This window comes from Nicotiana sylvestris, chromosome 5 (assembly GCF_000393655.2).
Source record: "Nicotiana sylvestris chromosome 5, ASM39365v2, whole genome shotgun sequence".
NCBI lineage: Eukaryota > Viridiplantae > Streptophyta > Magnoliopsida > Solanales > Solanaceae > Nicotiana > Nicotiana sylvestris.
Window position 1 is genome coordinate 26,381,232 of NC_091061.1, and position 71,852 is coordinate 26,453,083.

At 39.2% G+C, this 71,852-nt stretch overlaps 2 protein-coding genes and 2 non-coding genes across 4 annotated transcripts; 3 read left to right on the forward strand and 1 right to left on the reverse strand.

The window, feature by feature from the left end:
- Positions 1 to 22,642: 22,642 nt before the first annotated feature.
- On the forward strand, positions 22,643 to 32,557 carry LOC104227828 (sulfate transporter 4.1, chloroplastic-like). The gene is made up of 17 exons (XM_009780169.2): positions 22,643 to 23,132; positions 24,790 to 24,838; positions 25,298 to 25,499; positions 26,104 to 26,272; positions 26,895 to 26,960; positions 27,048 to 27,155; positions 27,993 to 28,100; positions 28,208 to 28,273; positions 28,498 to 28,558; positions 28,666 to 28,793; positions 29,253 to 29,294; positions 30,062 to 30,178; positions 30,636 to 30,687; positions 31,160 to 31,298; positions 31,464 to 31,552; positions 31,807 to 31,883; positions 31,997 to 32,557. The coding sequence occupies exons 1-17, from the start codon at positions 22,785 to 22,787 to the stop codon at positions 32,312 to 32,314; spliced, it is 2,139 nt and encodes a 712-aa protein (XP_009778471.1). The 5' UTR covers positions 22,643 to 22,784; the 3' UTR covers positions 32,315 to 32,557.
- Positions 32,558 to 33,435: 878 nt separating this feature from the next.
- Positions 33,436 to 33,599, forward strand: LOC138869909 (U12 minor spliceosomal RNA). Its single transcript, XR_011400149.1, has one exon. It is a non-coding gene; the product is annotated as a U12 minor spliceosomal RNA (small nuclear RNA).
- A 495-nt stretch (positions 33,600 to 34,094) lies between these two features.
- Positions 34,095 to 41,701, forward strand: LOC138868412 (uncharacterized). The gene is made up of 12 exons (XM_070145965.1): positions 34,095 to 34,173; positions 34,338 to 34,437; positions 36,526 to 36,796; positions 37,154 to 37,378; positions 37,937 to 38,863; positions 38,923 to 39,228; positions 39,314 to 39,524; positions 39,759 to 39,928; positions 40,085 to 40,182; positions 40,291 to 40,561; positions 40,727 to 40,847; positions 41,298 to 41,701. Exons 1-12 carry the CDS (start codon positions 34,095 to 34,097, stop codon positions 41,699 to 41,701), a joined length of 3,183 nt encoding a protein of 1,060 aa, XP_070002066.1.
- Positions 37,095 to 37,197, reverse strand: LOC138869832 (small nucleolar RNA R71). The gene has a single exon (XR_011400084.1). It is a non-coding gene; the product is annotated as a small nucleolar RNA R71 (small nucleolar RNA).
- Positions 41,702 to 71,852: the final 30,151 nt, after the last annotated feature.

Consider the following 71,852-nt stretch of genomic DNA (forward strand, 5'->3'; position numbering starts at 1 on the left):
TCAAACCTTGCAGGTTTCTTGAGGCGTGGAATATCACCCGTAAGTCTCCCTTTCCTTTTATTACATTACATATTTTTTGAACATGGTTGTTGGTCGTCTCTCTTTAGCGATTGTAGTGTTTTCTGTTTTCGCAGCCGAGAGGGTGCCTCCTCCGCAAGTTGCCAAAATTTGTGAATGGGTGAGAGCGATTCTACCCTACACTATGGGGATCCACGAATAGGCGCCTTTTCATGAGAGGTTTGGACGCAAACCTTCCACTGGTAAGTCGGCTTATTTCGGACTTAGTCACTTTATTCTTTGCTCCGTCCTTTTCTTTATCTTATCTTTGTTTGATCGAATTTCTTGTTGGCAGGTCGGAGAGGAGCGAGAAGGGCAAGGGCTCCTGCCCTTGATTTCTGTCAACCGACTTCCTCTGCCCAGCCCGTACCAAGAGCAACTGTGGACGAGGGCGACCAAAGTTTGGTTGCTCGGTGGACCGTATCCACAATCGAACCCGTTCATTTGGAGGTTGCTCCTTGGTCGGAGACTCCAGTCCCCATAGTCCATTCAACGGGCGAACCTTCTCGTGGTAGTGGCGAAGAGGCTCCATCAAAAAGGCGGAGGATAGTGTTAGAAGAGGCATCTTCGGCTGAAATTCCCTCGAGGGGTGACCTCGTTTTGGCAGTGCCTGAAATCGGTGGTGGTGCCAGTCTGTGTATGGAGGAGATGCCCATTACGGGCATGGAAAAGGTTGTTGTGGTAGGGGACAGAGTCCTAATCTGCCGCAACTATTCCTAGCGGCCCATCGATGTCTCGGTCGGCCTGTACCCCATCTTCGGCTAGTGAGAGGTTGAAGAGCGTAGTGGTAGAGGATTATGAATCCAATTCTGACATCGATCCTGAGGATATGAGGATGTTCAAGGAAGGATTTACTAGGGTCGATGTGAGGGCGGAAGGCCCTTCCTGTGTGCTCGAAATCCCGTTAGATTTTAACCTGTTGGAGGACACGGTGGATTTGGTGCCTCATTTTGACCTTTTGTGTTCTACCACCCAAAGCAGATCTTTTCGGGAGATCAGTATCCTAGTTTGTCACGCGGTGTGGCTGGGATGGCCTTGAGGTAGTTTCCTTTTGGTATTTTCTTTGTTTTGTGCCCTTTGCTTTCACTGATTCTTTTTTTTGTTAGACTTACATGCTGGAGATCGAGAGTGCTTATAGGGCCGAGACACGGGCCGAAGTCCTTCTAAAAATGGCCGAGAAGTATCATCAGTATTGCAACAGGTGCTGTGAGATGCACGAGCAGCTTAGGACGGGCACTAGTACTCAATTTGTTAGGGAGGAGTTGGAGAAAAGGGACGAGGATCTGATGCGGTCTATCCGCAGATATAGCGAGCTCGAGGAGCTTCTTAGTGCCAAAGATGATGAGCTCGAGGTGGGCAAAGGGTTTGTAGTGGAATGCGAGGACCTTTAGGAAAAGGTGTTGTCTTTGCGAGCCGAGCTTGAGCAGAATGCCGCTAGAGTCGCCAACCTAACTGCAGAGTGGATAGAGAAGGTGGCTGAGCTAGAAATGAAGGTGGCCGAGTTGGAGAGAGCCGAGGGAGCTCGAGTGGTGACTTTGGTGAGAGTGGTAGCACTGGAAGACACTCTCCGTGCTCTCAGGTCTGAGCGGGAAGTTGAGAGGGAAACGGTCACACTGAGGGAAGCACGGCTCGAGGAGTAGAGGGATGCTTCAAGCCTAGGAGATCGAGTTGCGTCTCTCGAGGCCGAGAAGGCGCAACTATTAGCTCAGGCCCGCCTCAAGAATCTGCCCATGTCGTTGTCCCCCTCCGTTTGTACGAGCTATGGGTCCATGCTGAGGCCCAACGAGATATATATATATATATATATATATATATATATAGGTTTGTAGACAACAGGGAGAGTTCCTGAGGCCATTTTTGAAGATGCTCGGGTCAAGGCACGCGAGGCTCGTCTTGCCTGCAGTTATGACCTTGCAATAACGGAGGCCGGTGGGGGTGCTGAGATTGATGATGGGCTTACTTCCGATGAGGCCGAGTGAAATTTTTATAGCTTTTTGTACTTAGTTTTTTTTGTTGTTGTCGGGTGGGGGCCCCCTTTTTTGGCCATTTGTAAGATATCTTTTCTTTGAATGAAATGGTCGGTTTGTCTTCGTTCGTATGTTTTTGGCTTTTCCTTCTCTTTTCCCTTTCAAATTTCTTGGATTTTCTCGCAATAAGTCCCTGACTTCTGGTAGTTGATCCGATCAGGATCGAATTCGACTCGCTAATTTTAACTTGACTTTGTTAACCCGAGCGGTATCTAATTTCGTCTAGAAAATTTTAAGTGAAGTCAATTTGGATTTGTTAATTTGATCGAGGTCAAATTTTGTCATACTAGTTTTAAGCGAAGTCACCTTTGACTTGTTAGTTCGAGAGAGGTAGAACTTCATCTCGCCAACTTGTGCGAGGTCACTTTCGCTTGGTGGTGGCCAGGGATCGCATGGGTGAGAATTCGAACGAGGTCGAATTATGACCAATGATGGGTTCGAGCGAGGTTGAACATCGATTTGTTAACTTGAGCAGGGTCTAGATTTACTCACTTGGTGATGGCCGAGGGCCGTAAGGGTGTAAATTCAAGCGAGGTCGAATTGTAACCTCTTACGAGTTCGATCGAGGTCGAACCTTCCTTTCGCTTGGCGATGCCCGATGGTCATAAGGGTGTAGATTCGAGTGAGGTCAAACTGTAACCCGTTGTGAGCTTGAGCGAGGTCAAACTTTCCTTTCGCTTGGCAATAGCCGTAAGGGCATAGTACGAGCAAAGTCGAATTATAACGCATTGTGAGTTCGAGCAAGGTCGAACTTTAACTTTCACTTAGCGATAGTTGATGGCCGTATAGGTGTAGATTCGAGCAAGGTCGAATTGTAACCCGTTGTGAGTTCGAGCAAGGTCGAACTTTAACTTTCACTTAGCGATGGTCGATGGCCGTAAGGGTGTAGATTCGAGCGAGGTCGAATTGTAACCCGTTGTGAGTTCGAGCGAGGTCGAACTTTAACTTTCATTTGGCGATGTGCGGGCTTGGTGCAATGGTGAGATTTGCTTGTTGCATTGCTTTTATTGGAGAATATTACTTGTTGCTGCATCATTTATGAGTGCGTCGAGGTGAGTCCCGGTTTATTTAATTTTGCTTTCATTGGAGAGTATTGTGTGTCGGGGTGAGTCCCAGTCTATCTAGTCCCTTCATTGACAAGACGGGCGATGAATTTAGTTGCATGTGCTTCTAGGCACCCTGGGACTTGATTAATTCGAACGAAGTTCGAGCGTGATTCGTAATATTTAGTAGGCTGAACCGGCATAGGATTTCCATGGCGAGCATACGTACAAGATTTTTGTGCTTATGTTCTGCCTGTGTTGGAGAGACTGTATGTTCCATGGGTTCACCTCCCAGTCCCAGGTTGTGGAGGTTGTTTCTTAATAATGTCGGCTTGTTCTGAGCCATTTGTCTGTTATTCGCAATATGGTACAGTGTGGAACGTTTTCCTAGCGTATTATTTTGGTAGCATTTGTTCCTTGTTCGCGCATCTGCGAGAGTGCTCATGTTCCTATCCCAATCCAGAAAGAAGGGAAAATAACAAGTTAAAACCAAACGAAGTCATCCATTATCTTGACCTGATTGGCTAGCAAGGTGAGTGGGGAACCGTAGAACGACTCATTTAGTCCCGTACTCAAATGACGATTTCAGATTTGGTAGCCTTGTGCTTAGCTCCGTCATTAGTCGAGTTTGGACTTCTTACGGACTGATAACTTACTTTGGGATCTCGAACTTGAGTCCCGATCCATTCCCATCCGTGCATAGAAATAAATGAAGCATAAATTATATTTCATACATACTGGTAGGACAAGCTTGTTACTTCAAAGAATCATACAATAGGCTATTGTCATTTCTTATGGGGGCAATGCGCATGAAGTATAGATCGGTATCTAATGTTATTGTAGCAAATAGGATTGTGGACGTGCTCAGTGCGTAGTGGCCATAATTCCACTTTGGCAGCTCATACTCATGACGTGCCAAACCCATCGCTTCAGCAAGATGTGGATTTTGTATATATATCGGACTTTGATTTCATGCAAAGATCTTACCCTGGCTGGTTCGGTTATTTTAAAAGCATGCCTACGAAGTTCTCAAGTTGGTGTTTGTAAATGAAAGGGCGAGGTTACGATAACCGGGGATTGCAACTCTAGCTGACTTTAGATCTAGGGGAAACTAAAATTTCTGCTAGAAAATCCCCACAGACGGCGCCAAATTGTTCAACCAAAAGATTTAGACTTTTTGTTGAACCAAATAAATAAGAATTTTTTAGGTAAATCCTAGCCAAAGAAAATTTACCCTCGATCTAAAATAGAAGATACGAGTAAGCAAACAAAGTAAGCACAAGATTTAACTATAACATTGATTAAATCCCGTTATATAAGAAGATGATGGTGAACCCTTGTAGTTCTATTATATATAAAAAAAGAATTAATGTAAATTGTTGAAGAAGAACCCTCATGTAACATAATTTGGTAAAGTAATTGTGATATAACAAGAATATTCGGTTAATTTTGAACCATATTTATTATGACAAAGTATAAAACCATGAATTTCTCAAGGAGAGATTTGTTCGTCCAAAAAGATTTAGATTTTTTTGTTGAACTAATTAAATAAGAAGCTTTTAGGTAAATCCTACATAGCCAAAGATAATTTACCCTCGATCTAAGATAGAAGATACGATTAAGTAAATAAAGCAAGAATAAGATTTAATTATAACATTGATTAAAATCCATTATATAAGAAAATGATGGTGATTTTCATGACATTAAACAACAATGAAGAATCCATAGAGGAAAAGGGTCACCGATCTTTAACAAGGTAGAACCACATACATTTGATATGATGAGACTAACGATATATATTGAGGATCTGAGCTTTCTTGCTTCTTTCTCCATCGTGGGGAGACAGAAAGATGAAGATCCCTCTTCCTCTCAGAGAACATGTCTGTGTGTGGATTTGTTTTCAGCCCCCTTTCTTCTTCTTCTCACTTAGTTTATATATTAGGTCTTCTCTTTTACCCAATGGCCATTAACCATAGTACTTAAATCGTTTGACTATATTATGGGTTGACCCTTTGAAATGCCATAACATCCAGTTCACCGCTCAAGCGTTTTGAATACATGACCTAGGCCGTGGCCGAGGCACGTGTCATTATAGCATTGTATGGAGATGACTTTGGCCCAAGTAAAGTTTTGCCATCCCTTTCCACGCAGATTCTTGTCTGGTCAGATTTTGTCCCATACAATTAGTCCCTCTGCCTGTTGGGGTCGCTTCTTGGTGAGCTCGATAGGCAGACTCTGCCAATTTAAAAATTATGAGAAATTTGAGCACTTTATACGAGAGGCGAGCACCTCGTGGCGAGGTAGCGACGTGACGTTTCGAGAGTTGCGTATGACCGTTACGTTAGTTCAGAATGTCATTAATACTTCTCATGCATCATTATGACGCACGTTTTCTATGCATAGCATCTTTTCCCATGCCCTTTCCATTTTTTAAATGGCGGCATTTGGTTTTCCCGCTCGGGCCATTTATATCCCTATAAATAGGGGAGAATCTTCCATTTGAATGTTACGCTTCTTAATCGCTCAAGAGAGGTTTTTGCAACTCTTCTTCTTATTCTTCTTCTTCATCAGTTTCTCATATTTCTATTTCTGTTAGAAATTCTTGTGACCGCTACTTTTTTCCTTTAACATTCTTGTTTTTCTCAATCAAAGAAAAAATGGCTAATGCATCTTCCAATCTTGATAGAGTCGTCGGTGTATCGGTACTAGAAAATAATGTACCCCTAATCGAAGAGGGAGTGGGTCCGATGGAGGACGAGATTTTCTGTCTATAGATGAGGTAGTTCTCTATCCAGGGAAGGCGAGGACTGATTAAATAGCCCTGCTGGGGATGAGCCGGAACTTGTCCTCTCGTCGATGGATGTAGCGACGCTTACGACATTCAAAGCCAAATGGGGGATTCTCGATCACATTGAACTAGTTCCGGCGGGTCAGGACATAGTGCATATACACCGCTCGGGCTACGCGCGTTCTACGCATATCTATTTGTCATTGGATACACACTTCCCCTTCCCTCGTTGGCGGTGTATTTCTGTCGCTTCTACGAGGTGTGTCCCGCTCTACGCTCTTCGTACATATACAAGCTCTTCCTTATGCTTAGCAAGTACGCGGAGCTAGCCGATCGGGAAGTTTCTCCACAACACATGCTTCATCTCTTCGCCCCTCATTTTCTTAGGGGAACGCTGATTCACCTACGCCACCGAGGAACCAAGGGTTTGGTGGCGAAGATGGATGACAAGACCAACCGCCACTTTTGGGAGAATTCCTTCTACGTCCGAACAAAGCACGTGGTGTCGAACCTTGCAGGTTTCTTGAGGCGTGGAATATCACCTGTAAGTCTCCCTTTCCTTTTATTACATTACATCTTTTTTGAACATGGTTGTTGGTCGTCTCTCTTTAGTGACTGTAGTGTTTTCTGTTTTCGCAGCCGAGAGGGTGCCTCCTCTGCAAGTTGCCAAAATTTGTGAATGGGTGAGCGCGATTCTACCCTACACTATGGGGATCCACGAATAGGCGCCTTTTCATGAGAGGTTTGAATGCAAACCTTTCACTAGTAAGTCGGCTTATTTCGGACTTAGTCGCTTTATTCTATGCTCCGTCCTTTTCTTTATCTTATCTTTATTTGATCGAATTTCTCGTTGGCAGGTCGGAGAGGAGCGAGAAGGGCAAGGGCTCCTACCCTTGCTTTCTGTCAACCGGCTTCCTCTGCCCGGCCCGTACCAAGAGCAACTGTGGACGAGGACGACCAAAGTTTGGTTGCTCGGCGGACCGCATCCACGATCGAACCCGTTCGTTTGGAGGTTGCTCCTAGGTCAGAGATTCTAGTCCCCACAGTCCGTTCAATGGGCGAACCTTCTCGTGGCAGTGGCGAAGAGGCTCCATCAAAGAGGTGGAGGATAGTGTTAGAAGGGGAATCTTCGGCTGAAACGCCCTCAAGGGGCGACCTAGTTTTGGCGGTGCCTGAAATCAGTGGTGGTGCCATCCTAGGTATGGAGACGATGCCCATTACAGGCATGGCAAAGGCTGATGCAGCAGGGGGACAGAGTTCTAAGGCTGCCACTACTATTCTTAGCGGCCCATCGATGTCTCGGCCGGCATGTACCCCATCTTCGGCTAGTGAGAGGTTGAAGGGCGTAGTGGTAGAGGATTATGAATCCAATTCTGACATCGATCCTGAGGATATGAGGATGTTCAAGGAAGGATTTACTAGGGTCGATGTGAGGGCGGAAGGCCCTTCCCGTGTGCTCAAAATCCCGTCAGATTTTAACCTGTTGGATGACACGGTGGATTTGGTGCCTCAGTTTGACCTTCTGTGTTCTGCCGCCCAAAGCAGATCTTTTCGGGAGATCAGTATCCTAGTTTGTCATGCGGTGTGGCTGGGATGGCCTTGAGGTAGTTTCCTTTTGGTATTTTCTTTGTTTTGTGCCCTTTGCTTTCGCTGATTCTTTTTTTTGTTAGACTTACATGCTAGAGATCGAGAGTGCTTATAAGGCCGAGACACGGGCCGAAGTCCTTCTAAAAATGGCCGAGAAGTATCATCGGTATCGCAACAGGTGTTTTGAGATGCACGAGCAGCTTAGGGCGGGCATTAGTACTCAATCTGTCAGGGAGGAGTTGGAGAAAAGGGACGAGGATCTGCTGCGGTCTATCCGTAGATATAGCGAGCTCGAGGAGCTGCTTAGTGCCAAAGACGATGAGCTCGAGGTGGGCAAAGGGTTTGCAGTGGAATGCGAGGACCTTTAGGAGAAGGTGTTGTCTTTGCGAGCCGAGCTTGAGCAGAATGTCGCTAAAGTCGCCAACCTAAGTGCAGAGTGGATAGAGAAGGTGTCTGAGCTAGAAATGAAGGTGGCCGAGTTGGAAAGAGCCGAGGGAGCTCGAGTAGCGGCTTTGGCGAGGGTGGTAGAGCTGGAAGACATTCTCCGTATTCTCAGGTCTGAGCAGGAAGTTGAGAGGGAAACGGCCACACTGAGGGAAGCACGACTCGAGGAGCAGAGGGATGCTTCAAGCCTAGGAGATCGAGTTACGGCTCTCGAGGCCGAGAAGGCACAGCTATTGGCTCAGGCCCGCCCTCAAGAATCTGCCCTTGTCGCTGTCCCCCGCCGTTTATATGAGCTATGGGTCCATGCTGAGGCCTAACGAGATAGAGATATATATATATAGGTTTGTGGACGACGGGGAGAGTTCCTGAGGCCGTTTTTGAAGATGCTCGGGTCAAGGCACGCGAGGCTCGTCTTGCCTGGAGTTATGACCCTACAATAACGGAGGCCGGTGGGGGTGATGAGATTGAAGATGGGCTTCCTTCCGATGAGGCCGAGTGAAATTTTTATAGCTTTTTGTACTTAGTTTTTCTTGTTGTTGTCGGGTGGGGACCCCTTTTTTTGGCCATTTGTTAGATATCTTTTCTTTGAATGAAATGGTCGGTTTGTCTTCATTCGTATGTTTTTGGCTTTTCCTTCTCTTTTCCCTTTCAAATTTCTTGGATTTTCTCGCAATAAGTCCCTGACTTCTGGTAGCTGATCCGATTAGGATCGAATTCGACTCGCTAATTTTAACTTGACATTGTTAACCCGAGAAGTATCTAATCTCGTCTAGAAAATTTTGAGCGAAGTCAATTTGGATTTGTTAATTTGATCGAGGTAAAATTTTGTCATACTAGTTTTAAGCGAAGTCACATTTGACTTGTTAGTTCGAGTGAGGTCGAACTTCATCTCGCCAACTTGTGCGAGGTCACTTTCGCTTGGTGGTGGCCAGGGATCGCATGGGTGAGAATTCGAACGAGGTCGAATTGTGACCAATGATGGGTTCAAGAGAGATTGAACATCGATTTGTTAACTTGAGCAGGGTCGAGATTTACTCACTTGGTGATGGTCGGGGGTCGTAAGGGTGTAAATTCAAGCGAGGTCCAATTGTAACCTCTTACGAGTTCGATCGAGGTCAAACCTTCCTTTCGCTTGGCGATGACCGATGGTCATAAGGGTGTAGATTCGAGCGAGGTCGAACTGTAACCCGTTGTGAGCTTGAGCGAGGTCAAACTTTCCTTTTGCTTGGCGATAGCTGTAAAGGCGTAGATTCGAGCGAGGTCAAATTATAACGCATTGTGAGTTCGAGCAAGGTCGAACTTTAACTTTAACTTAGTGATGGTCGATGGTCGTATAGGTGTAGATTCGAGCGAGGTCGAATTGTAACCCATTGTGAGTTCGAGCAAGGTTGAACTTTAACTTTCACTTAGCGATGGCCGATAGCCGTAAGGGTGTAGATTCGAGCGAGGTTGAATTGTAACCCGTTGTGAGTTCGAGCGAGGTCGAACTTTAACTTTCATTTGGCGATGTGCGGGCTTGGTAGAATGGTGAGATTTGCCTGTTGCATTGCTTTTATTGGAGAATATTACTTGTTGTTGCATCATTTATGCGTGCGTCGAGGTGAGTCTCAATTTATTTTAATTTTGCTTTCATTGGAGAGTATTGTGCGTCGGGGTGAGTCCCAGTCTATCTAGTCCCTTCATTGACAAGACGGGCAATGAATTTAGTTGCATGTGCTTCTGGGCACCCTGGGACTTGATTAATTCGAACGAAGTTCGGGTGTGATTCGTAATATTTAGTCGGCTGAACCGGCATAGGATTGTCATGGCGAGCATACGTGCAAGCTTTTTGTGCTTATGTTCTGCCTGTGTTGGAGAGAATGTATGTTCCATGGGTTCACTGCCAGTCCCAGGTTGTGGAGGCTGTTTCTTAATAATGCCAGCTTGTTCTGAGCCATTTGTCTGTTATTCGCAATATGGTACAGTGTGGAACATTTTCCTAGCGTATTATTTTGGTAGCGTTTGTTCCTTGTTCGCGCATCTAGGAGAGTGCTCATGTTCCTGTCTCAATCCAGAAAGAAGGAAAAATAACAAGTTAAAACCAAACGAAGTCATCTATTACCTTGACCTGATTGGCTGGCGAGGTGAGAGGGGAACCGTAGAACGACTCATTTAGTCCCGTACTCGAATGGCGATTTCAGATTTGGTAGCCCTGTGCTTAGCTCCATCGTTAGTCGAGTTTGGACTTCTTACGGACTGATAACTTACTTCATCCGTTAGGATCTCGAACTGGAGTACCGATCCGTTCCCGTCCGAGGTGCACAGAAACAAAGGAAGCATAAGTTATATTTCATACATACTGGTAGGACAAGCTTATTATTTCAAAGAATCATATAATAGGCTATTGTCATTTCCTATGGGGGGCAATGCGCATGAAGTATAGATCGGTATCTAATGTTATTGTAGCAAATAGGATTGCGGACGTGCTCAGTGCGTAATGGCCATAATTCCACTTTGGCAGCTCATACTCATGACGTGCCAAACCCATCGCTTCAGCAAGATGTGGATTTTGTATAGATATCAGACTTTGATTTCATGCAAAGATCTGGCTCTGGCTGGTTCGGTTATTTTAAAAGCTTGCCTACGAAGTTCTCAAGTTGGTGTTTGTAAATGAGATGGCGAGGTTACGATAACCGGGGAGTTCAACTCTAGCTGACTTTAGATCTAGAGAAAACTAAAATTTTGGCTAGAAAATCCCCACAGACTGCGCCAAATTGTTCAACCAAAAGATTTAGACTTTTTGTTGAAACAATTAAATAAGAAGTTTTTAGGTAAATCCTAGCCAAAGAAAATTTACCCTCGATCTAAGATAGAAGATACGAGTAAGCAAACAAAGTAAGCACAAGATTTAACTATAACATTGATTAAATCCCGTTATATAAGAAGATGATGGTGATTTTCATGATATTAAACAACAATGAAGAATACATAGAGGAAAAGGGTCACTGATCTTTAACAAGGTAGAACCCCATACATTTGATATGATGAGACTAATGATATATATTGAGGATCCGAGCTTCCTTACTTCTTTCTCCTTCGTGGGGAGAGAGAGATGAAGATCCCTCCTCCTCTCAGAGAACATGTCTGTGTGTGGATTTGTTTTCAGCCCCCTTTCTTCTTCTTCTTCTTCTCACTTAGTTTATATACTAGGTCTTTTTCTTTACCCAACGGTCATTAACCATAGTACTTAAGTCGTTTGACTATATTACGGGTTGACCCTTTGAAATGCCATAACATCCAGTTCGCTGCTCAAGCGTTCTGAATACATGACCTCGATCGTGGCCGAGGTGCGTATTGTTATAGCATTATATGGATACGACTTTGGCCCAAATAATTTTTGCTGTCCCTTTCCACGTGGATTCTTGTCGGGTCAAATTTTGATCCATACAAGATTCATTTACTGCAATGTATTCCTTGGAATCAAGCTCAGATAATTTTTTTAATGCTGACATAGAACTAAAATCTTGATAGATGTGTACTGTGGAATAGCATATTACAAGTTACTACAATCAAATTTCCTTCGTTTTATTCCCCCCTTCTCCCCCCCCCCCAAAAAAAAAACAACCCCCTTATCTTATTGTACGGTGATTGTGTGTGTTCCAAGAAATCTACAATATGGGTGAATTGAGAACCTCTTGATAAGAAGCGTTTCATGATAAGCCTACATAACGCAAACTGGAATCAATCATATTAGTAAATTCTCAATACAAAAAATGCAAAAGAGTGATTGTTTGTAATAAATTTTCGAACATACGAAAAATAACTGCAACCACAAAAAAATAAAGTATTTTTATTTATTAATTGTGAGTACAATTTCGTTTCGTTTGATTCTTCTCTCCTGATTATCGTGTTTCTCGAACGTAACATGATGCGGACTTCCTTGAATTTTTTTGATATCCATGAAGTATGTTGTGGATTTTCTTGAGGTATTTGATTATCAAGAATTATCCGGTCACATCTTGATCTCTTTGTGAATATCCTGTGAGCTTATGGGATATTCGATATGATTCCCATTTTTTAGATGCCTTTTTAAGAGAATATGTAATCCTTTTTATAGGAGTGACCTAGGGTTAAGGTAGAGTTGACCACCCTTCGTCAAAAAATTACGAAAATATTAGATTTAATGGTATATAATATATATTGAACACTCTTTATTAGAGGTTTTTTATTTATTTATTTTAAATTTGAACACCTTAAATGAAATTCCTGGCTTCGCCACTAGTAGAGTAGCCTCCAAGTTTTGGGCAGAGTACCCTCTAAGTAACCCCAATAAACTCCGAGGAATTAAAGAGCCACCTGTAGTGTCTTGAACTAGAATCCAACTTGATCCTTTAAAATTTCGGTGTCAAAAGATTTATTGAAAGAATTTTCGGAGATAAGAGGCTTATTGGTATGTTAATGTTCATTCCCAGTCGTTCACTTTGTTGGAAAAAGTTTGTCAAGTGAGGCATAAATCATGATGCCAATAGTGTTGGTCCCAATTGTGTGGTCCAAAATTTGATGGTATGTTAATGTTCCTATTTCAACTGTCCCCTTTGCCTCAATTGTGCTCCACAAGATGGGTGCTCAAACTAAAATCTCAACTTCAATTCCTTTTGTAGTGTCTATTTACCTTTAACTTTTATGTTGGTATTCTTCTTTGCTCGATTATAGTGTTAAAAAAGAGAGATTGCGATCCTCCGACCAGTATTGCAATTTGCAAGTATATGTGTTGTCCACAAACATATACTTCATCTGATTTATAACTTTATACTATTAACTCTCGTTTTGTATGCCTCTAAAAAAAGACATACATTATTATTTTCATAAGAGTGTTTATTTTTTTATATTACTTTTTTTACTTTTCTTTTAATGGCTTACTTAATTATCACTTCACTAATTAAACAATAAGAGTAGATTCGCAATAAATAATAACAAATAACTTCTCATTATTTTAAAACAAATTTTATTTGTCAAAAGACTAATTCTAGGACCGTGGGAGTATCAGAAAGGCACACAAGACATATTTAAACTTCGACGGGCAAAATAAATTAGATTTAGATAAGCTTTTTTGGAGAATTTTCCTTGCAAATAAAAAGGAACATTTCTAATTGGTTGTCGTTCTTAAAAAATCTTTTGAATGTTTCTAAATTCTTTTCTATTGAACAGTTTCTTTTGCTTTTTCGACTCTTGAACAATTTCTTTGAAGTATAAAAATGTAGCCAGGAAAACTTCCCAAACTTTCTGAAATTGTATTGGCTTTAATTAGAATGGAAAAGCCCCAAAATGGAAGAGGCAGAGAAGAAAAGTATACCATATCTCTGTATTTATCAAATATAGCAATATTGATATTCGTCTACTTAAATTAGCTGAAGTCAAATTCAATGTATGCTTTGCTAAATTTTTTGTTTCTAGTTATAAAGAACTTGAAACGTCGCTTTCTGATTACAGAAATGGTCAACTTTTAATGTGATTCAGCTAAACGTGCAACTGATAATTTCGTGCACGTCTCCACCCTCCCCCTCCCCCCCCCCCCCACCCCCAAAAAAAAAACAGGAACATGAATTTTGTCGCCTTTTAGAGTGTATTATAACTAAGAGTGAACACTCCCAAATAAACGTCTAGATACGTTTTGCTCAATCATGCACTACACGGACAAAGCTAATAGCAATCGGGGTTTATATCACATTAATTAATACTATCTCCGGTTCACTTTAATTATTTTTTTAATTTTTCTGTGGTGCACAATATTTAATTTTTTTCACATGTTAAAAAGGAATTAACTTTTTTTTTCTTCAAAGTGTTATTGGAGTAAAGAGTCTATGTGAGTATTTGTTATATTTTCAATGATCGAATTAAGGTTAATATGGTCAATTTATTATTAATTAATGCTAAAAAGTGAATTCCTTAATATGTGTAAAAACAACTAAAACGATCAATTAAAATGGACCGGAGGGAGTAAATACATAATATTTATATAAATATTTTTATCACTTAATTATGATTAGTTGTATGTATTTTACATCAATTATTAACTAAATTATGAAAAAGCTAATGATGTTGTGTAAAAACAATGTCAACAAAGTATTTTCTATTAACTTTTTTCTTATTCTATAATTTAACATGCAAAATATTGATAATGACCTCTATGGGGTTTTATTGCCTGGCTTTGGAATGAGTTAGTCCACCTTTCTCTCTCTCTCAAGATGGTAAAGTTCAACGTATTTAACTTTGTGTGAACTCAGATAGTGATCTAAAGTTTTTGAAATAAAAATTTAAGTATTAAACAATTACATAAATGTACTATCATTAAATAGTTTATAATTCAAAACTACTAGAGAAAATCTAAAAGATATAATCAAAGAAACAACTGCTTGACCTCCACATAATAATAGTGTCTTTTAAAATGGCATAAAAAGGAGTAAATTTGAACTTTCAATTACAAGTTAGACATAATTCATCTTCACCAAGTTTCAGGTTACCTTTTGTTGATTGTACATTTAAAAATTTATTTTTTGGACGTACAAATTGAAACTCTATTATTTTAAGTATTAGAAATAAATAATGTTTACCATTATTTTTTATTGGAAACAATCTCTTTACCTCCACAAGTGCAGAGGTAAGGTTTGCGTACACTTTATCCTTCTCAGACATCACTATATAAAATTATATTGGATATATTATTGTTGTGATTGTTGTTATTAATCGAGACTTAGAGAAAAAGATAATAATTAATAAAATATGGTTACCCTCTATATAGTTAGAACTCACTTTAACTTTTTGCAAACACATCCCAAGAGTGAGTTGAGTCCAATTAAATAAATCAAGAATGCTTTTGAACCTCTAATTGCATAAGAAAAAGATGCTGAATTCATAAACTTTTTTATCTTTAATTACAAAGTGTATCCTATGAGATTGTCTTTGAATGATGTAAGAGTTTAAAAAAATACACCTTAACCAAACATCTTGTCTCTATGTATTTGATTTTTCATTTAATAAAAAGTTTACATCATGAAACAGGTGTCAAAAAAGAAAATAAAGTAAGTTTTTTGTGTGGATCTTCACCAAGCATCGAATAATCAATTCAAAACTGGTAACACTATTTAATTAAAATAAAATACTGGAATGATCCATTCAAATATGGAAAAATAATTATATATATATATATATATATATATATTTCAGTTGCTCTAAATAATAGCCGAAAAACTTTTTTCTTTTGTTTTTTTTTTGTTTGTTTATTTAATACATACTTTTTGATAGCAAATATAATTAGTTTCAGCAAACCGAAATATATATGGAGTTTTCTCCAAATTAATATTACATGAAAGATGAAACATTTATCACTTCATCAAACTTAATAGTAGTATCGAGTTTGACGCTACTTTGTAAAATTTTACCATTTATTAATTTGATAATACTGGTTTAAATTGTACAAATATTATGACATTTAAAATAAAATAATTCGACCTTTTTTCTTGTTTCTCACAGTTGTCCGATATTCATATTGGACCCCTGATTAACATCGCATAAAACCTTTTTGTATTCTCTACCGAGTTTTTATTTATTTTTAAAACTCGAACCCAAAAACTGAATAAAGTATTATATCCATTTCATTATTACCCTAGATGGTTAATAAAGTTCAACCTTTTTTTTCGGTTAAGCGGATGTATATTATAATTAAAACAAACTACCCATTGGGGTTTACAAAAAGAGTGTTTGTGGGTGGGTATGTGATACCCCCTCTAGCATGCTACTGTTATCACTGTTATAGTCCATTGTTTTCCTTTCAAACGCAGTTCCTGCGATGTCTACCCAAAAGACATGATTGACAAACACCGGAGGAACTGTTGTTACAAAAACATCTTCAAAAATTTTTTTCCTTGCCCCTTCCTTCGCCAGCATGTCAGCAACTTTGTTGGTCTCCCTGTAATTGTGCTTCACCACCACGGTGCCTAGTCTTTGGACAATTGACCTGCATTCATGAATAAGTGAGTCAAAATAGAGGTTTCCATTAATTAGCATTCTAATTACCTCTGTTGAGTCAGTGTTTATTTCCAAAGGTGTGAATTGTCTTTTTTCTTCGATTTGCAGTCCTTTAAGGAGAGCTAGTAGTTTTGCTTGGGTGTTGGTGGTGTGTTGCATTGAGCCCATATATCCCAATATCCAGTTTCCACTTACATTTCTGAAGACTCCCCCCAGTCATCCCTTACCCAGATTCCCTGTTGCAGCTCCATCAGTGTTAAGCTTGTATGAGTTGTTGTTTGGTGGCTCCCATTTTACCCAGATATTCTTCATGTTTTTGGGTTCTTTATCTAGGATCATTGTAGCATATTCAATGGTCTTTGTTATTGCACATTTTGAGTATGCCCTATCTTTTTTGTTATTGAAGAGGTTATTATTCCTTGTTAGCAATATTTGCCAAAAACATAAAGGGAGGAGCTCTTCCCAAGTAATGATGTTGTTGTAGGCTTTTTTCTTTAGAGATGCCCAAGTGGTTGGCCAATCTATGGGCGTGAACGTAGGGATAAGAGTATTTGTTTCCCTATTACTTTGGGAGATGATGTCTTGCCAGAAAGTATGTGAAATGGTACATTCAAAGAAGATGTGTGTTGATGTTTCATTGGCCTGACTGCATTGGTGGTAACTGGGGTTTGATTGTACCCCAACATAATGAAGGTAGGCTCCAGTGGGGAGCCTTTCATGGAAAAGTAACCAGAAGAAGGATTGGATTTTTTTGGGTACTTTTAGTTTCCAAATCCATGTGAAATTATGGGTCATGGTTTCTTGTCCTTGGTCCAATATTGAATAAGCAGATTTTATGGAGTAGAGACCATTTGATGTGCCTCCCATATCTTTCTATCTTCGTTAACTGGGTTGGATGGAATGAAAGTGTTGTGGATGGAGTTTTGGATATTTTGGGGGATGGTGAGAGAGAGAGAGTAGAGAGGTCCCAAACTCCATTTTGATGGCCATTTGCAACTATTTTGGATATGTCTTCTCTTGTCAGAGGACCTTGAATTAAGGACCTTATAGCAGAGAGGTTATTTATCCAAGGGTCATTAAAAAACTAACTCTGTTTCCTGAATGAACTATCCATCTTTTTGCTTACATGCATGTTTCCCATCCTTTTAGGATGCATTGCCAAGTGTGGGACTTTGCTTTTTTGGGAGGGTTCCTCCAATTGCAGTGTTTTGCAATAAGAGTTTTTGCCCAAAGGGTTATGGGGTTTTGGTATAGCCTCCAAGCAAGGCCTGAGTGCTGAGCTTTATTTTTTAATTCGGCTTTCTGAATCCCCTGTCCCCTCTTATCCTTAGGCTTTGTAACTGTGTCCCAAGATATCAAATGCATTTTCTTCTTGGTAGCAGTGGTGCCCTAGATGAAGTTCCTCTAAACTTTATCAATTTCTTTGTTTGTTTTTGTTGGCAGCTTGATGTATTGCATGACATGATTTGGGATTGAGTTTAGTGATGCTTTTTCCAGAGTGGTCCTTTCAGTCATGTTAAGCATGCGGGTTTTCTAACCTGCCATTTTTGAGTGGAGATTGTCAATAATGAATTAAAAATCACTATGAGTGGGTCTTTTATGGAAAATAGGTAACCTCAGGTACTTCTCAAAGTTTGTTGATGCTTTTATGAAGAGAGTGTTTGAGATGAGCTCCATTTGATGAGGTTGGCAGTTAGCACTGAAGCATATTTGGATTTATTGAGATTGATCGTTTGCCTGGATGCTAGATTGAAGGAATTAAGGTTATTCATGATTGTGTTGCAACTTGAGAGGTTTGCAGTTGCAAAGAGAGTTAAGTCATCAGCAAAGAAGACATGGGATATTTTAGGGTCACTTCTACTAATGCTGATTGGGTGTCATTCCCCTTGGGTGACATTATTGTCAATGGCTCTTGAAAGCCTTTCCATACACATGATGAACATGTATGGGGAGAGGGGGTCACCCTGCCTAATGCCCCTGGTGGGCATGAAAGGGGTAGTTTGCTCTCTATTGACAATTACAAAGATGGTGGAGGAGCTTAAACATGATATGATGAGATTGATGATTGTGTTCGGGAGTTTGAAACCATGGAGGGTTTGCTTAATGAAAGACCATTCAAGTCTATCAAAAACCTTCTCCAGGTCAATTTTTAGGATCATGTTATTGGATTTTCCCTTCATTTTGACAAAGTGGAAGATGTACTCTTGGACTATGATGGCATTATCTGAAGCTTTCCTATTAGAGAGGAAGCTGGCCTGGCTAGGCCCAATGATGTGGGGGAGGTAAGGCTTGATCTTATTGACAATGATTTTTGTTACTGTCTTGTAGACAGTGTTGCATAAGCCTATGGGTCTGAAGTTTTTGCTCATTGTGGCTTGAGGGCATTTTGGAATGAGGCATAGAAGGGTTTCATTTATGACTGGGTCCATAGTTGATGTGGAGAAATAGTTTTTGCAGAAAAGAGTGACATCCTTACCCACTATGTCCTAATATTTTTGGTAGAAGAAGGGGTAAAAGCCATCTGGCCCAGGGGCTTTGAATGGCTTGAAGAAGAAGATGGTATTCTTAATTTCACTATCCCTTATAGGCATTCCAATTGTTGTTTGTTGAGTCTGAGAGAGGCAGTTGCCTTGGATTTCAGTGGAAGATAAACAATTCTAAGAGTATGGTAGGGAGGATGTATAGAGTTCTTGGAAGAACTTTGAGATTGCCTGCTTGATCTCCCCTTCCTCAACCATCCACTGACCAAAGTCATTTTGGAGAGAAAGAATTTTGTTCCTCCTTCTTCTATTTAGGGTGGATGTATAGAAGAATTTAGTGTTGGCATCTCCATCAAAGAGCCATTGAATTCTGGACTTCATCTTCCAAAAATCTTCTTCATTTTTTAAGATTGAGTTAAGCTCCTCAATGAGGTTGTTTTCCAGGATTTGTAAAGGGGTGCTGGTGGGATAGAGAAAGGATTTATAGATTCTTGTTATCCTTGCTAGTAACCTCTTTTTTTTGTGGAAGATGTTTCCAAAGATATGCCTATTCCAATTGAGAGCATTAACCTTGAACAAGGAGGTGGAAAGAATTAGAGTAGAGTCAGGCTTGAAAGAGTCCCTAACTAGGTTTTGAAACATGGGATGGTTGCACCACATTGATTCAAACCTGAAAGGTTTATTGGTGGGACTAGGATTGGTATTACTTAGATTGACAAGCATAGGGCAGTGATCAGACTGGGTCCTAGAAAGGTGAGTGATGTTTGCTTCAGGGTACTTTTTTAATTAGTGGTTATTAGCCAAACATCTGTCAATTCTTTCAAGTATTAGATAGGTTCTGTTTTTGTACCTCTTGTTGGACCAAGTATACTTGCTACCTTTAAACCCTAGGTTTATAAGATGACAGTTGTTAATGCAATTCCAGAAGGAGTTACTTCTGTGGGTGTTTATAGGGTTGCCCCCCAAATTGTTTTTTCTACTTTAAGGACTTCATTAAAGTCCCCACCCACAAACGAACTTCCTTTGTGTCTTTTTGAGATGTCAACAAGACTATCCCAGAGTCCTCTTCTATCCTCAAAGTGGTTACTGGCATAAATTGCAGAAAAAACCAGGGTGGGTTTGAGGGTAATACCTTGACCATGGCATGGATACCCTGAGAGTTGATAGCTACCTCATCAACTTGGAGGAAATTTTCCCTCCACATAATCACTATGCCTCCAGAGTGGCCAATACTAGGGAACTGAATATGCATGTCGAATTGAAGCTCCTTAGTAAGCTTTTTGTAGTCTGCCATTTTGGTCTCTAGGAGAGCCAACATCATAGGCTTGTGCATCTTGACCATTTCAGAGCAGTGCCGCTTAAACTCCGCACTGTTTGCCCCTCTAACATTCCATATTATGAAATTCATTAGAGGGTTCAGTGTTGGATGGCTGGTGCTCGTTGATGCTTTCTCCCTGCCCTAGGTTGCATCGCATCTCGTCCCCTGTGTTGAGATTGTTAGGATCTCATCACTGGGGTTAGGGTTAGGAGGGGTTTGAGAGTACCTTGGTTCAGGTGAGATGAGAAGTCCAATCCGCAACGAACTAGATTCTTTGGGCACAGTAGGATCAATGTCTCGCTGTGGTCCACGCTGAATTCCACCGCCCTTACTGCTTCCAGCCACAATGATTCAACTCTTACTAGATTGTCGATTTGTGTTTCTCCATGGTCCATTGGCGCCTTGTTGTTCCTCAGTATCTCCAGGGCTGTTGAAATTCCTTTGGAGATGTTCCCCAAAGGCGATTGAGGTGGTTGTTGCTGGGGTGGTTATGGTTGTTTCTCCTGCTTTAAAGGTGAAGTTTTCTGAGTTGATTCCGGTTAGAATATTTTGAACTGGGGTGTTGCATAGGTATCCGCTACTGTGAGATCTGGGAAGAATGGGATACTGTTGAAGATCTATTGAATCTTGTCTTGGATAGACAAGTCGCTATTCATGTTCATGTTGGCTGGGTGGGTCTCCATGACTGACTGCCACATTTGAGCTCCAAGCATCCTCAAGCCCCTGTTTAGGTCTTCTACTGTTACCCTTGCGAGATGGGCTGGGTTCTGAATAATTAGGAAGATTTGTTGCTCGCCCAGTTGAAAATCGTAGCTTAGGGCTTGTCCATGGAGTGCCATCTCTAGCCATGATGCTGGCAGGTGGTCCGGTGGTGGTGGGGTGGAGGTTAGGAAGATTGGGGGGTAGGGATTTGGTTCCATTTTTGGGTTTCTTGTTTCTATCCATTTTTGGGTTGGTAATAAAGGATGGAGTATTGGGGTAATCAAGCGTTTCTGACGGTTGTGAATTGGGATCAATAATCATGTTTATTGTTTTGGGGTTTGTGTCTGGCACGCTGGGAATGGGGGTTAATCTGATATTCGGTTGAGTTGATAGGTTCTGTCAAATCACTGAAGATTTCTTGATTATACTGTTTTGGCTCTTGATCTTTCATGGAGGGATTTTCTCCAGTTGGTAGGGGAGATGTGGTGTTGTAGTGGTTATCATTGTGGTCTACTATGGGGTCTATTTTCCCCGAGGTGTATGGTGGCCAAGTCTGCCATTTTTGGCTTTCCTCTTGGTTTTTGGGCTGTGTTGACTTTGGTTGTGGGGTAGTGTCCATTTGGTTTGGGTTAGTGGTCATGGGGTTCGTCTTTTCTTTTGTTTGAGTCATGAGATTGTAATTTATATGCATTTGGTCATTTCCTAGGTCCGCTTTCCGTTTAACACTTGTGTTGGGCCGTTCTCTTCTGGGCTGCCCAGTTGTATTTTGTTGTCCAACTTGTGGTCCCTTTGTGGAAGTGGGTTGGATCTGGTCCGTTTCCTGTAACGTATTAGATTTATTGGTGTAACAGAAAGTTTGTGTTTCAAGAAACTTACCTGATGTAGCATCAAACATTTTCACTTTGATGCTTTCTGGCTTTGTTGATGGTTTATCCTTTTTAGTCTTGTCCTTAGCTTCATTTTGCTTTGTGTTGAACTCTTTCTTACGCCTTCTGGGGAAGGAGACCACTTTCTATTCTTCTTCTTCCTCCTTGTTTGGTGTATGGCATGGAACATCATTTTTCTTAGTATTTGAGCACTCTGGGCTGTCTTTGTTTTGTGGTTGTTGTTGTCTTTGTCTGTGTAGGCATCCTTTCAAGATGTGACATATCCTTCCACAACCAGTGTATAGAACATTTTCTCCTTCATAGAGCACCAGCTGTTTGTGGTCCCCTATTGTGACTGAGGTAGCAACTGGTGTTTCCAAGGGTACATGTATGCATATCCTTGCATATCTTCCTCTGAGAGTGGATGAGGTGCATGTATCAATTTTTAGGAGTTTTCCTAGTTTCCTGCCCACTTTTTCTAGGACTTCCTTGTCATAGAACTCGGTGGGTAGTTGTGGTAGTCTTACCTAAATTGTAGTGAAGGATAGAGTTGCTTCCTGTGGGACAAATTTGGGTTTCCATCTTCTTACTGAGAAGAAATTCCCTGATATGAACCATGGTCCTTTTTGTATAGCTTTCACTAGATTCTCCTCTTTACCAAATTTGACTATGAAAAAAAATCTCATCCTAGGTCAATCAAGATTAACTGTTCGGATGGGTTCCATAAATCAACTAGTTTAGATCGGAGAAGATAGTGTGGCATTTTTTTCCAAACAGTTTTATGATAACTGAGTAACGCCATGGTTCATAGAGCCTATTTTTATTCTCTTGAGAGAGTATTATAGGACCTATTGTTTCCTTGCCTTTTCCTTATTTTAAGGTGGATTGAATTTCTGTAGTGAAGTAGTTCGCTTGTGTAGTGCTTTGCTTATCAAGTAGCATTTCCTTGTAAGAGTGGGATTGGGTTGCTTCTTCTTCTTCCATGACAGTGTCGTCCGGTGGTTCCGGTGGTATATTGGGTGATTTGAGTGGATTTTCCATTGGTTGTTTGTGGTGATATCGTTATCTAAATACATGTGTTATTAGTGGCTAACCGTAATAAAGTTCAACCAAGTGCAAGTAAATGTTTAGAGTAGCTAAAATAAATAGTTACTTAAAAGACAAGCAAAAAAGGGGAAAAACAAGAATAAAATAGGTGGAATGAGATTCCTGAATCAGGATTCAGATTTGTGTCATCTTTTAAGTCTTTATAAGGCAGTGGTGGCCCTCTCCTCATTTCTCATGTGGCATTTGCAGTTATAATATTTTCCGCCAATCACCATTTCTTCTTCCTCACACAGCCACAGGTCCTCTGACACTCCCCGCCGGTGGGGCCACCTTCCGCCTGACTCCACTAACATTTTCCTCTTTCCGCCGCCGTTCGCCGCTGAGATCGCATTCCAAATTTATGCGCCCCTAACCAACCGCCATGGACAGAACCTACGCCTCTCCTAGCTCCCAAAACCTCACGGCTATAGCTACTTCCGCAGATAATTTTGCTTCTTCTTCTTCTTCACCTACTTCTATGTCGGCCGGTAGCCACCGCTCGGTGAAAATCATCCCGCTGGAACATCCGTCAACTAATACGACGACGTCGTCTTCTTCTTCGCCGTCTGTTGTATCGAAATGGAAGGCGAGGATGAAAAGGATGACCTGGATTGAGTGGATTGACTTCTTCTTTCCTTGTTCCCGTTGGATGCGAACTTATAAAGTGAATGAGTACTTGCAACCTGATCTCATGGCTGGTATCACCGTCGGCATCATGCTCGTTCCTCAGGTACTATATAATTTTTTTCATTACCGGTCAAATTATGAATTGACTTTTACAGAAGAGTTTATGTTTAATGCACTGGCAGCGTATAAAATTTTTTTACACGATCAAGTTGCTTAAAATGTAATTGCTGTTAACTTTTTTAATAACATTGATTGGTAAGCTAGAATAATCTGTGGGTTAAAATACATGAAAAAAAAAGAAGAAAGGGCAGCCCGGTGCATAAAGCATCCCGCGTTCACGCAGGGTCCATGGAAGAGTCACGTCCAAGGGGTGTGATATGGCAACCTACCCTAATGCAAGCATTAGTAGCTCACTAGATGCTTCCACGGCTTGAACCCGTGACCTATAGGTCACACAGAGACAACTTTACCATTGCTCCAAGGCTTCCCTTAAGTTAAATTACATGATGGTGTAAAAAATTGATGAATTGAACTAAATTATGAATTGAAACTTACAGAAGAGCTTATAATGCACTGACGATTCAAAAAATATTTACACAATCAGGTTACTTAAAGGTAATTGATGGTAACTCTATTTAATAACATTGATGTAACCTAGAATAAATGGTAAGTAATATGCTATAACTGGTTAAATTACACTAATGGTGTAAAATTTTCATGTCACTGTATAAAAATCCTTTACAGAATTATCATCTCTGTTACTGTAACCATTGTTGAGCTAAGTTGATAATACTGTAAATTCATCCTAGTCATTGTTATAGAATTCATAGGTTGGTGGTGCCTAGTTAATCACTCTCTCCGTCCAATTTTATGTGTTAGAGTTCAGGGGACAAGGGTCTAGGTTTTCATGTTTTTCAAAATAAAGTTTACAGATTTGTAAACTAGGTAAAAAGTACTATTATGAGACAAATAGATAATAACTCAATATATTAAAAATATGTTTGAAAAATTGTAATTAAAAAAAGGCGGTTTACTTAGTAATTGTATCATATTAAATGGTACAGAGAGAGTACTACTTTTTTCCCTCCATTTTCTTGCTATACACAGAGGCTAATCGAGCTTATAAACTGTGGGTGCATGTACTGCATCGGGTTCAGAGTATGTGTGTGTATATATATAATTTAAGGACTCTCTAAATATACATATTAAGTAATGCATTCGCTGCATTTAAATTCTGGATCTGCCTCTAGTTATGAACTTACTGGCATATCTCTGCTTTTCATTTGCATAATTCGTGTCAGTTCATTCCATTCTGTCTCCACGTTTCTTAAAAGTATTTTACCAATTTCACAAAACCAATGTCACAAGTTAAGATTATATGCAGCTCCGGGTCCTCTTTTTACTCTTATGATCTGTAGTACAGGCTCAAAGTAGTTATAATTGATGCTTGCCCCCTAAAAAAAGTTATAATCGATGACGTTATAGACTGAAGGCCTTGTCGGGCTCACTTGTCTTCTTAAGTTATTTTTGATTGGGAATGAGTATGTAGACGCTGGAACCTTTAGACTAATTGCTAATGTCAAAACAATAATGGGGTAAACCAAATGTCCTCACCTTTAATATTAAGCATTATATGAGCTATCTTCTTATGCTAGACTGCTTGTCAAGTGTACCTTTTTGGAGGCACTTTTGGTCTTTCAATGAGAATGAATAAATTATAGTATGCATTTTCATTTTAACTGATTCTGTTGCGTGAACAGTCGATGTCGTATGCAAAGCTGGCTGGGCTTCAACCCATATATGGACTTTGTAAGTACATCGTTGGAACTTATTTACTTCTTTGTGTTTCTTTTGTTAATTCTGATAAAGTGAAGCAGATACCGTTCTCAATATGTTTCTCTAATTTAGCAAAACGACCTTCGAATACTGATGCTGATATCGAAATAAATCTCGATTCAAGTATGGAGCTGTGAATTAGGTTCTTAGGTTATTTTCCTTGTTTCGAAATACGAAGGCAAAATTTTCCTCCTCTTTGAAGCACCATTGTCTTTCTTTCTTAATTTAGCATCCATATCTGAAAGAAAATTCTACTTGGATAAACTAATTTCCATGACCTTTTCCGATTTTTTTCAAATGTCTAGTTGTTTATGAACCTATCTTTCCTAGCTATGTTCATTTGATTCTTAATAAGTAACAAAATCTTTATCTTCTGTTTGCTTGGTTATCTTCAAGATTGTATCTTCTCTCAATCTGAGCTTTGCTAAACAGATTCTGGTTTCATCCCTATATTTATCTACACCATATTTGGGTCATCTCGTCAGCTTGCAATTGGTCCAGTTGCATTGACGTCTCTTCTAGTGTCAAATGTCTTGAGCAGCATAGTTGATCCGTCAGACAAGTTATACACGGAGCTTGCTATATTGTTAGCACTTATGGTTGGCATCTTTGAATGCACAATGGCACTCTTAAGGTATTTCTGCTTTAAGCTTTGGTTTTTCTTACTTTGTTAAAATTTGAATTTTCCAGATTGTCATAATCTCTTGTAGTCACTGTGAGAAATAAGCAGATTCCATGTCTATCATCCCCTAACACGCACAAAGAAAATCAGAGCTTCTAGGATAATTTTTTCACCATGTTCCTGTTCAACTGACTGAAATCATTCATTACAAAGGGGATTGTAAAAATAGATCATGCTAAGCAATTTTAGACACAATAGGGGAATTTCACAATTTGTAGTTATATTTTTGTCGCACTGGCTTAGTGCAAGCATTTATAAAATTTTTTGATTACTTACCAAAAAAAAAAGAAAAAAGACCATGCTTAACATTGACCTAGACCTACTTCTTCCTAAGAGGAGTATAATGCAAATAACGCAGTCCGTGCAAGACTTGGAAACTTGAGCATCTAAAGAGTTGATAATGATTGCTAATAATGGGCCTTTTGATGTTTCCTTTGGGTATGAGTTTTGTATCCTTGATCGGTTCTCTTTCCAACTGATTGAAAATTCTGCATCTTCATTATCTTTCTGACTAAATTTGTTAAATGTCTCACTCCTTATTTCCACTCCTCCATAGGCTTGGATGGCTCATACGTTTCATCAGCCACTCTGTGATTTCTGGTTTTACAACCGCCTCTGCTTTTGTCATTGCCTTGTCTGAAGCAAAGTACTTCTTGGGCTATGAAATAGAACGGAGTAGCAAAATCATACCTCTAGTCAAAAGTATAATTGCTGGAGCAGATAAGGTACTTTCCAGAATTAAACATTTGCAGGTTACTCCATTTTATGCATTCTAAGAGAAACTTAAATGCTAGTAGTAATTTACATTGAATATGCAAATTGAAAATTTGATTTCTTTCTTTCGTGTGTCGGAAATGCTATTCACTGTTAGCCTGAACTTGCAGAGACTATAATTTTCTCTGCAATATCAGATGTACCTGTCTACTTAACTTTGACGTGATTGTTCTGCAAAACTGTACTGTTGGGGAGGATTTTTAGTTTTAGTCAAAGATTATTAGGTTGTATAAATGGGCAATTTTCTACAATATTAACTTGGAGAGCCATTTTTCTCAATCATGTAGAGACAAAGGACATTCATTAAAAGAATTAGTACATGAAGGTCGTATAAGTTGGTTAGGAATAAGTGCTGAATGTCGTCAAAGGATTGGAATCGTTTTGTTGGGGATTTTGAAACTGTTTCCAGGCAGTTTTAAGTCAACAAAATTTCCGTATTGCCTTTTCCGGAGTAGATTTGGAAAAGGCAAAATGATTTCCATTCATTTTCTTAAGTTAGAGAGATGATTCTTTGTCTAATTACTACAAGATATTTTTTCTTTCTTCAAAGGCTAACTCGATTTCCTTTTGTAGTTCTCGTGGCCTCCTTTTGTTATGGGCTCACTGATGCTAGCTATTCTTCTGACCATGAAGCACTTGGTAGGAGTTCACCGACATTTTCATGTGTATTATATACTAGTTTTATCAGTTATATGAAGGTTCATGTGCTTTAATTGTTCTCTTCAGGGAAAAACAAGGAAGCATTTGCGTTTTCTGCGTGCAGCTGGTCCCCTCACAGCTGTTGTTCTGGGTACAACTTTTGTGAAAATCTATCATCCACCTTCAATTTCGTTGGTGAGAACGACATGTATTAAGCTCAACCTGAACTTCAGGAATTGAGTCTAAGATTAGCAAAAAAAAATTACATGTGAGCTAATGCGAGAACACAATAATGTTGGATTAAACTTACATTTGCCACTTTTTTCCTCACATGGACCGAAAAGGATAGTTGCATAAAGTTAATATTAATATCTGACCTGCAGGGTCAGTAGGACCAAAATCTTGATGTTAACCACTTTGACTTATCCCATTAGAGCATTTCCTTAGATGCTACACATTCATTGATGCTTGTTTTTATATGTTTGTCAGTTTCACTTTAAAAACAATATTCTCGAGTCCACATGAACAATTGAGAATGCTCTAGTCAGCTACAAATGTTGTCCTAATTGGGTGTTACCATCACTAAAGCAATAGATATGACTGAAAAGTAGGATTGATGCTTATACTGATTATTTCATTAAACTTCAAGGGGTCGTCTATGGTTTTTCTCTAGGGAGCTATTGCTGCATTGACCTTTTTTTTTGGAGGGGGGGGGGCAGGAGAAGCTTGCACATTGGAACGTCCTTGATGTCAAAATATATAAAGAGGAAAGGATATCTTCACTTTTGATGTATCAGTGTTATTAAAAATCAGATCAGATAAAAAGTTGAGTATGATTAGAGGCATGGATTAATGGAAGGATGAGTGGCTCTGTGTTCATAGGATCTTGGTTGAAATATTGAACCTACGTCACTGAAAAGATTGTTGCACAATCTTGTTCTTTTTAAAAACATTTTCCTATTTGTTACTGTACATGATATGAATTGACAGAACTGTTATCACTCCAATAAAGATGTGTATGCTTTGGTTTAGGTGGGTGATATACCTCAGGGGCTGCCAAAGTTTTCTGTACCAAAGCATTTTGACCATGTAAAGTCTTTGATCCCTACTACAGTTCTTATTACTGGTGTAGCTATCCTGGTAAGTAAGAATTTAATCATTCATTATAATTGTGCATGCTTTTCAATTTCATCTTTTGGTTAGACAATCCTTTTGTGATAGGTGATACCAGTTTCCCAACTTTATAGGAATCAGTGGGGATTGCTAAGGCACTGGCAGCAAAAAATGGATATGAGTTGGATTCGAACCAAGAGGTGTGTGACTTTTGATGATCTCGCAAGAACTGCTATTCATTCATTTACCGGTTTAACTATGCTCTGTTGTGAGATTTGAACAAGTTATGATAAACATTAACTTGTTACTCATATTTCGTTCTTCTCCTCTTTTTATTTGTGATGGTATAATAACCACAAGAAATGTCATGCTCTAATCAGAAAATTTCGTTCTACAACTTCTTATGGTTCTGTTATTGTAACAGTTATTTGGTCTTGGCTTGGCCAACATTTGTGGCTCATTCTTCTCAATTTACCCTACAACAGGTGAGTTTGGAATATTGTGTGGCTTGATCAATTCCGCATTTGTATCTTTCCACAACTTTTCCCAGCTGTTTTCTGACAAAGTTTCTCTTTTCCTAATGCGCTGGCAGGCTCTTTTTCTAGATCAGCCGTAAATCATGAAAGTGGAGCAAAAACTGGCTTATCGGGACTTGTGATGGGAATTATAATGGCATGTGCTCTATTATTCTTGACTCCTGTATTTGAATACATACCTCAGGTAAAGGATATTGTTTGAAGGTGTAAAGTTTTCACCCTACTGTCGGTAACTAGATTACTTTCAACTGTCACATTGTTTGAGATGTGTTTCCAGTCTCTTATCCTCTAATTTGGCTTCAATTTGTTATGTGTTCTATGAGATGTATTTATCGCTATGAAAAGATGATTACATCTTTTTTTTTCTGGACATGATAAACTCCACCCTCAAACCCCCCTACCAGGGAGCCTATTGTTGGCCCTTTCTCGTTTTGCTCCACTGGGAATCGAACCCGCAACCTAATGGCTGGAGGCGGAGGGTCTTTACAACTAGGCTACTTTTCATTATTGCATGCTCCTACATATTCTTATTATTGCATGCTTGCAATTTAGTGGTCAACATTTGACCATTTCCTGTCTTAGTTATGATACTTTAAACTCTTCCACTACTCTTGATTTTTATTCATTTGTATTGCTGTTGCAGTGTTCCTTGGCTGCGATTGTGATATCTGCTGTAATTGGACTGGTATGTGTGCCATCTTCTACCAGGGAATCAGTTGTTTCATTTTATGTTGTTAAGGTTGCCATTCTATTGAATGTAACTTTTTTATATACAGATATAGTTTTAGTTGAAGTTAAACAACATCAACATAATTTAACTAAATACACCAGCAACTACTCTATCATGCGTCATTTGGGTTTGTCATGGCATAGCTTCCTGCTCTGTGTATTTTAACATTCTGTTCTTTGAAAGGTTTGTGTCGAATCACCGACCAGCAAGGGAAGAACATCCTGCATCTTTACCTTTTCTTTTTCACTGAGGCTTCTTTAAGTAATTGTTATAGGAGAATTTTCAGTTCATTATTTGATTTTCCTGACACTCTATTCATATCTTCCCTAGGAAGAATTGCTGTATGATCAGGAAATATGAGTCATATAGTAAAACATAGTAAGCTGGATAGAAGAAATATTCTTTCAGCTGTCAAGAATCATTTGATGGTTTGCATTTTAATTTCTTGAATCAGCTCTTAGTTATCACTTCTCTATTTGTTTTAGATGATTCCTGTAATATTCCTTGTTTATTTCTTAACTATTTTTGCTAAGCACAGATTTCTGTAAGATATTTATCAACTTGAAGCATCAGACGATGAAATCCTGGTTTCAGTGTTGACTGTTTTAGGAACGATTTACTCTGCATATTATTGGAAGTGGAGATGAATGAATTTTAACTGCAGCAAGTTTCATGCTTAGATTTCAAAGTCAGATTCATGTTTCTATTTTTCCTCCTTTCAGGTGGATTACGATGAGGCTAAATTTTTATGGCGTGTTGACAAGAAAGATTTTCTGTTATGGACTATTACTTGCATGACAACCTTGTTGCTTGGCATAGAGATTGGTGTCCTTGTTGGGGTTAGTTTTTCTCTCTAACCGGACCTGAATATATTGTACATTTTTATTCTGGATGTTGAATTGAAGTTTTTTCCTACACTAGAAATTTGAGAACTATCTGTCCTCTTCAGCTAACTGTTCTTTTGCTATGAGCTTGGCCTGCATGTTAGTTACATAATTTTATAGAGTTCTTTGGTACAACCATTTTGCAGGAAATGCTTCAAATTTAATTCTTTGATCATTGAAATATTTTGAAGTAAATGCTTGGAGTTCAATGCCTTGGTTATATCACATAATGGAACCAAAAAATATTCCTGCATTGCACATGCTATAATTCCTTACCCAGGAAAAGAACTTGATAATATGCAATAGAGGTCAATAACTACTGGCCGATAACCTTTGTGTTGGAAACATATAGTATTTGATAATCTTAAGGTTAAACTCAGCTTGCCAATTTTTTGGTCTCATTTATTTGCAGGTTGGTGTCTCACTTGCTTTTGTTATCCATGAATCAGCAAATCCACATATTGGTGAGTTACTGCAATCGTCTAATATCCATGTACTTACATCAAATCTGCGGATGCCATAGCAGATTATATTATGTAATTTGACATATTAATTTTATTTGGAGTTTTTAAATTTAACTAATATCTGCTTGTCGCCAGCACGATTCTTAAGCTTTTTCATATCACTACCCTGTAATTGCATCATTGACTTCTTCATATTGGCATTGCTATTTTTTGGTGCCTCCTGGTGTCCTCTAAATTTTCTGTTCTCAATATAATGTTTTATCTGGTAGTTTTTCTTTCCTTCATATATTTCATTTTGCTGCGACGCTCAGTTTTACAAGCATTTCTTTTTCCTCTTGTTCTTTACTGGCAAGTTAACAAGATAATCAAGTACTTGTGATGTTTAAACCACTGGTGCTAAGTTTCAATTTCTTTTGTTTCTGGTCAATGCTTTATAAATAATATAATTTTCGATGACATGAGTTTCTTTCAGCTGTCTTGGGGCGTCTTCCTGGAACTACTATTTACCGAAACACTCAACAATACCCCGAAGCATATACGTATAATGGGATTGTGATTGTTCGAATTGATGCACCTATTTACTTTGCCAACACCAGTTACATCAAAGACAGGTGACAACATGATGTTTTTCTTTTTCTTTCTTTTTCTGAAAGGAGAGCAAGTTTTTACCTTGAATTGAGTATTTCTGAAACATTTTCACTAAACTGTTAATGCTTTCAGCAAATCATATCCCACATGTCCCTGTGAAGTGTGATCTGTATTTTATTTTTTCACAGGTTACGGGATTACGAAATTGAAAAAGATGAATCTACAGGTCGAGGACCAGAAGTTTCAAGAATTCATTTTGTGATCCTTGAGATGGCCCGTAAGTCTCCATGAGTTGGCTCATTTTTCTAGCGTAGGCTGTGTCGTCAGGACAAAATTAGGATAAATTTACCATTGCTATTTCCTTCGCTATGCTTTAGTAGTGCTAAAGCTCCTATTTTTGGTCTTTATAATTGTCTAATATATTCTGGTATTTGATGTGAAAACTGAAGAACAGTAAAATGCTTTGAGGGTTGAGTAGACTATTTCTCATTTTTTTGTTCATACTAATCACAGTTCTCATATCTATTCCAGCTGTTACATATATAGACTCCAGTGCTGTTCAAGCTCTGAAAGAGCTCCACCAGGAATATAAATCACGAGACATTCAGGTTGAGAGTCTCTCTTTGGTTCAGATTACACAAACATGCTTCTCGAATTCTGTATCCTAGAATAATATCTTATTTCGCAACTTATCACAGTGATAATATGTGTAATATTGCAGTTAGCCATTTCCAATCCCAACCGCGAAGTGCTTCTGACCCTAGCTAGAGCTGGTGTGATTGATCTGATTGGCAAAGAGTGGTACTTTGTCCGAGTTCACGATGCTGTTCAAGTTTGTCTTCAACATGTTCAGAGGTTAAATGAATTTCCCAAGGCACAGGAATTTTTGACAGAAAACAAACCAAGCTTGTTCCAGAGGCTACTCAATCAAAGGAAAGATGAATTTTCTCAACCTGAACTCGAATCAGGTTTCCAGGAATCTTTTCTTACCAAAGGTGCTGACCCTCAGCTAGAGCCACTGTTGTCAAAAAAGCCATGATAAAAGGCTGCTTACAAAATGTATGAGTGTGTATGTCATGTAATGTGTTTGATTTTTTGGACTCTTTTTTGATTGATTCATTGTAACTAGCCTTCTATGTGAACAGACAGAGCTATTCATCATATGTAAGGTGTATTCTGTATCTTTTTTCCGGCGGAAATGCATTCTTCCCCAAGTTTGTAATAAGATGACAGTGCAAATTTTGTACCTCATAGTGGAAATACAAGAAAGCATTATTTACAACTGCTAGCTGAGTGAAGTTCCCTGCAAAAGTAATCAGTTAAACAAATGTTCCCTTAGTGCCATTTTCAGATGATATTTCTAGTATATTTATTTGTGGTACCGAATCAAATAGCTTATTCAAGGCCTACAACTTCTTTAAATATTTTATATTAATGAAAATTTTAGAGTATTTTTGTGTAGGTGTAATAACAATATCCAATTTCACACTGAAAATTAGATTCTTTGATCCTTGTACTCCAAACTCAGCGCAAAATTATGCGCAAGTTTAGTTTGATTGTTAGAGAAACTAATCTCCGATAAGTTACCGGATCAATTCATAACGGACTAATGAGTGATGAGTAGCTTTATCCCCCTAATTACTAAGGGTTTCCTAACTTTTTAAAGCAGTATTCCCAATTTATATATTTTATAGAACTCCTCATAATAATTATTTTAAATATCTAGTTCAACAATTTGTTGGTTTAAAATGTTGAGGAACTTGACTGCTATCCTAGCCCCTATGTGATGATGGTTAATTGGATGTAATGGTAAGATCTAGGTGATTAGTCGATGGAATTGGGAGTAGTCTATTTTTCTTCTTTTTTTCGTGCTGTTACTTTTGTATTTGTTGAGCTTCTGCAAAATTTGAAAAAGGAAAAAAATTACCTTCTTAACGTTTGATTGAAAAGCAGTTTTTACAAACTACTGAATTTTTTTTGAACCAAAGGCAAAAATGTTGGGCTCAATTTGTCTCTTAATTTCCTTTTTTAGGATCTATTAAAGAAAGAAAAAAATTAGAAAAAACACTACAAAGAATTTAAAGTCCCACATCGAGGAGCAGGACATCATCGCCAAATATGTCAGTAGTATAAGAACCCAGGAGGCAGCAACACAAAATCTTGCCTTAAACTAATGAGTAAGGAAAACAAAGCGGACGGTGAGAGCCGGCCGCAGCGCTCGTCAAACATTTTTGTGGCGCAAGAATTTATGGAGGGGTTATAGGCTGGCCAAGTGTTGACGCTGCCTACTTCGCAGAACTCGCTTGTGCGGGCCTCCCAAACCCACCCCCAATTCTTAGTTCAAAACTTTACTGTAATAATTTCCTTTGTAAATTTTGCAAATCCAACTCTGAATTGTAAAAGCAGATCGAAACATTACTGTAGTAATATCCTTGGAAAAGAATGTATGATTTGGAAATTCGACTCTGAATTATAAGCGCACGTTGACTATTCTAATATAAAGTGCGAAGGGACTGAAAAATAAGGGGGCACCAAATCTTAAAAGCCAGTACATTTGAGCCTCTGTACGAAGCTCCTTTTATATAAAACCCTAGGAGAGTAGGAAGCAGTATATATTCATGTGTTTTAGTAACTTTTTAGGGAAATTGTATAAAAAACTTTTATTACTTTTTGTATATTAACGTATATTATTTATATTGCGCCTTTCTCCCTGGTTCAATACCCGGAGTAGACGTGGCCGACCGCTCAAATATGTAATTTGCCACATTTGCCTTTTTATATGGTCCTAGTCCAGTAACGCTACAGTGAGTCGCATATAGATGTCTCGGGCGTTGAATTCATATACTAGCGTGGCTCTGTTTCTTCTGTGTCAGATCTCAGATGGAATATGTTCTGCTTGTGTGAAAGAAAATTAGAGCTACAAGAATAAAATAAAGATGTGGGCTTTTATTTTTAGATCAAATTGACATGAACTTGCCATTACGGTTTGGGCATTCAATTGATAAAATATTGAATTTGGAATTGATCGTACATTTATTTTTGATGATGATTGTTTTTTGCAGACTTCACATGTGAAAAAAGGGAATTCCCTCAACAAAGAAGACCGCTGCACGAAGCATCTCGCATTCACGCAGAGTCAGAGGAAAGGCCACATCTCAAGGGGTATGATGTAGGCAGCTTACCTTGATGCAAGTTATAGCTGATTTTATGGCTCGAACTCGTGGTTTATTAAGTCACACAAAAATAACTTTACCGTTGTTCAAAGGCTTCCTTCAAGAATAATAATCTTTTGTTAAATTTAAATTGTCTACTTCACGAACAATTTCCTTGGCTTCTCGCCTTGGACTTAGTTGAAAAGGTAGGTGTTTGATATGTCACTTGATTGTGTACTTGTCTAGTAGGATGGAGGTACCATTTTTCGCGTGTTGTCCTTAACAACGCGGGATCCTTCTAGCAGAGTTGTCCCACCGACAACTCAATTTGGAGATTTTTTTTATTGCATAAAAATAAGACCAACCCGATATACTAAGTTTCTGTTATGTATTAAATTCAAAGAAGGACTAATGAGTTTTATGTACGTAGTCTTACTTTGTATTTGTACAAGAATTTATTTATGTAGCTTGAATCCGTGAACTTTTGGTCATGTGACAACAACTTTTACCATTGCCTCAAACTCTCCTCTTATATCTTCATTGCGTATAATTTAGAATAGACTGTTAGTTTAGGATAATGTTCCCGTGAGGTCTTGTCATCTTTCTTCAGAAACAAAAAGCATAACCTTCTAGAATTCCACTAATTGTGGAGTCATTACTCATTAGCAATTCCCTATATCTTAGGGTGTAGTTCTTGGTAAATAACTATTGGAATATTTGGAACTACTTAAAAATTAGCTAGTTTCTCGTCTATATAGAACTCTAGTCTAGTGAATTTCCTAAGGTAGAAAAAAATCTGCCTATAAGGCTTTAGATAGGAAGAGATCACGTTCTTACTGTGGAGGTTTTTTGTAACTCTTTTTCTGTGATTTTTTTTTTTTGGGGGGGGGGGGAGGGGATTATATTCCTATGGAGATGTCATGATTTGGTGGGGCACATCTAATTAATAGTTACAAGATGCTCCGTTCGTTTTCCGGCTATGTGTATGTTGTCTGCAGCTCCTTGGACCGCGGCAGATCAAAAGGCGAGGCAGAATACTCAGCATTCACCGCGGTCCTGCCGCGACCGCGGTGCACTGTTCACTTGTCAGTAAATTTGGGGACCAAAGTGTAAATTCGAAAAAACTTGTTTCAAACCCTTATAAGCTTTAGAAACTCGTCCAAGAATTTTTTAAGCTTGTTTTAGACTACTTTGGAGGCAAGAACAAGTGTGAGAATATCAACCAAACATTAGAGTTTTTCTATCTCTTTTCTTAGTCTAGGGTTTTGATGGAACCTATTGAAGGATGAACTTCTTGTGATGTTAATATAGTTTGCTAGTGTAATCTCTATTTGTTCAACTACGTGTTTGTTGTAGTTAATTGACAGGATCTTCAATTAGCTGTGCCTATTTAGTGTGCATAACTCGGGAGAGAGTACATATTTAGGTAATTGTTGAACAACACCACTCTCAAAGTATATGAGAGATCAATAACTGCGGGTTTAAAGGCGGGATTAGGGATAACGAAGCCTTGGGTGCAATCTAAAGTGAGCTGTAATAAACAAAGCCAGCTAGCGTATCTCGGGAGAGTGCGTCTAGTAAATTATCGTGATTACTCGGGAGATATTTACGGTAATAGGAGTGCTCATGATTGATAGAGATGATTTGGTGAATCTATATGAAACATAACTGGAAGGGATTCCATCAATAGGGGAAATCATAACCTTAGAACCTTCTCTTAATTATTTACAACTTAATCATAGTTAGTTTTCAGTTGCTTATTTACTTTCATTCTTAGTTAGTAGAAATACCATCAATTGTTATTGACAACATTTGGGAAGTTGATTCCGAAGAATTTAGTAAATCCAATGAAAGTAATTGATAGGTTAATTTCTTGTGGGTTCGACTCTGGGCTAAATACTCAGATTATATTTGCAACGTCCGCGTGTCTTTTTTCTAAGGCATAGTTGGGCGTGATCAAATTTTGGCGTCGTTGCTGGGGAATTAACGGTGTTATCAATTACAATTGAAAGAAGTACAAAAATTCTTAGTGTAGTCAGTTTTCTCTTTATCCAATCTTTACATTGAAATTTTAACGTTTGTTAACTTGGTTGTATAGGTGTATGCCTAGAAACTCATCGAGAACTGGTGAAGTATTTAAAGCATTATCAGATCCCGAGAAAGTTTTCAAGGCATTGAATCGGGCCAACCGGAAAAGCAAACAACAACAAACAACTGAACAAGTCGAACCAGACATGGGGGACAACGTGGTAGACCCAGCAGCGCCAATAGCACATGTGGCACCTCTTGTGCCAGAGGCTGCTCTCTATGACTGGGCACATCCCACAACTGAAAATCTGGCCACAACGATTGTAGTCCCGCAGATACAGGTTGAATCATTCCAAATCACGAATAACATGATGCACTTGTTGCAAAACAAGAGACTATTTTCGGGGTCACAAGTCGAAGATCCTCAACAGCACTTGAAGAATTTCCTGTCAATCTGCAAAACTCAAAGGCAGCCCAACGTAACTTCGGAAGCAATCAAGCTGTTATTGTTTCCATTCTCAATGACAAGAGCTGCCCAGACCTAGCTAAACTCACTCCCCATAAATTCCATAACAACTTGGGAGGAGTTAGTCAAGCAATTCCATAACAAGTTCCACCCACCCAACAAGACTGCTCAACGAATTGATGAAATTTTGAGTTTTAAACAGAGACCAATGGAGACACTACATGAAACATAGGAACGTTTCAAAGGGATGATGGTTATATGTCCGCACCATGATATTCCAAATCTGATGTTGGGGCAGCGGTTTTACATGGGATTGTCAGATAGCGTGAAGAACATTGTTGATGCTTCAGCTGGTGGAGCATTTTTGAGCAAAACATGGAGAGAAGGCCAGAGTTTGCTTGATAAGATGGCGCATAATTTGGGATGGACAACCAGGAATGCACCTATCACTCCAGTGGTTCACTCAGTGCCCTTAGATCCATCCAACTCTATGGCTGAAAATATGGCCACCTTATTGACAGAGATGAGTATACTCACTAAAAAGGTGGAAGAGTCAGGGCAGAAGCAGCAGGTACACATCGTAGATACTACCAATGGGGGCTTGTGCACATCTTGCATTAGTTAGTCAATTGGTAACTAGCGGAATGCAGAACATGAGCATCATCACTACCCTGAAGACATGAACTATGTGTCTAATTATGGAGGCCAGAGACAGGGTGGTCAGAATTGAGGCCAGCAAAATCAGTCGTACAGGCCAGTCCAGCCACAGTTCAACAATGGGAACATGGGAGGTATGAGACCTTCTAAAAATATGGCACCTTACCCAAGGCCACAGGGATATAACAATCAAAATCAGCAGCAGGGGTATCACCCTCCTCAGCAGCAGTATGGTGGATGACAGAAAGATGGGTTTGCTAGACTTGAGGCAATGATACAGCAGGTTATTAGGTCTAATGCAAAAATTAGTGAGAGAGTAGATGCACACGATTTAGCTATCAAGAATATTGAAGTGTAGATGGGCCAAATTTCAATATCTCTAAACAATCGTCCTCATGGGACATTACCTGCAGACACTCAAATAAACCCCAATATTCAAGGCCCGATGCAGCTGATGGCAGTGAGTCTACGAAATGGAAGAGATTTAGACGTAGAGCAAGAAAGGGATCGAGAGAGCAGACAGGCTGAGACTCTCATACCAGTGCCCATTGAGCTAGATGAGTCAACGAAACTGATAGAGGTGACAGTCCAGCCTGCTCAGGAAGAGCACACCATTCAGATTGAGACTGAGAAAGAAGCTGAGATAGCCCAAGAACAAGTAGTTGAGGTGGCAGCTGATAAAGAGCAGTCCCAAATCATTGGGAAGAAGAAACCTCCTGCACCATTCCCTCAGAGGCTGGCTAAGCACCAAAAAGAGGAGCAGTACAAGAAATTCTTGGAGATGCTGAAACAAATCCAGGTAAATATTCCATTGATAGATGCTTTGAAAGAGATGCATGGGTATGCAAAAATGATGAAGGACTTACTGCAGAGAAAATTCGATTTCCAAGACCTGGCCACGGTGACTCTTACTCAGACTTGCAGTGCAGTGGTGACTAGACCAATTGCGGAGAAGCTATCTGATTCAGGAAGCTTTACAATTCCTTGCACTATTGGTAATTTTTCTTTTGCTAAGACACTTTGTGATCTAGAGGCAAGCATTAATATTATGCCCCTGGCGATTTATAAGAGGCTGGGGATTGGAAAAGCTAGACCCACCTCTATGTTGTTGCAGTTGGCTGACAGGACTGTAAAAAGACCCTCTGGTATCCTAGATGATGTGTTGATTCAGGTGGAGAAATTTGTGTTCCCTGCAGATTTTGTGATCTTGGACTGCAAGGTGGATGAAGAAATTCCCATAATTTGTGAAGGTCGTTCTTGGCCACTGGGAGAGCTCTCATTGATTGTAAGACTGGGGAGCTCAAGATGAGATTGAACGATGAAGAGATAACATTCAATGTGCAGAAATCTGTGAGGCGACCAAGTGAATTTGCCAATTGCTCTCTTATTGATGTCGTGGATGTAATTGTCAAAACTGATGATGAGATGCTGACTATTGAGGACCCTCTTGCTGCATGCCTGATGAATTTAGATGAGGTGAATGGAGAAGAACTGGCGGAATGGGTGTTGGCACTAGAGGGCAGAGGGTTCTGGGACAGAACTCTTGAATTTGAGCCCTTGCACTTAGAAAATAGAGAAACTCCTCCAGCCAAGCCATCCATCGAAGAACCCCCCAAAGCTGGAGTTGAAGCCACTGTCCGCCCATCTCAGGTATGAGTTCCTTGGACCTGACTCCACATTACCTGTTATTATCTCATCTAGTTTGTTAGATGTGAAGGTACAACAACTCTTACAGGTACTCAAAGAGTGTAAGACTGCCACTGGGTGGACCATGACAGACATAAAAGGGATCAACCCCGCCTACTGTATGCATAAAATTTTGCTGGAAGAGGGTCACAAACCTTCCAAGGAACACCAAAAAAGGCTGAACCCCAACATGAAGGAAGTGGTGAAGAAAGAAGTGATAAAGTGGTTAGATGCGAGAATCATTTTCCCAATATCTGACAGTAGCTGGGTTAGCCCGGTTCAATGTGTGCCTAAAAAGGGTGGCATGACAGTAGTCAAAAATGATAATAATGAACTGATCTCGACGAGAACCGTCATGGGCTGAAGAATTTACATGGACTACAGAAAGTTAAATTTGGCCACCCGGAAGGACCACTTCCCACTTCCCTTCATTGATCAGATGCTAGACAGACTGGCAGTGAGGTCACACTTCTGTTTTATGCATGGGTATTCAGGTTACAATCAGATCTCCATTGCACCTAAGGATAGAGAAAAGACCTCTTTCACTTGCCCATATGACATTTGTGCCTTCCGGAGGATGCCATTTGGCCTATGCAATGCACCCGCCACATTTCAAAGGTGCATGATGGCCATATTCACTAACATGGTAGAAGACATAATGGAGGTATTCATGGATGATTTCTCAGTGGTGGGAAATTCATTCGATGATTGCCTAATAAATCTGACGTGTGTGCTAAAAAGGTGTATTGAGACTAACCTGGTTCTTAATTGGGAGAAGTGTCATTTCATGGTATAAGAGGGCATAGTCTTGGGGCACCAGGTGTCAAGCAAAGGAATTGAGGTGGATCATGCTAAAGTGGATGTGATAGCAAAGCTTCCCCCTCCAACTTCAGTCAAAGCAATCAGGAGCTTCCTCGGGCATGCCGGTTTCTACCGGAGATTCATAAGAGACTTCTCAAAAATTGCCAACCCTCTCTGTAAGTTGTTAGAAAAAGATCACCCCTTCTTGTTTTCTGATGATTGCAGGGTAGCATTCGAGGAGCTGAAGAAGAGGCTAGTCACAACACCCATCATTGTTGCCCCCGACTGGGAGCAACCTTTCGAACTCATATGTGACGCTAGTGACTACGCAGTGGGGGCAGTGCCGGGACAGCCGAAAGACAAGCTAATGCATCCAATCTACTATTCTAGTAGAACGCTGAGTGGAGCCCAGCTGAACTACAGTGTGATTGAGAAGGAGATGTTGGCTGTGATGTTTGCTTTCGACAAGTTCAGATCATACCTGATTGGCTCTAAGGTAATTGTATACACTGATCATGCAGCTCTCAGGTACTTGATTGAGAAGAAGGAGTCTAAGTCGCGCCTGATTCGTTGGGTGTTACTACTACAAGAATTCGACCTCAAAATTCATGACCGTAAGGGCACAAAAAACCAAGTCACTGATCATCTATCACGACTTAAGGGAGCTGAAAACTCAATTGAGGTTGAGGATATTCTGGAAACCTTTCCAGACGAGCAGTTGCTCGCTACTAGTCTTGAGGAAGTGCCATGGTATGTAGACTTTGCAAATTACCTAGCCAGCGGTATAGTTCCCTATGACCTTTCCTCTGTACAAAAGAAAAAGTTTTATCGTGACTGTCGTATGTATTATTGGGATGAAACTTACCTGTTTCGAATAGGTGTTGACAATATGATCTGGAGGTGCATCCCCGAGATAAAACAATCTTCTATTTTGCAGGCATGTCATGTATCGGCGTATGAAGGGCATTTTGGAAGAGTTAGGACAGCTGCGAAAGTGCTAGAGGCCGACTTCTTTTGGCTAATAGTGTTTAAAGATGCGCACCAATGGGTGAAGGGCTGCAATGAATGTCAGCGGACCGGGAACATTTCCTGTCGCCATGAGATGCCCCTGAACCCGATTCAAGAGGTGGAAGTGTTTGATGTTTAGGGGATTGACTTCATGGAACCCTTCGTCAGCTCCTTTGGCAATAAGTACATACTTGTTGTTGTGGATTACGTGTCCAAATGGGTAGAAGCTGCAGCGTTACCCACTAATGATGCAAGAGTGGTGGTGGGATTTTTTAAGAAGAACATATTCGCCCACTTTGGGACACCAAGAGCGATTATCAGTGACGGGGGCACCCACTTCTGTAATAGAGCCTTCGAGAAGTTGCTAGCAAAGTATGATGTACACCACAAGGTGGCTACCCCATATCATTCCCAGACTAGTGGGCAGGTTGAAGTGTCCAACAGAGAGATAAAGAGTGTGCTAACCAAGACTGTGAATACCACAAGAACTGATTGGGCGAAAAAGCTAGATGATGCACTCTGGGCTTATAGAACTGCTTTTAAAACACCAATTGGGATGTCACCATATAAGTTTGTATTTGGGAAGGCCTGCCACTTGCTAGTGGAACTTGAACATAAAGCTTGGTAGGCACTGAAATAGCTGAACCTAGACATTGAAGCTGCGAGCACAACAAGAATTACTGAATTGCATGAGCTCGACGAGTTCAGACATCTTGCGTTTGAGAGCACAAGGTTGTACAAAGAGAGAATGAAGAGTTTGCACGACCAGAACATTGTTGAGCGACATTTCAAACCCGGGGACATGGTATTGCTCTATAACTCAAGATTACGGTTGTTCCCTGGTAAGCTTAAGTCACGATGGTCTGGTCCATTTTGAGTGGTCGAAGTCTTCCCTTCAGGAGCTGTGGAGATTGCTTTGGAGAAAGACTCTCACACATTTATAGTCAATGGGCAGAGATTGAAGCTATACATAAGCATGAAATAACCAAAGGAAGTGTCTAAGATCCACCTGACGGAACCTCAGAGGTCGAGCGAGCCTTAAATGCGCTTGTCTGCGTCGTGCCGCGACGTTAAATCAGGCGCTGCATGGGAGGCAACCCATGAATGTGTTGTTAGCGTTCTTGTGTAACGTCCTATATATTAAAAAAAAGAGCGTCAGCACCGTGACCGCAGCACGACTGCGGTAGGACCACGGTGAGAGGCGCAGATTCTGCCTCAGAACTGGGCGACCCACCGCGACCGCGGTGAACGCTTAGTTCACTACCTCAAACTTTCGTCATGTAAGTAAATTTTTTTATTTTTTAAGTTGTTTTCATTTTTTTATTTTTTACAACCACCCCCTCACAATATCAGAACCCCCCATTCTTATTTCACTAAAATACCCGATCCCCTCTCCTATTTCTCCATCTCTCTCTCTCTAAACCTTAACTCCCCAACAAAATCCCTCTCTTTTCTTCTTCTTCTTCACTCATACTACCTCTTCATCTCCATTCCTCTCAACTCTTCTTCCATTAAGATATGCTATTCACTTCCCCCCTCTCTTTTCTTTTTGTATTTTGTTGTAGTTTATGCTAGTTTAATGTTGTAATAGTGTAGTAATTGTTAGTAGATTTTTGTTAGTTTCTTCTTGTTTTTTCTTTTGACTTTCGTTTTTGAGATTGATTGGTGAAGGGGTTATGTGTTTAATGTGGTGGAAAGGTGTATGTTGGTGGGTGTTGAATGAAGTATTGTGGGGTGTGATGGTGTAGTAGTATCTTTGATTTGGGAGAAGTTTTGATGTACCCATGAGGGCTATATGTGTTAGGATAGTGCCTTGCCCACAATGTGTTTGGGAAATTGCCCCAATGGAGTTATAAGGGCTAATGTGACATAGTTGTGGTAAAGTCTGAGTAACCACCCATAGTCACATATCTCACACACTCACTAATAGGTATTTCTCTGTTTGATAGGCACAATGAGTTCATCTAGGAAGATACGCAACACCGGGTCCTCCGCTAGTGGACCGGGAAGCTCCTCGAGAGCTAGGAGTCAGGCCAGTGCACCATAGTTTGACAGCACTAGGTTTGTCTCCAAACCGGCAGAGGATAGATACAATGCAAAGGCAGCAAAGAAATTGCTACATGAGGTGCATATTGACAGATAGGCCTTAGAGGTGGAATGCCCGAACATCTTCAATGAATTGAGGAGGTGTCAACTGGACATCTTCTTCGAGGTACCGGAGGTGGCCAATGTTCAGATGGTCAGGGAATTCTATGCGAACTATCCGGAGCGTGAGAATGGGGTTGTTACTGTGCACAATACTCCGGTAAATGCATCCATCGAGGCCATCCGCATCGGCTGCCAGTGTTCAGGGGAGAAGCTGATGATTATCGTACTTTTAGCTAAACAAGTGCCTTGTGGGGAACTCTTCTTCAAACTATCTGTGTGCCAGACAGAGAATACATATGGATAAAGTCCAGGATCACACTTAACTCCTAGTCTCTCAATTGGGAGGCTAAGTGTTAGCTAACTATTATCAACAGTCGGTTGTTGCCTTCCAGCAACACCCACAGGTGTCAGCAATATACTGTTTCATGGCTCACAGGGATTTTGATGTGGCTCGGCTCCTCCATGATGAGATGCTCATTAGATCACCTGAGTTGCTCAAAGGCTTCTACTTCCCTTCTCTAGTCACTAGGTTGTGCCGCCTTGCTAGAGTCCCTGAAGACCTTAGAGTTGATGGGAAATTAGCACTAAAAGCCCCGTTCTTGGCAAGAAAAATCAGAATTGGGATGGAGCCGGTGGTGAATGTTGATGAATCAGATGATGATAATGATACTAAGGCAGCTGAGGTCCCACCACCTCCGAGAGTTGAAGAGGCAGGCCCATCACAGCCCTGCCGGAGTACCCGCATGACAGCTTTGGAGTAGGAGATGGCTGGGTTGCGTACCTCAATCACTGATTTGGGTGCCCGCGTAGACGCAGTGGCTGCCCGACAGGTGAAATCAGAGAAGAAATTCTTAGGATGGCTGAGGGCTCTGGGTCGTGCTTGTAACGTGAACCCTGACACTGTCTCCGATCAGGAGTGATATTTCAGGGAAGTTCTTTTACCTCACTATTCTTTAAATTTTTAAGCCATGGGGACATGTCTACATTTTAAAGTGTAGGGTGGGAGATACTTCAATGTATGTATGTATTTGTAACAATTGAATGTTTGATTTTTTTTGTTGTTTTGCTTTGCTTGTTTTTGGTGTTTTGAGTAATAGTTCATTAGGTAAGTTAAAGTTGGTAAGTGACTTGTCCCGACGACGGATCTCTTTCGGCGGGGTTCTTAAGGGACTAAGTCGATAAAAAAAAAGGAATATGGAGACTCTTCCTGATGACGGATCCTTTAGACAATTTTCTTGAGGGGAGTAAGTCTATAGAAAAGACCAAAAAGATTTTTTTTATTTTTAGGTAGTGTAGTAAATCCCTCTTGGTTTTTCTTTGGGCCACGGTTCTTTTTTAAGGATTTAGCTTGAATCGGGTGTAGGTAATTTTTGTTCATTTTTTTTTTTTAATTTTTTTAGATTAGGATTAATGGGATAAGAGCTAAAATCAAAGGAGAAACCCTTAGCATTGATACACCTGAACACAATAGACATTAGAGTGTAACGCTTAGTCTCAATGGTTGAATCTTTCTAAAGCGCCTTAAAATTGTATGTTTGTATCTAAATTGAACACTCAGAAGAGAATGTCTTGATAAATAAATCCGGAGTGAGTCATGTGCCATGTGTGTGTGAGTTTTAGTGTATTCCATGATTCACATTTGATGCTTAGAACTTGCCCTGTGTGTTTGCAAAGCGGAATAGTAGTTTCATTAAGTTTTAGAAGTGATATAGGCATTTCTTTATTGAGCCAGACATATAACGTAAACCCACATGAATGTAATACATCTTAGCTAACCCCGTTGAACCTATAAGCCTGTTTCTTTGGCGACCACATTGCGAACCTGACCCAATTATTTGAATAGCCTACTGTTTGAACCCGTTTACCTCCCATAAGCACTTGAATGGTATTGAAATTATGCAAAAATAAAAGTGTAGGGTGGTGGTTTAGTTTTTGAGTGAAACCATTGAAATAGAGAAAAAATGCAGAATTTTGAAGAATAAAAGAAGAAGCACCACGAAAAAAAAGAAAAAAAATGTTGTAAATAAATATAGTGGTTGATAAGTGACAGCTTGATGCAAATGCACCTAATGGATGGGGATGTTTTCAATAAAACGTGGCAGAGTGTTTGGTTGACATAAGTATGGTTTGAAGGTTAATGTAATTGTATTAAAAGTGCTTAGGGAGATTAGTTACCATTTTCAAATATATCCTACCTGTCCTTTAGCCTACATTACAACCAAGTAAAGTCCTATTGATCTTAGACTGAGTGGGCTCGATTAGTAGACTATTACACTACGGGCAAGCCTATGGTGCATCTTTGTGGCATGTGAATGTTCTTTTGGAGAGTGAGCGAATTCTGTCTATCTAATTTCCTAATTATTCTATATATCAATATATGTGGAACTACTCTCTTGTGTAATGTGAGGGCATATGATTCACAAAGGAAAGGTAAGTCTTGACTCTTGTATAGAATAGTTTGAGTAAGTGCGAATGGTGCATGGTACGAGAGATTCGATTTTTGAGGTAAAGGTTGTTCACTACTAGGTGCAACTTTGGTAAAATGTTCAAGGTGTGAGTCATTAAGGGAAAAGCTTAGGGAAGGAACTTTGATGGAGTGTGGTGGATTGCTAGAGGACTAGCAATGATTTAAGTGTGGGGTGTTGATATTAGGCTATATAGATGATATTTACACCTTAATATTACCATGCTTTATTGTTGTTTTATAGGAAAATTGCCAACAAAATGCTCTAAATGGTGTTCTTTTGTTTCACATGGAATATTCTAAATGAGGAAGCACCACAGAGTGTTTTGGAGGCAATAATGTGAAGAAAACGCCCATTCCAGAGGTACCGAGCACAAAGAAGCAAAAAGATGTACTGAGCAAAATTCCACCGCGACCGCGGTGGAACCGCGACAGATCAAGAGGCGAGGCAGAATACTCAGCATTTACCGCGGTCATGCCGCGGTCCTGCCGCGACCGCGGTGCACTGTTCACTCGTCAGCAAATTTGGGTACCAAAGTATAAATTCGGGAAAACTTGTTCCAAACCCTTATAAGCTTTAGAAACTCGCTCAAGAATTTTTTTAAGCTTGTTTTTAGACTATTTTGGAGGCAAGAACAAGTGTGAGAAGATCAACAAAACATTAGAGTTTTTCTATCTCTTTTCTTTTCTTGCAATTACCCATTATGAATAATTTAGTAGTTTTATCTTGTTTTGTCATGAGTAGTTAATTCCTTAGTCTAGGGTTTTGATGGAACCTATTGAAGGATGAACTTATTGTGATGTTAATATAGTTTGATAGTTTAATCTCTATTTGTTCAACTACGTGTTTGTTGTAGTTAATTGACAGGATCCTCAATTAGCTGTGCCTATTTAGTGTGCATAACTCGGGAGAGAGTGCATATTTATGTAATTGTTAAACAACACCACTCCCAAAATATATGAGGGATCAATAACTGAAGGTTTAAAGGCGGGATTAGGGATAACGAAGCCTTGGGTGCAATCTAAAGTGAGTTGTAATAAACAAAGCCAGCTAGCGTATCTCGGGAGAGTGCGTCTAGTAAATTATCGTGATTACTCGGAAGGGATTTACGGTAATAGGAGTACTCATGATTGATAGAAATGATTTGGTGAATCTATCCGAACATAACCGGAAAAGATTCCATCAATAGGGGAAATCATAACCTTAGAGCCTTCTCTTAATTGTTTACAACTTAATCATAGTTAGTTTTCAGTTGCTTATTTGATTTAATTCTTAGTTAGTAGAAATACCATCAATTGTTATTGACAACATTTGGGAAGTTGATTTCGGAGAATTTAGTAAATCCAACGAAAGTAATTGATAGGTTAATTCCTTGTGGGTTCGACTCTGGGATAAATACTCAGATTATATTTGCAACGTCCGCGTGTTCTTTTTATAAGGCATAGTTGGGCATGATAAAAAAGTCAAGAAAAATCCGTACTCTAAGAAAAATACACAACCGCGGTGCATGGGGAGGCGCGCCGCGACTGTGTAAAATGTCGCTACCCTAAATTTGCATGCTCTCTAAAGTTCCCCACAGATGTCTTGCCTAGCGCGTCGCTCCATGCGGCGTGCCTGTGCAATTTTTACAGAGTCTCAATCTTATTTCGCGTAGGAAAATGTGTTTTCGTCTAGGCCTGACCCTACTTGGTATAAATATGTATAAAAATATTATTATTAGGATTTTTGACATACCTTAGACCTAAGAAGACTATTGCGGAAGGAGAGAAGATGTTAGGAACAATCTTTGGAGGAGAAAATCATCGAATTCTTCATTCCTTTATCTTTTCTTTGTAATTTGTTTATGCAAAATACTTGAAAAATTGTTACTACGAACATGGGTGGCTAAGCACTCTAGTTTCTAGGGTTATGGTTGACATGATTATTAACATTTATTAATTACATCTTTGTTAATTCGGATTATCATCTTATGGTTGTTTCTTTAATTCTAGTTTTAACTTGTGCATTGTTGTAGCCACCAATTCACCTACTATCTATGCTATGCTTGGGAAAGCCGTGTTTAGATTAGAGTAGAATTAAAGAGGGCTTGTTTCTGAACCTGTGGCTCGGGAAAAAATTTCGCGGTTAGGATAGGAATATACCTAACATCCTTGCTTAGTTGAATACTGGGTTATATTCGTTCATGATAGACTCAATATCATAGGAATATAGGATTGATATATTGTGGACATGTGAGTAGTATTGTGGGAACATGTTATTCATATCAACGATTTAGTTAATTAACAACCATAGATAATTTGGATTCGTAAGTGTGATTATTGAACTTAATATGATTGATAAACCAACCACAACCCTGGAATCTTCATCTCATCTGAATTGAAATCTCAGCATACACATTTGCATTCTAGATAAATTAGTTGTTACTTGTTTAATTTTTGCAATAGTAGATTAACAAGAAAAACATCAATCTTGATTACGTGGACAATTAACTGATTTTAGTTTGCTTAATTAATGATTGATCTAAGTTTGTGTGGGTTCGACATCTGACTTTCAAGTCACTTTATTACTTGACGGCTACGTACACTTGCGTGTGCTTGGGGAACCAACAAGTTTTTGGTGTCTTTGTCGAGGACTTAGTTATTGATCGTTATTTGTTCAAGTTTTAATTTTTAGTTTGCTTTATTTGTGATAACGCAGGCTCTTCTTGTAACGACCGGGCCGGTCGTTTTGAGAGTTGAAACCCTGTTCTCTATTTTTTCTACTTCATTTGTGTTCTTCAGTTGTATTATGTCTTACTGGGTTAGTTGGTTTGGTCCGGAGTGATTTTGGAGTAAATTGAGACACTTAGTCTCTTAGGAGAAAGTTTAAGTTCGAAAAGTTGAACGGATGTTGATTTATGTGTAAGCGATCTCGGATTTGAATTTTGATGGTTCTGTTAGCTCCGTAAGGTGATTTTGGACTTGGGAGCGCGTTCAGAATGTGTTTTGGAGGTCCGTAGTAGAATTAGGCTTGAATTGGCGAAAGTTGAAAATTTGGCGATTTCGATCGGCAGTGAAAAATTTGATATCGAGGTCGGAAGAGATTTCCAAAAGTTTGAATAGGTTCGTGGTATCATTTGTGACGTCTGTGTAAAATTTGAGGTCATTCGGATGTGGTTTCGTAGGTTTCGGTGTTGTTTGCGGATTTGGAAGTTTAGAAGTTCTTAGGCTTGAATCCGAGGGTAATTTGTTGTTTTGATGTTGTTTTGAGTGATTCAAAGGCTCGATTAAGTTTGTATATTGGTATATAACTTGTTATTATGTTTGGTTGAGGACCCGAGGGTTTCGAATATGTTTTGGGTGGTTGACGGAATAAGTTTGGAAATTGGAGGAATTGCTGAAGTTGAACTCAGCTGTCATAACCGCACCTATGGAGTGGGAGCCGCAGAAGTGGGAATGTGGCCGTAGAAGGAAAAGGAAGAGGGGCTGGCAGAGTCCGCATGTGCGAGGGGTTTGCCGCACCTGCGATGGTCGTAGAAGCGGAAGAGAGGGTGCAGGTGCAGTCATACCTCCTTTTTACCACCCGAAAGGGTATAAGGAAGTTTTTCCAATTAAAGTGACACTAATCGAAACGCGATTATTTATTCAGATTCAGAGTCGCCACTTGGGATAGTTTATAATGTCCCAAGTCACCGGTTTAAAATCTCGAATCGAGGAAGTTGACTCTTATTACAGTCCGCGAACACAAAAATCCGGGTAAGAAATTCTGTTAACCTGAGAGAAGGTGTTAGGCATTCCCGGGTTCCGTTGTTTTAGCATGGTCGCTCAACTGTTATTATTGGCATATTTATCTGATTTTTAAAACATATTTGAATCCTATGTGCATTTTTATTCTTTTTAAAACCGTTTTAAATAATTTATGAAATTATTCTGGAACAAGTTACGATTTTCGTACACTTGTTTGTTTGGTACACATTGCGAATCGTGTCACGGGAGCCGTACCCACGATCCCCAACATGTTTAATTTATTAACAAGATCAAATTGGGGTCGGGTCACAAAATTGTACCCCCGGATTTTTAGAAATTAAATGCCTCGACCACGTCACGGGAACCGTACCCGTAGCTATGACAATTATTTAATTAATGCACCTAAAGCAAACTTCGAAAGTTCAAGGAATTTTTTACACTAGTTAAGATAATTAATATGAGGGCTATAGATTACGAATTTTATTTGTGTATGGCGCACCTCAAATTATTTTTAAAGGAAAAAAGTTGCATTTTTTAGAGGCTAGCTGAATATGCTCGCACTTTAATCTAATTCGGAATTAGGTATCACAACCACATCACAGGAATCATACTCGTAGTTGTAATAATTTTATTATAAAACGCCTAAAGCAACTAGCGCATCTAATTATTTTCCTATCTTTGAGGTTGTTGTGATGCCAAATTTACGAACAAGATATTATTAGGGAGAAAATATGCTAGCTAACAAGATCTAACACTTGGCCAGATTCCTTATGGTCCAAGACCCACATTATAGCCCATTCTTATTCCTTGCCAAGAAAGAAACAACTCCAATTTTTCCATCTACCCAATTAAAAGCATTTATTCAAGAACCCAAGACTACATGCATCACAATTGAAATAAAAACTAATTAAAACAATTTAAATGAAAAACTAAAACATGCTACTCAAACAACGTAGAATCACAAATCAACCAACAAGCACACCGAGCTATCATAACACAATGAAATGAGAATAAAAATTAATAAATGGACCTTTTATTGATGAACAAAGCTGAAAACTGCGAATCAATCGGGCTAAACAAAGCAACAATCCTTGGACTGAAACACGAAATTATAAACCGGAACCTCGAATCGACACCAAAAAGCTTGAAACCCAAATCGACCCCAATCAAAAGACAAATTAAAACCTTCGGTCAGATCAGATCCTTGAAAATGATAAAACTCAGAAGTATTCAAACGTTGCTCCCATGGTTAAGAAAACGGATTTGACACTTCCTCTGACAACCTCGTTCAAAGAAGACACATTAGAAAGGTCAATATGCTTGAAGAGAGACCAATCAGAGGAACAGTTATGGTCGGTGCTATCGTGATCATGGATGCAAGCCATCCCTTGAGCGCTATGTATTTCTTTGTGCTTTGTGTGTCAAATTATTTTCTGAGTTTATTTGCTCAGAATCTTTTTTGTCCTTTTGGCTTTGAGCTTTCAAGAACCATTTAGTTTCGTTCTCATTATTCTAAGATGAAAGATTATTTGTTGAGTGTTTTTGTAGAGAACTGAAGACAGTGATCTTTCTTTGTTTTGTATGTGTAGCCGGAAGTTCTAAGTATGTATGTGTTTTCCGGCTGGGGAATGCTGCTGGGTAGGGATTCTCTAGGTTGTAGGTCTTTTTTTTCAGGTAGGTATTTTAGGAAGAAGAAGAAGCTTAGCTTAAAAAAAAAATAAAAAACGGCCGATCCCTTTTCTTGAGTGTCTAGGTTAGTTTTTGTAGGGTTTTTTAGGTTAAGGGGTATGGGCCAGCTTAGGAATTATGGGCTAGGTCCAAAAATTAGGCTTAAAAATGGGTTGTTTGAGCCTAAATTTTATTCTTTCTCCGTGAGCAAGACAAAATACGACCTCATTTACCAATTAATCCTACTTAAGTAAAATAACTATTAAGATAAGACTAATCGTTAAAACAAACCCTTTTTCGGTATTTTTAAATATCATATTAAAATAAAAAGAAGGTACTATTTTTTTGTATTTTTTTTAGTTTTACGAAAAGTAATAAACTAAAAGCAACTAAAAAGAAGAGATATTTTTTGTAATTTTTATTTTTTTTGAGAAAATAAAGTAAAAGAGTCAAAACTAATTGAAATATCGATATTAAGCCTAAACTAAATATTTTACGCTAAATTGGAGGAAATATCGGGGAGGGTCAAAAATCACATGTCTACAGTTGCCCCTCCTTGACTGGGAACGCGAAGAGTTTTCAGACAAAGAACGACTAGACAGGTTTTTCGACCTGACCCTTTTTTAGGGAAACCAAAAACTTTGACCGAGCCCTGGTATCTGAGCTGCCTACATATTCTTGGCTATAAAGGAATCAGGCCACGTGTAGTTCAGAAGTAGGAACAGTGATGGAGTATACCGAGGTAGAGAGCCGATTAAGGTGCCGTCGAGGTTCCGGTCCGCGGTTCCGTTATTACATCAAAAATCAAAATTAAAAAAACTAACTAAGCCTATCAGCTACGAGTTACAAGATTCCTATCTATGAGTCTTCTGAAGCTTGATCTTGAGTCTTGGTTGGTTCTTCATGCGGACTTTGATCTGAATCTTGATACTTGTTAGCTGCAGGTGTTGGTTCAATCTTCTTCAGCCTTTTCAGATCAAGACGGGACATGCAGATTTTGTGACTTCAATTATGTCTTGAGCAGACCACATCTTTTCTCCACTTCTTCACTTTGGATTCACTTTTTTTTCTTTTATTCTTGATTGAGACTTCTTTTTTTGTTATCTCGGACCCCTGTTGATTCACAATTTTGAGGCGAGCTTCTACTATTTTTAACTTGAATTGGATTCTGAAATGACTTCCCTTGTTCTCCAGGTGGGCGCCTGCTACTGACTTGAAACTTCAAATGACTCTGAAATGAATTCTGAAATGAGTTCCCTTGTTCTCCAGGTGGGCGCCTGCTACTACAATAAAATAGACAAAACAAAAGAAACTTTTCTGCCCTAGTTTGTACTAGGAAGATTTGTGAGTTGTTAGAAGAACTATAAATCACCTATGGTATTTGATGAGAGTAAACAAAATGGAGGACTCGACTAGGATGTGCGTCTCCTTGTGAGTAAAACCAAGAAAATTTCGAATAGCAAATGTGTCTACTAAAAAAACCTAAATGACCCAAACTAGGAAGTGCATCTCCTAGATTTAAGATTGAACTTGCGGAAAACTATAAACTACGCTTGACTAAAGTAAAAACTGACCCTATTCTCCAGGCGATATCCCTGATGTCGAGAAAACTAAAGATTGATAACTTGAGAAAACTAAAAATTGACCACTTTTTTTAGAAAAATCCAGACTTCCTTTTTTTATTATCCTAGGAGAAAATTCGTCAGATTAGGTTTCTATTTTAGGAGAAAGATTCATCAGACTAAGACGTTTATCCTAGGAGAAAATTCACCAGACTAGGTTTTCTATCTTAGGAGAAAGATTCATCAGACTAAGATTTTGATCCTAGGAGAAAGTTCATCATACTAGGTCTCTTTTTTTGGTATCTGAGGAGAAAGATTCATCAGACTAAGATTTCTATCCTATGAGAAAATTCATCAGACTAGGTCTTCTATCTTAGGAGAAAGATTCATCAGACTAAGATTTCTATCCTAGGAGAAAATTCATCAGACTAGGTTTTCTATCTTAGGAGAAAGATTCATCAGACTAAGATTTTGATCCTAGGAGAAAATTCATCAGACTAGGTCCCCTTTTTGTTATCTTAGGAGAAAGATTCATCAGACTAAGATTTCTATTGGGAGGAAAATTCATCAGACTAGGACTTTTTATCCTAGGAGGCAAAATGTGAAGATCAATGACAAGATTTTATACACAATAACAAGACAAATAAAGGCAAATATTTGAGAAACTTTCCTCTGTCGGCTCTTCTCTTCTTTTCATTTTCTTATCTCATTTTTTGTATTTTTTTAGCCACTTTCCTTGCACTACTTTGTTTCCTGTTTTACACAAAGAAAAATTTGTCAGTTTTTAAAATGGTGGTCGGTTTGTGGCCTTGAGTCTTGAGCAGCTTGGCTTTTACTCGATCAGCTTGAGTCGGTCTCAAGAGACTTTTGTTCTGCATCAACTTTGATTGCTTCACACTCAGTACCATGTGTATTTGTGGCTCAATCAACCTTATCCCAACTGGAGATCTTTGCTTAGGTGACCTTTTCTGATATCTTCAATGGCTTCCTGCTTTTTGAGCAATTTATCTGTCAGAGAGAATTACCAGTTATCTTTGCTTGCGCCAAGTAGGTTGAAAAGAGTCTTTTGGGGAAGCCTTTGCATGAATCTTCAAGGCATGTTGACATTAACAACTGAGTGTATTGGCCAAGTTTACTTTGTGCAACTGAAAAGCTTTTCTCAGATTTTGAAATCTTTTCTTGCTTGTTTTGACAAGGACTGACTCAGAGTGAAGGACACAAATGATGCAAAGAAACAAGTATTAACAAGAAATTCCCATGTCGGAATGACAGAAGGAAGAGTTTTTTTTATTTTTTTCAATAACTAGCCTTAATGGTCATGACATGCATTTTGGACTCAACGGTCTGATCTATCAAACTAATTCAATTTTCCCTTTTGCCAATCTTATGAGCTTTGAAGTCGGGCTTCGTGCAAATTCTTTGCATCAGCTTCGCGACTCACTTTCGACTAGTGGTGCCCCGAGGTGTTTTCACCAACAATTGTCTCTTATTTATTCATCTCGAGTTATTGTCACCTTACGGTGCCCTGTGGGGAGTTTTCACTAGTAAGACTCTCTCATTTTTCATTTTTTTTCTTTTTCTTTCCTCTTCTTTTTTGTGAGCAACTTGACAATGTTCTATGTCACGTGACAAGCGCTGCTCACTGCGTGCCTCTCTTGGCATTATTGAAGGCATATCGGGAGGTCTTTATTTGGAAGGATTTTGGATAGCGTTGGAAAGAAAGGACGTCATAAAGGCTCAAAACAGACTCAAAGTAAAAAGGGTTGTAGACTTACAACTCTTGGAATCGATTCTTTCAAAAGTGAAATAAAATCTTTGCCCCAGTTTTGGCTATTGGGGATTTTTCTTTCATTCTTCTTTTTTGGTTGGACCGAACCGTGAGGTTGCCTACGTATTCTTTTTTAAGAAATCAGATCGAACTAGTTCAAACACTTGACCTAACTATATTTTTTTTAATCTTTCTTTCTTTTTCTTTGTCTTTTTTTTTTCTTTTTTTATTTTCAAAAAAAGTTGCCCCAACTTCTATTTTCTAAGGGCATGGACCATCCACTATTATTTTCTTCTCTCTTTTTTTTCATTTGAACTTTCTAAAAGTTGCCCCAGTTTTTACTCTTGGGGCATGGACTTCAATTTTTTTTGGACTTTTGACTCTTAACGTGATTCCAATAGAGGGTGGTCGAAAAAAAAAAGAAAAAAATAACACAGGCTCAAAAAGGATAACGAAGGGTATAAAGTGTTTGGATAGCAGAAAAAGAGTCTCCCAGCCTCGAGATTGCCAAACATAGTATCCTTTTGCGATCAAAGCATTGACGAACATGTCTGTCTTCTTAGTATGTCATGGTCACAAGACACTTTCCATCCCTTAGTGTCAAATTTTCCAACAAACTTCAATTGATTAAACATCCTCAAGCCCGATCTTCATAATGATTTGAAGGTGAATTTTACTCAACCTTAATTCCAAAGTATTTCAACTATTTATTCATCCTTAAAATTGTTTTTTTCCTCAGTTATCCAATTCCAGATTAAATCAGTTTCTAAGATCTAGCCAAAATTTCCGCATGCATGTCATGTCATTAGAACTAGCGAGAAAAGAACGAAGAATAGAATGCACAAAAGGACAAACAGTATTTTATTAAGTAAAGGATGAAAGGGTTTGACAACCTGAAAACAACCTAAAATCCGAGTTACAACCCTAAAACAACTCGGCGAATGAAAATAACAACAAAACATGTGAACAAAATAGAGGGATAGAAGGGTTTGACTCAAATAAACAAATAGAATCTGGATCACAAACCTAAAATAACCCAGATAATAGAGAAAACATCAAAACAAACTACCAAGATTCCTTCCTAATAAGGAGGGAATGACTTTTCAATTGCTAAGCTTGACATTTAGCCACAAATTTGCTCATCAGAATCATCATGGCCTTCTCCAATTTCAGTCGGCAAGTTCCCGAGAGGATTCTCATACTTCATGTCACTGGGCATCATCCCCACAAAGTGTGCATCATCATGTGCAGGTAAAGGATTCTGCGTGATATTCTGGGTGACACTGTCTTGGATCACAAACAGGTTTTCCTGGATCATCCTTTCTATTTCTCTTTTCAAATCCCGACAGCTTTCAACATTGTGCTCTTGGGCATTGGAATGGTATTCACACCTTTTAGAAGGGTCAAAGCTTCTCGTACATGGGTCCACATGATTTGGATGAATAGGTGCAATCATGTCATAATGCTTTAATCTCTCAAACAAGCTTGCATAAGACTCTTTTATCGGTGTAAAATTATCTTTCAACTTTTGTTCCCCTTTATACCTCTGGCCTGGATGTGGGCTATAGGGCACCTGAAAATTTTGTGGAGGCTGGTGGAGATTTTGTGATGCTCGTGCTCGCCTTCTGGGGTGTTTTGGTGGCTGGACAACATACTGAGGTGGAGCGATAGAGTATTGTGGGTTCAAAGGGGGATAGTAATACTTAAGGGAGTTAGCGAAAAACAGACGAGGCTGGTCATACCTTCGAGACGTTCTCCTAGGACCTCTTCTCGACCCTAATGTCATCGTGATTTCTTCATCCATCTCACTTGTGTCACCAGATTCAATTTGGACAGCCTGAGTTGCAGCTTTGAGAGTTGCTTGACTTATAATTCTGCATGTCTTAAGGCCATTCTCTACCATTTCTCCCATTTTGATTACTTTCGAGAAGGATTTACCCACTGCGGACATTATGTTTTGAAAATAATATAGCTCTTGCGCCTGAAGGAAGACAATGATTAGCTCGTGGCCATCCATAGGTGGCTTAACTCTAGATGCTTGCTCTCTCCATTTAATGGCATATTCCCTGAAACTTTCACTTGGTTTCTTCTTCAGGTAAAGGGAATTGCAGTCTGGTGCAATGTCAATGTTATATTGGAACTGTTTAACAAAGGCATGTGCCATGTCATCCCATACATACTAGCGAGATGTGTCTTGATCTATAAACCATTCGGAGGCTACTCCCCTTGAGGCTTTCCCCAAAATAAGCCATCAGTAATTCTTCACTTCTTCCTGCACCTCTTAGCTGATTGCAATACTTTTTCAGATGGGCTATTGGGTCTCTATGTCCATCATACTTCTCAAATGTTGGGATCTTGAAACCAGGCGGCAAGTGGACATCGGGGAACATACATAGATCCTTGAAGGCAATACTCTTCTGACCTGCCAACCCTTGCATGTTTTTCAACTGTTGTTCTAAGGTTTTCATTCTTTGGGTCATTTCTTCTTGTGCCATCTTTCAGGCAGGCTTCTCATCTTTACAGGAAGATCAAACAAGTAAGAGTGGTACTCAGTAGAGTGGTACTGCTCTTGTTGGGTAGCAAATTGTGACTCATGACAAGGCTGTCCTTGGCCATTGGCCCATGCTTGACTTATTTGGTCATTTGCTGTTTCAGTATTCTAGTTTCCTCAAACACAGTAGACTCTTGTTGAACCCTCTGACCCTGAGTCTCTTGAGCACTTATAACAGCTTCGATGTCAGTTATCATTTTTTCTTGGATCTTGTGTTGTCCGCTTGCCACAAACCGACCACCTCAAACTTTTTTCACAATTCAAAACAAAAGACACATTAGAATGGACTCAGTCAGTCCTTATTATTATCATCATTTTTTTCATTTTTTAATGGTTGATCGAACTTGATGTTGGTTGCCTACGTATCATGTGGGAACATGAATCAGATCTTGCATAGTTCGAGAAGATTAGGAATAAAATAAACAAACTAACTCATTTTTTTTTTGCTTTTTAAGAAATCTAAATGTAAAAGCTCCTAACAAGGAACATATTTTTCGGATTTTTAATGCTTTCTTTTTTTCTTTTTCTTTTTCGAAAGTTTTGAATAAAGACCTCTAAAAAAGAAAGAAAATATTTTTGGATTTTTTTTTTGTTTTTTTTAGAAGAAAGACTTCTAAAGAAGAAAGAAAATATTTTTGGATTTTTATAACTTTTATTTTGAATTTATGAAAGAAATACTTCTAAAGAAAAAAGAGAAAATATTTTTGCATCTTGAATTTTCTTTTCAATTTTCGAAAGAAGAATGAAAAATATTTTTTTGGATTTCGAGAAGAAATTAAAAAAAAAAAAAAAATTTGTAATTTTGTTTTTTTTAAAAAAAAATTGAAGTCTAAAAGAAAGATTTTCTAAAGAAGGAAGTAAAAGGAAAATATTTTTGGATTTCCTTTTTTAAAATTGTGGGCTGGAACTGATGAGGTTTGCCTACGTATCTCACATCCGGTGAGAATCATATCCGCGTAGTTCAGTCATTTTCGACGGAACAGGGAAATATGGCACTGGAAGATTTTGGGCTCATTTTGAAATGACCTTGTCTTTTTCTTTTTCCTTTTATTTTCAGAATTTCGGCAGAGTTTCGGTATATTTTGGATACCAGAATATTTTTCAAAGGTGGGTAATCATCTCTCTCATACCTCAAATTTAATTTTTTTTTCAATTTCCTCCCTATTCTAGCAACCAGTCAACATGCAAACCGAAACAAATAATTGTACTGGTAGCACGTAAAAAATACATCAGGATGGTCTTTTGATTCTGGGGTCTACCTATCCTAGACGGACCCAAACCATGTGTTGAGTCCCCAAAGTCAAATGCACATGATGCAAACAAACATTCCTACTAGGGACCCTGCATGAGGCTGAGTTATTCAAGGTTTTAAAACCTGGGTATATTATTCTGGACTTGGTGTACTCGAGCGGACAACTCAAGCCCGGGGGGGGGGGGAGGGGGTAAGTATCGGGAACCAAAAGGCCATCCGACTTTGTAACTTGGCCCAACCTCTTTCTAATTTAAGGTATGATACTAACAGAAAGAGGATTCACGCCAGCGTACACATCCTCGAAGATGAGAAGAGAAGGATTTAGTAACAGTTTATATACAGTTCAAATAATATCAAAGTGGTAAAAGGCGGCATTTAGCACATTAGGCCCAAACATGTAAAAAATCAGATAATAAATAAAGCCAAGTATAACAGTTATTCTAAGCTCGAATTCTTGAACCATGAACCAGAAGTTCTGGGTTCTTGTCCCCAACAGAGTCGCCAGGGTTGTCACACCTCCTTTTTACCACTCGAAAGGGGTATAAGGGAGTTTTTCCAATTAAAGTGACAATAATCGAAACAGGATTATTTATTCAAATTCAGAGTCGTCACTTGGGATAATTTATGGTGTCCCAAATCACCGATTTAAAATCTCGAATCGAGGAAGTTGACTCTTATTACAGTCCGCGAACACAGAAATCTGGGTAAGAAATTCTGTTAACCCAAGAGAAGGTGTTACGCATTCCCGGGTTCCATGATTTTAGCACGACCACTCAACTGTTATTATTGGCCTATTTATCTGATTTTTAAAACATCTTTGAAACCTATGTGCATTTTTATTCTTTTTAAAACCACTTTTAATAATTTATGAAATTATTCTGGAACAAGTTACGATTGTCGTACACTTGTTTGTTTGGTACACATTGCGAATCGTATCACGGGAACCATACCCACGATACCCAACATGTTTAATTTATTAATAAGATCAAATTGGGGCTGGGTCACATAATTTTACCCCCGGATTTTTAGAAATTAAATGTCACGACCACGTCACGGGAACCGTACCCGTAGCTATGACAATTATTTAATTAACGCGCCTAAATCAAACTCCAAAAGTTCAAGGCATTTTTTACACTAGTTAAGATAATTAATATGAGGGCCATAGATTATGAATTTTATTTGTGTATGGTGCACCTCAAATTATTTTTAAAGGAAAAAAGTTGCATTTTCTGGAGGCTAACTGAAGATGCTCCCACTTTAATCTAATTCAGAATTGGGTATCACAACCACGTCACGGGAACCGTACCCGTAGTTGTAATAATTTTATTATAATGCGCCTAAAGCAACTAGCGCATCTAATTATTTTCCTAATCTTTGAGGTTGTTGTGATGCCAAATTTACGAACAAGATATTATTGGGGAGCAAATAGGGTAGCTAACATGATCTAACACTTGGCCAGATTCCTTAAGGTCCAAGACCCACATTATAGACCATTCTTATTCCTTGCAAAGAAAGAAACAACTCCAATTTTTCCATCTACCCGATTAAAAGCATTTATTCAAGAACCCAAGACTACATGCATCACAATCGAAATAAAAACTAATTTAAATAATTTAAATGAAAAACTAAAACTTGCTACTCAAATAACGTAGAATCACAAATCAACCAACACACGCACCAAGCTATCATAACACAATGAAATGAGAATAAAAATTGAGAAATGGACCTTTTATTGATGAACAATGCTGAAAACTACGAATCAATCGGGCTAAACAAAACAACAATCCTTGAACTGAAACACAAAATTATAAACCGGAACCTCGAATCGACGCCGGAAAGCTCGAAACCCAAATCAACCCCAATCAAACGACAAATTAAAACCTTCGGTCAGATCAGATCCTTGAAATGATAAAACTCCGAAGTATTCAAATGCTTCTCACATGGTTTAGAAAACGGATTTGACACTTCCTCTGACAGCCTCGTTCAAAGAAGACACATTAGAAAGGTCAATATGCTTGAAGAAAGACCAATCAGAGGAACAGTTATAGTTGGTGCTATCGTGATCGTGGAGGCAAGCCATCCTTTGAGCGCTATGTATTTCTTTGTGCTTTGTGTTCAAATTATTTTCTAAGTTTATTTGCTCAGAATCTTTTTTATCCTTTTGGCTTTGAGCTTTCAAGAACCATTTAGTTTCGTTCTCATTATTCTAAGATGAAAGATTATTTGTTGAGTGTTTTTGTAGAGAACTGAAGATAGTGATCTTTCTTTGTTTTGTGTGTGTAGCCAGAAGTTCTAAGTGTGTGTTTGTGTGTTTTGGCTGGGGAATGCTGCTGGGTAGGGATTCTCTAGGTTTAGGTCTTTTTTTAGGTAGGTCTTTTAGGAAGAAGAAGAAGAAGCTTAGCTTCAAAAAAAAAAAAGGTTGATCCCTTTTCTTGAGTGTCTAGGTTAGTTTTTGTAGGATTTTTTTAGGTTAAGGGGTATGGGCCTAGGAATTATGGGCTTGGAAATTATGGGCCAGGTCCGAAAATTAGGCTTAAAAATGGGTTGTTTGAGCCCAAATTTTATTCTTTCTCCGTGAACAAGACAAAATACGACTTCATTTACCAATTAATCCTACTTAAGTAAAATAACTATTAAGATAAGACTAATCGTTAAAACAAATCCTTTTTTTTGGTATTTTCAAATATCATATTGAAATAAAAATAAGGTACTATTTTTTTGTATTTTTTTTAGTTTTAAGAAAAGTAATAAACTAAAAGCAACTAAAAAGAAGAGATTAGTTTTCATTTTTTTTATAAAATAAATTAAAGATTCAAAACTAATTGAAATATCGATATTAGGCCTAAACTAAATATTTTACGCTAAAATGGGTGAAATCTCGGGGAGAGTCAAAAATCACATGTCTACAGGTGCATATGTTGGTTCGCAGGTGCGATGTCATTCCCGCACCTGCGATGATCGTAGATGCGGTCTAGAGGCGTAGAAGCGGTCCAGGGATTTTAAGTGACTTTCCGCAATTGCGGAGGTTTTTGCGCAGAAGCAGCACCACATGTGTGCATTTGGAGCCGCAAGTGCGGAAAACCTGGGCAGAACCTATAAATTGAATACTTCGCAAATTTTGCTCATTTCCACCATTTTGAACATGGACTTTGCAGTTTTTGGGAGGATTTTAAAAGGGGATTCAAGGATATTCAGTGAGGTAAGTTGATTGAGCTCTATTATCATTAGCTATGGTGTTTTCCCATTGATTTCCCACCTAATTAGTAGGATTTTTTAAGTGAACTAAGGGGTTAGGGCTTGTGATTTTGGAGAGATAATTTTGGAATTTGAGGGAGCAAATGATGTCAGATTTTGATGAAATTGGTATGATTAGACTTATGGGTGAATGGGCTTTCTAGTTTTGTGATTTTTGTCGGATTTCGAGACGGGGGCCCGGGGGCCGGGTTTTAGTCGATTTCAAGATTTGAGTCCAATTTAGTAATTTATTTTGTAGAATTGGTTCGTTGGCATATATGGATTGTGTTTTGTTACTTTTGGCTAGATTCGGGACGTTTGGAGGCCGATTCGAGACGCAAAGGCATCGTGGAGTAGGATTTTGCTCGGATTGAGGTAAGTAACAGTTATAAATCTGGTCCAGAGGATATGAAACCCCGGATATTGTGTCGTACGACTACTTTGGAGGTGAGCACATGCTAGGTGATAGGCTTGTAGGCATGCACCGTAGGGATTGTGACTTGGTCCATCCCGTGAGACTATAGAATCAATTAGCCTACTATTACTACGTGTTCCCTATGTTTTTATGGAAATTGATAGCACTTCATGTTAGAAATCCTGTTTAGGCATTGTGATATCACTGTTGAGACCCGTGAGGTCGTGTACTTGTCGAATTAACTACTATTAGTTGTTTTGTTCTCGGTCATGATATTACTTGTGTATTTGACCTTTGTCCCCTCCTATTTATCTTGGATACATGTTATTATCTTTATTTGGGCTGAATTCTATGTTTTATAAGAGCCTGGGGGACTAGAGAGGTTAGTGACTAAGATAGGGCCTGAGTGCCGAGTTGTGAGCTATGTGAGAGTATATGATGGATCGAGTTACACGCCGCGCTGATTATTTGTATTGGATCGAGTTGCACGTCGTAACGAGCCTTCGGGCTGATTATTTATATTGGATCGGGTTGTACGCTGCAACGAGCCTTCGGGCTGATTATTTATATTGGATCGGGTTGCTCACCGTAACGAGCCTTATGGTTGTTTATATATTGGATCGGGCTGCACGCCGCAACGATATAGCACTTGGGCTGAATGAGCCCCTCCAAAGTATGCACACTCCCAGTGAGCGCATGTACCTATTGAGTATGATTATTGAGGGCTGAGAGCTGAGTGATTGAATGGTTGAGATGAGCTGAGTGACTGTTGCCTTGAGAGGCTGTACTTGCTTTCAGTTAATTGTTGCACTTAGTTGTTATTTGTCCTTGTTGTACGAATTTCTGAAAAACTTGATATTTGGTTTACTTGAGCACGAACTGATGTGATCTAAACTGATGAATTTGAAAGCATGATTGTTCTTACTTGAAAGATATTGAGATAATTATATTTGCATAGCTCGTCACTACTTCTCAGTTCCTTATTTATTTCTGTTACTTACTGAGTTGGAAGTATTCACGTTACCCCCTGCACCTTGTGTGCAGATCCACGTGAGACCGGTTGTAGGGGTCATTGAGTTCGTGCGTGGTTGACTGCTCGGAGACCTACGAGGTAGCTGCCAGCGTCCGCAGCCCTTGGCTCTCCTTCCTTTGTTATCTTTCTTTCTATTTTATAGCATTTGACAGATTATTGTAAACTTTGGTTCTAGAACAGTTGTAGATGCTCATGACTTAGTGACACCCCGATGTCAGGCTATTTTTCTGCATTTGTTTTTGAGTTGAACTCTTTTATGAAATTTCAGTATAAAAATGATTCTACTTATCTTTTAATGAAATATCGAAGTGTTTTGGAAAGGTGTCGGCTTGCCTAGTACCACGATAGGCGCCATCACGACAGAATTTAGTTTTAGGTCGTGTCACTTCTCTTGAATGCGGAGGAGTAGAAGCGCAAATAATCTCCTTCCTCTTGATCCTGAAATCGAATGAAAACCTCATAGAGTGAGGAGGGAAGTCGAAGCTATAACTAGAATTAAAAGAGAGTTGGACATCGTAGTTCAACCACACCCAATAGAGATGGCAGGTAATGAAAAGCATCCGGTGATAGAAGTTGCAAGGCCTAATCTTGCTAATATGACTTAGGCGATTGTGAAGCCTCATATCACGAGTCACTTTGAACTCAAACAATACATGGTACAACTAAATCAGTCCACATGGCAATATGTGGGTCTATCTCATGAAGACACACAGAGGCACATTTAGAACTCCTGGAAATTACGGATACTTACAATATCCGAACGTTTCCAAGGACTATGTTAGGCGGACACTATTTCCCTTTTCACTACTGGGGAAATCTAAGGAATAGTTGCAAAAGGAGCCCGCAAACTCAATCCACAATTGGGATGATCTAGCAAGAAAATTCTTAATCAAGTTTTTCCCACCAAGAAGACAAAGTCGCTGAGGAGCCAGATTCTTGGGTTTCAACAATGAGATGGCGAGACTCTTCGTCAAGCTTGGGAAAGATACAAGAAGATACTTAGAGACCGCCCACATCATTGTCAGACTGATGAGGTGTAGGGTCACACTTCCGCTGATGGGTTTGACGAGGCATCAAAGATGAAGCTTGACTTAACATGTGGGGGTAGTTGCATTGCAAGACCATATAGAGAGATCTTGATCATGCTAAACAATTTCACTACTACTGATAATAATTGGAAAGAAGATGGGAACCACGAAGAGCATTAAATAAAAGGAAGCAAGTGTGATCGAGCTTGATGATTTCTCAGCCATGAGGGCAGATATAGCGAGATTAGCAAATCAGATAAATAAAATTACAATGCACCAAGTACAACATATGCAGCATGTGCAACAAATGTCTACTTGCTGCGAGTTATTTAGTGAAGGTCACACAAGTGATATATGCCCCGTGAATCCTGAATCCATCTACTATGTGGGGCAACAAGCAAGAGGGCCGATGAATCAAAATGCTCAATATGGTAACACATACAATCCGAACTGGAGGAATTATCCTAACTACTCTTGGGGTGGAAATTCGAATATCAGGCCTCAGGCTAATTATAATTAGCCACCTAAACCCCCACAACAAGCAGAACAGAGTTTGATTGACATGATGAAAAAGCTCTTGCTAGACAATCAGAAAGTTATGGCTGAGAATCAATAATTGCGCACAGAGTTCAGAAATCTAGAGAGGCAGTTTGGGCAAACGGCTAACAATCAGAATATTAGACCTGCTGGAGCTCTCCCAAGTGATATAGAGAAAAATCCTCAAGTCAATGCAGTGACGTTGAGAAATGGGAGAGAGTAGTAGAAGTGCCTAAGAAGAAAAATGAGCAGTATGGGCTCTAAGAAGAAAGAGTGCCAAAACCTATAGAGGTAGATGAGAGAAACAAAACAGAGTCTGATCATATACCAGAGAGGGTGCCACCCCCTTTTTCCTCAAAGACTGAGAAAGAAGAATGATGACCACATGTTTCACAAATTTCTTGATATACTGAAGCAGATACACTTGAACATCCTATTGGCGGATATGCTCTATGAGGTCCCAAAATATGCAAAATGTATTAAGGATATAGTGGAAAATAAGAGGAGGCTAACTGAGTTTGAGACCGTTGCACTTACTGAGGAGTGTACTTCCAGGATTCAACAAAAGCTTAAGGATCCATGTAGTTTTACCATCCCCGTGAGGATTGGTAAAATTGATATGGGTAGAGCCTTGTGTGATTTGGGTGAGAGTATCAATATGATGCCGTTGTTAGTGTTCAACCATTTGGGTTAAGTATCTTTGAGACCCACCACGGTGCTGCTATAGTTAGCTGATAGATCTTATGTTTATCCTGAGGGGGTAATTGAGGATGTCTTGATGCATTGTTTACCGTAAAAATGGTAACAACAATTAAATTTGTAAATGGGATTTTAAAAATATGTGATCCATTTTTTTGCTAGTTGCTAGAGCAGATTGTGCTAAGAATATGAAGTTTAACGATAAAATACAAGCTAAAATGGGGCAGTAATCAAATTGAGGGGCTTACTGCCCTGGCTTCGGACTGGTCGATGGAGGACCTCGAGGTCGATATTTGGGATCGATCTTGAGCTATCGGGGGTAGTCAGAAATGGGACAACAATTGAGATGTGATCAAGCAAGGCTCTTTATGGCCAATACCAAACAATAAATGAAGAACAAGTATGAAAGCAATAAACGCTAAGAGTGACCTCGAGCTAATAAGAACGAGCAAGTTAGAGAGAAAAGAGAGAGAGATATTATTGAGCTAGTGGAGAATAGTTGGAGCAACATCAGCCTGTCACAAGTAGTGTGGGTTCCCTTTATATAGGAGGGAAACCCGGTTATAGTACTACATGCATTAATTGTAAAGTATAGAGATGGGACAGCTAGATGCGACGCTTTGACATAGGCTATAGATAGGCCGGCTCTGTCAGACTTAGCCGTGTGACTTGGGAACTTCCTTTTCCATTCTAGCCTCGACCTTCGTTTTTTTCGAGTCGGGCCTCAACGAACCCCAAGGGAGGGGACTCGATCGTGGCTCCACGTCCTCGGGGTCTCGAGGAATTCTTTCGAAGTGGCTTGATAGCGAGAAATTAAGTCCTCTAATTTCGCTGCATACATGCATATTAGGAAGTTTAGTTTCCCTGCAAGTTTTATCATCTTGGACTACGAGGCTGATAAGTTAGTTCATATCATCTTGGGACAACCTCTCATGGCCACTGGAGATGCCATTATCAAAGTCTGAGAAGGTAAGATGATCCTGAGGGTGGACAATGAAGAAGCAGTCTTCAATGTATATCGAGCCATTCAGTTGCCTCGTCATTACGAGGACCTAGCCATGATTTCTGTTATAGAGATAAATGAACTAGTCGTAGAGCCAAGTGAATTTAAAGAATATGCATTAGAAAACGCATAAATGTTGTTCAATCACTTGGAACTCAAAGAAGAGGTTGAGGAGATGTTGTGAATTCTGGATGCTTCTTGCGAATACATAAGAGAAAGTTCCCAATTTGAGCCTATGGATAGGCCAATCGGCCCTCCCCATAAACCCTCAGTTTAGGAGGCTCCAAAACTGGAACTTAAACCCTTACCATCTCATCTTCATTATGCCTATTTGGATAGTTCTAACACTTTACATGTGATTGTTTCTTCTCATTTGTCTAAATTGCAGGGAAAATCTCTTAAGGTTGCTGAGGGAGCACAAACATGCCATTGGTTGGACAATGTCTGACATCAAGGATATTAGCCCTGCATTTGCATGCACAAAATACTCATGGAGGAGGGATACAAGCCTAGCGTGAAACATCAACGCCGCCTAAATCCAATCATGAAAGAGGTGGTAAGAAAAGAAGTGATTAAGTGGCTCGACGCAGGTATTGTATTTCCTATCTTTGACAGTAAGTGGGTAAGCCATGTTTAATGTGTACCTAAAAGGGGGGGATTGTTGTAGTGAATGAACAAAATGAATTAATCCCAACTAGGACTATGACTAGTTGGTGAATATGCATAGATTATAGGAAGTTGAATAATGCTACACAAAAAGATCACTTTCCTCTCCTCTTCATTGATCAAATGCTTGATAGGTTAGCCAGACAAGAATACTATGGTTTCCTTGATGGCTATTCAGGGTATAATTATATTTCCATTACCCCAGAAGATCAAGAAAAGACCACTTTTACATGCCCTTATGGCACTTATGCATTTAAGAGAATTCCATTCGGGCTGTGTAATGCACTTGCGACTTTTCAAAGGTGTATGATGGCTATTTTCACCGATATGGTAGAACGATTTGTGGAGGTCTTTGTGGATGATTTTTCTGTGTTTGGTTCTTCTTTTGATGAATGCTTGACCAATCTTGCTAAAGTTCTTGCTAGGTGCGAGAAGACTAATCTGGTACTAAATTGGAAAAAGTGCCATTTTATGGTACGTAAAGGTATATTGATGGGGCACAAAATGTCCAAAGATAGACTAGAAGTTGATAAGGCTAAGGTGGAAACAATTGAGAACTTTCCACCACCGATTTCAGTGAAAGGGGTTAGGAGTTTTCTGGGACATGCAGGTTTTTATTGCCGATTTATAAAGGATTTCTCAAAAATTTCTTCTCCTTTGTGAAAGTTATTAGAGAAGGATGTGCTGTTCAAATTTGATGATGCTTGTCTGAAAGCATTCGAGGAGTTGAAAAAGAAGTTAGTGAGTGCACCAATCATAGTGACTTCTAACTGGAACGAGCCATTTGAGCTGATGTATGATGCTAGTGATGGTGCAATTGGGGTCGTATTTGGCCAGAGGAGGAGCAAAATACTTTACTCCATTTACTATGTAAGCAAGACTCTCAATCCTGCTCAAATAAATTATACTGTGACAGAAAAGGAATTGCTTACTGTAGTGTGGGCATTCGATAAATTTCGGGCCGATTTGGTTGGCACCAAAGTCATCATCTACACAGACCATGCAGCCATCAGGTATTTGTTCGAAAAGAATGATGTTAAACCAAGGCTAATCTGTTGGGTTTTACTCTTGCAGGAATTTAACTTGGAGATCCGAGACAATAAAGGAACAAAGAATCAAGTAGCTAATCATTTGTCCAGGTTAGAAACTCGGAATCATGTTGTTGAGGGAGATGTCATCAAGGAAACCTTCCCGAATGAGCAATTGTTAGCCATTACTACTAGGGAGGTGCCATGGTATGCAAATTTTGTAAAATATATGGCAAGTGGAGAAATGCAGCATGATCTTGAACCTTATGCTAAAAAGAAGTTCTTGCGAGATGTGAGATCATATGTGTGGGATGAGTCATTTCTGTTCAAATCTTATACTGATCAGTTAATGAGAAGATGTGTACCCGAATTTAAAATAAGTGCTATCTTACATGACTGTCATGCGTCGCCTTATAGTGGTCATAATAGGGGTGACAAAATGGCAGCCAAGGGTTGCAATCGGGTTTCTATTGGCCTAAGGTGTTTAAATATGCCCATGAGTTCGTGAGGAGGTGTGATAGGTGCCAGAGAAAAGGAACAATTACGAAAAGACATGAGATGCCATTGCATGGTATTATGGATGTTGAAATTTTTTATGTGTAGGGAATTGGTTTTATGGGTCCGTTTTTGTCGTCCAATGGTTGTAAGTACATGTTGGTGACCATTGACTATGTGTCAAAGTGGGTGGAGGCAATTGCTCTTCCTACCAATGATGCCAAGGTTGTGGTCAACTTTGTAAAAAAACATATCTTTACAAGGTTTGGCACTCCGAGAGTGATGATCAGTGATGGGGGAACCCATTCCTATAACAAGCTATTGGATAATGTCTTAGCGAAATATGGGGTCAAACAAAAGGTTGTGACCGCTTACCATCCTCAGACCAGTGGATAAGTTGAAGTGTCAAATAGAGAGATAAAGCATATTCTGGAGAAGACGGTTAGTGCAAGTAGGAAAGATTGGGCTGCAAAGCTTGATGATGCTCTATTGGCATATCGGACCGCCTAAAAAACTCCAATCGGAACCTCCCATTACAAGTTGGTTTATGGGAAGGCATTCCATTTATCGGTGGAACTTGAGCACAAAGCCTATTGGGCGATAAAGAAGCTGAACTTTGATGCAGAATTAGCGGGTAGAAAATGGTTGATGCAATTGAATGAGCTTGATGAGTTTCGCTTGCATACGTATGAGAATGCCAAGTTATATAAAGAAAAGACCAAGCGCTGGCGTGATAAGAATATCCATCATCGCAAGTTCGAACCAGGCCAATTGGTTCTCTTGTTCAATTTGAGGTTGAGACTCTTTCCGGGGAAGCTCAAATCGAGATGGTCGGGCCCGTTTGAGATAGTGAGAGTGGTGGCGAGAGAACAATCTTAGTGAACGGACCTTTTTTAGAGAATGTTAATAAATTCCAAAATCCATTTCGCCGTCCAGTAGCGACGACTGTCTTTTTGATTGGTACCGCAGTCGCCCTTTGGTTGGGCATTGGTGCAACATTACCTATTGATAAATCCCTAACTTTAGGTCTTTTTTAAATTTTTAAATTGATTCAATTGTGTCATGCCGCGACGTTAAATCAGACGCTTGTTGGGAGGCAACCCAGCTTTACTACTTTCTTTTATTTATTTTTATTATATTATTTTTGTAGTGTCTGTTTTTCTTTTGTAGGATTATAAGCATAGGAAGCAAAACCATTGGAAGAGTGCAAAAGCGAGCTAGATGGTGAGAACTAAGTGTGGGGTGTCCACACATAGCATAACAATCGGGAGAAGTATGAGTATCTCGTGAGTTGCTAATTCTTCAGCCTTTGGCCTACCAGGGAGTCTCTTTTACCCTCTTATTATTTATAGTATGTGTTGAGGACATTACATAATTTTAAGTATAGGGTGAGGAGATTGTCTGGGTGATTTTCAGTGTTATCTTAGATTAGTTGTAGTATTCGTTCTTAGTGCAGTAGTTTTTGTTAAAAAATGAAAAAAGAAAAAAAAATCAAAAAATTGGACTTTTCTCGACGATGGATCTCCTAGACAATTTTCTTGAGGGATTTAAGTCTAAAGAAAAAGGATAAAAATATTTTCTTTGTAGGTAGTGTAGTAATTCCCCTTTGGTTTTTCTTTGTGCGTGATTTTTTCTAAGGGATTTGTTTGAACCGGGTGTATTAGTTTTTTTTTTGGAGTAGGAGCCATTATGTTGTGATTGAAATTGAAGCAATATCTCTTGACTTTTTTATTCCTTGAGAATAGTGAGTACTTTGGTTGTGACGCTTAGGCTCAGTTTTTTACTCTTGTATAAGTACCTTAAATTATATGATCTTAACTTTGCTTAACTTCTTTGACTAGAGTGTCTTCATGAGTCCAATCATGAGTGAGTTATGTGCCATGTGTGTATGAGGTTTGTGTGTTATTCTGTGCATTGCATTTGATGTCTAGAACTTGCCTCGTGTGTTTGCAAGACGAAATAGTAGTTTTGTTCAGTCTTGGAAGTGATATATGCGTTTCTTTGTTGAACTAGTTATATGTTTTACCCGCCTAATTGTTATGTATCATAGTTAACCCCTTTGAGCCAGTAATCCTATTTCATTGGCAACCATATTACAAGCCTTACCCATTTGTTTGAATCAACCATCTATTTGAATCTTTTCACCTCTCATGAGCACTTGAATTGTAATAAACTTTGTAAAAGTTAAAGTGTGGGGTGGTTGGTTTAGCTTTTGAGTGGAACTTATCAAATAAGGAGAAAGGTGCACTATTTTGAAAAAGTAAGAGCCACTTGAATTGAAAAAAAAAGAAAAAATAGTTGTATTGTTGTGAAAAATATTCTTTGATAGTGGTGACTCTTGATGTAATTGTGCTTAAAGAAGTAGGGAGTTAATATACATTGAAGTGAAGGTGGAGTATGGTTTAACATCAGTATGGGGTTTTAAAGGTTAAAGTGTATGTATTAAAGTGCTTAGGGAGATGTAATCACTCTTTTATCCAAATGTATCCTACCCATCCCGTAGCCTACATTACAACCAATTAAACTCCTACTTAATCCTAGACTGAATGAGATCAATTAGTAGTGTAGTACACTACGGGCAAGCCTATGGTGCATCTTTTGTGGCATATGAATGTTATTTCTGATGGTGAATGAATTCTTTCTATCTTGAGTTCCTAACTGTTCTTAAATTTTATTGTGTGTGGAACTACTCTCTCTTGTTGTGTGAGGGCACTTGATTCATAAAGGAAAGGTAATATCATTGACCTCTATGTTAGAGTAAGTGAGTTGTGAATAATGTGTGGTACTTGTAAGTCAAATCTTGAGGTGAAGATATTACACTCTCGTTCTTAGTCTATTTTAAATATTCTTGGTGTGATGAGTTAGGTGAATTATTTAAAAAGTTCGTGTCTATATAAAGTGTAGTTTGATTGCTCGAGGACAAGCAATGGTTTAAGTGTGGGGTGTTGATGATAAGCTATAATTACGTGTTTTAGTTACTTATTGCACTCTAATTTACTGGACTTTAATTGAGTTTGAGCTTTAATCGCTAGTGTTTTGCACTAATTATGTGTTTTATGCCTTGTAAGAGTGATTTCGAGCTATGTAGATGTAATCGAACGAATTAGAGCTATTTGGAGCTTTGAAGTCTGAGTAAATGTAACGACCCGACCTGTCGTTTTGAGAATTTAAGCTCTGCTCGGTGGCATAAGGTCTTGAACAGCTTCATATTATGTGTATTGACTTGTGTGCGTGGTCAAATTCAGTTACTGGATGATTCGGAGTCGAATTAGAAGAAGGATTCTAGTTTTGGAAGCTTAAGCGGTGTGACTATGACTGGAATTTGACTTTTGTGTAAATGGTGTAAGCACGTGATTTTTGCTTCACGGACAATCGCTCCAAAAGAAAATAAAAATAGTGGCAAAAGGCTTCGCTGTACAATTTTTCGATCTTTCCGTGACATGCGTTGTTAGTCGTTTGTGAGTCTGTCCATTTTGCATCTAGTCATTATCAAACAAAAATA

What these genes read in the sequence shown, in the direction of transcription:
- LOC104227828 (XM_009780169.2), top strand. Translation starts at nt 22,785, where the DNA reads ATGGACAGAACCTACGCCTCTCCTAGCTCCCAAAACCTCACGGCTATA. An exon ending in AGATTGGTGTCCTTGTTGGG is followed by an intron (nt 30,179 to 30,635) that starts GTTAGTTTTTCT and finishes ATTTATTTGCAG; the next exon opens with GTTGGTGTCTCACTTGCTTT. An exon ending in ACCAGTTACATCAAAGACAG is followed by an intron (nt 31,299 to 31,463) that starts GTGACAACATGA and finishes ATTTTTTCACAG; the next exon opens with GTTACGGGATTACGAAATTG.
- LOC138868412 (XM_070145965.1), top strand. Translation starts at nt 34,095, where the DNA reads ATGTCTCGGGCGTTGAATTCATATACTAGCGTGGCTCTGTTTCTTCTG. An exon ending in TGGGAGAGCTCTCATTGATT is followed by an intron (nt 38,864 to 38,922) that starts GTAAGACTGGGG and finishes TTCAATGTGCAG; the next exon opens with AAATCTGTGAGGCGACCAAG. An exon ending in TGGTAGAAGACATAATGGAG is followed by an intron (nt 39,929 to 40,084) that starts GTATTCATGGAT and finishes TTGGGGCACCAG; the next exon opens with GTGTCAAGCAAAGGAATTGA.